At 39.9% G+C, this 61,473-nt stretch overlaps 3 protein-coding genes across 3 annotated transcripts; 2 read left to right on the plus strand and 1 right to left on the minus strand.

The window, feature by feature from the left end:
* Positions 1 to 799: 799 nt before the first annotated feature.
* cx43.4 (connexin 43.4) lies at positions 800 to 10,375 on the plus strand. Its single transcript, XM_034693652.1, has 3 exons — positions 800 to 1,149; positions 7,662 to 8,841; positions 8,938 to 10,375. The coding sequence occupies exons 2-3, from the start codon at positions 7,695 to 7,697 to the stop codon at positions 8,949 to 8,951; spliced, it is 1,161 nt and encodes a 386-aa protein (XP_034549543.1). The 5' UTR covers positions 800 to 1,149; positions 7,662 to 7,694; the 3' UTR covers positions 8,952 to 10,375.
* A 1,760-nt stretch (positions 10,376 to 12,135) lies between these two features.
* Positions 12,136 to 20,119, minus strand: LOC117820375 (lactase-phlorizin hydrolase-like). The gene is made up of 13 exons (XM_034694111.1): positions 20,048 to 20,119; positions 19,284 to 19,956; positions 18,541 to 19,189; positions 16,901 to 18,451; positions 16,541 to 16,809; positions 16,147 to 16,437; positions 15,858 to 16,056; positions 15,268 to 15,470; positions 15,030 to 15,136; positions 14,809 to 14,940; positions 14,430 to 14,653; positions 14,030 to 14,257; positions 12,136 to 12,630 (listed from the first exon to the last, which is right to left on the minus strand). The coding sequence occupies exons 1-13, from the start codon at positions 20,104 to 20,106 to the stop codon at positions 12,389 to 12,391; spliced, it is 4,827 nt and encodes a 1,608-aa protein (XP_034550002.1). The 5' UTR covers positions 20,107 to 20,119; the 3' UTR covers positions 12,136 to 12,388.
* Positions 20,120 to 28,738: 8,619 nt separating this feature from the next.
* On the plus strand, positions 28,739 to 42,098 carry LOC117820258 (lactase-phlorizin hydrolase-like). The gene is made up of 15 exons (XM_034693982.1): positions 28,739 to 29,351; positions 31,444 to 31,508; positions 31,600 to 31,683; positions 32,911 to 33,456; positions 33,551 to 34,199; positions 34,422 to 35,975; positions 36,058 to 36,326; positions 38,941 to 39,231; positions 39,384 to 39,582; positions 39,734 to 39,924; positions 40,157 to 40,263; positions 40,401 to 40,532; positions 40,674 to 40,897; positions 41,059 to 41,295; positions 41,532 to 42,098. The coding sequence occupies exons 1-15, from the start codon at positions 28,739 to 28,741 to the stop codon at positions 41,774 to 41,776; spliced, it is 5,406 nt and encodes a 1,801-aa protein (XP_034549873.1). The 3' UTR covers positions 41,777 to 42,098.
* Positions 42,099 to 61,473: the final 19,375 nt, after the last annotated feature.

The following is a 61,473-nucleotide window of genomic DNA, read 5'->3' on the forward strand; positions in this document are numbered from 1 at the left end:
ACTGCACATGTCTTTATTGACTCACTTCTTTAGGGAAAGTGCCGTGTAAGGCTACTGGAAATTCAACTGCTTTAAGGACACATTACCTTTGACTGAGTGTACATCAGTTATCATTCTGCAGGAGGTACAGATGCCCCTTTTCCCAGCTAAAATAGTGCTGAGTTAGCCGCCTGACTCTGTGATTCATGACACTACTGCCCCAGCATCCTTCAAGTCCTAACACGGGACGTAAATCTGTCTCAAAGTAGAGGTAACCCTACTTCATCTTTGAGTAATGAATAATATTGAGTGTAGGAAGTAGCTTCAAAGAGACTCTTCGGGGGTTGTGAGGACAAGCACGTGCGGCCCTTGCCAAAGAAAGTTTGACATGGAGGAAGAGGCCCCATGATGGCAACAACTTCCGAACATCTGCATCAGCAGGAAGCGGAGCACTCGGTAGCAGTGGTCTGAATGTTAGTCCACATCCTTCAGCAGAAACAAAGGTTAGATGCTGATAAGGCTGCTGCTTGACAAGACCACACATATAGCTGTTTGCCTGTTTTTATTTCCACCTGCTGCTCCAAGCAATGATGGGACATGAGTCATTTGCAGGTTGTAACATGATCCCTCCTTGAGGAAGAAGTAGTAGTAATATGTTTGGAAAAGACCCAAAAATTGCTTGTTGTTTTGAGAGTTGGTATTTTAAGCACCGAGCAAATGATTCTTGTATTTCTCTATCATTAATGTATTTCTCCTAATGTAGTATTTGACATGTTTATGTCCTTCTGCTGAGACAGACTGTGGTGACTATGTGCATTCCCTCTCTGCTTCCAGAGTAAAGTTGGAACAGAAAGGCGAAGCAGGGATTGCATCAGGAATGCTGGCAGTTGATGGTTTTCCTCCACTCTTGCGCAGACAGGGGGTGGGGTGCTCGGCTGAAACGGGGAGGAGAAAAAGGGGGGGACTAGTTGGGAATCATTCTTTGTCCTCACCCGCAGTACAACGCACAACTGGAGAAGGAAAGGGCTCCGTGAAGGGAAAGAAACACTGGATGGCTTGATACCAGAGCGGGAGGGCTTTATTTTTATAAAGAGAAAACCAAGAAAAAGCTCCCGACAACTTCACACAGCCGTTCAGAGAAACAAGGGGATCTTAAAATCACAGCTGAAGGTAAGAAAGCACACACACACACACACGACCCGCGCTAACGTTAACGCGGCAGCATCAACACATACCTTTTAGCCTCTGCTAACAATGCTGCTCAACTTATTACTTTAACTTTTCCACCAGGGCGACAGTAACACGTGTCCTGATGTGATGAATGTTATTTTCTGGGGTTCTAACCCCTTATTTTTCACTGAACTTGGGAAAAGGAAATGTTGTTCACAGGCTAACTTCAGTTTACGCGCACAAGCTGGAGCTGCTCCGCGCTGATTAAACTACCATTAGGTCTCAATCTGGGAAATCATCTCTGGTTTCCGCGCGTGGAGCACATTTCTTTGGGCTCCAGCACCACATGGCTCTAAAACTACATGTGTGCTAAATCTTCGTGTTACATTGTGTGTGTACCTCGGGTATGGACTGTGTTTCAGTGATGGAGGAAGAAGCAGGGATCCCTGTAGTCTTATTTGTCCTGCTTCCTCTCCCCCTGCACACACACGCACACACACACACACACGTTGTTTTCCAAAGGTATTTGTATTATTCTCTGGTTTTCTGTTTGAAGTAGCCTACTATTAGTCCACTGTGGAACAAGCTACACAGGATCCCGTGTTTTCCGTTAACTGGATGTGTGGACGCATGTGGAGCACCGTGGTGACGTCGTGTCCCGTTAAACACGAGGAGTGATCGTGTATGTTTCTGTGAAGAGGACTAGTTTTAGGTTTCCACTCTGTATTATCCACAGTACCAGTGTTCTTTACAGCAGAGCTGGGCCCACACAGAGTATTGTGTGTGTGTGTGTGTGTGTCTCATGTGTTTATACTCAAATAGCTAACCCAACAACCTGTACATCCAGTTTCCATAGGGGCATGAAGCAGGGAGGATATATTTGTGAGGATCCATGGGTCAGTCCAGTCACGCCTTTTTGTGACTCATATTCTTCTATTTTCACATTTTCCTTCCTATGCTCTCAGGGCCTCTTAGCTGTGAGGCTGTGAGATAAAGGAGAACCATAACTAGCCTCCCAGATGTGAGGGGCCACAAAGGTCCCTCTGTCATGCAGGCCTCTCTGGAAGTGGTGAAACTATGCTGCTTTACCTACTTCAGACTTAAAGCAGGCTTTTGTCGTGCCTCAGAGAGGTCCAGATAGCAAGTTTTAAAATACTATGTTAGTGAAATTTATACAGTACAATTAATTAACTGTCAGGGAATATATGTAGACCTTATAGGTGATGTTAAGACTGCATCAAAAAAACATAGGAGGTAGTAGACTACAAAAAAAGGGTAACTTTTAAAAAACAGATTTGAGGGATGAACTGTGCTTTACTCTGAGACTAATGTGTATCAAGAATTGAGAGAGAGTTTTTGATTAAACCAATTTCAACCATAGTGATCCTCAAACTTCCATTTAACTCTCCTGTTGTGTTTGTTTCTATGGAACAGCAATAATGTTCCTGGGTCAATTTGACCCATGGCATAGTCAATTATCCAAGTGTCGGAACCCCAAAAATCCCAATACACATTTTTCAAATCAAAATTTTAACTCCATTTATTAACCATTTAAATCAAGACTCAGTCCACTGATGTTCTTTAATCCTCACAGATCATGGTTCAATGAGGATAACTCACTCCTTTTTCATCAACACTAATGTTAACACTTTTTTAATGTACATTGGAAAGCCCTTAATATAAATACAATAGTTTTACATGACATAGAGTTTTGTTTATTTTACATTCTGATTTTTTTTATATGAAGTGATGTTGATAAATTGACATGACTCCCCTTCTGTCACATGCAGATTTTCATGCTGCATTTGGCTGGTTTGGAGGGCTTATATTGCCTAAAATAGACTTTTAAAAGGGTCAATTCGACCCGTAAGATAACGGGAGGGTTAAGGATGGGCTTCAGTAGTCTGCAAGTTGTATGACTACATTAACAAGATCTCATCTTGGCAACAAATCTCTGTAAAACTGAATTCTGTAGCTTCCAACACCGTTTTGCCCCAAACCCCCTGACTTGGATGAAGTGTTCAAAATGCTAATAAAGAATCCTTTTGTAGGTAGAGTAATGTATAGAGCATGTGCTCCCCTCAATGTGATCCATATCTTTCCAAAAAAATAAAGGTGTCCTGAACTCATGATCTGAAAAACAAACCTGTTCCTCCCTTAACTAAATCTGTTATTGTGGAGAAAGTCACTTGTTTCAAGTTTAATATGAAGAAAGTTAAAACTGCACCCAGAAAAAATCACAAATGTACATGTATTGTCGATATGATATGACCTTTGATACAGTCTTAACCATCCAAATGTATTTTCTGGCTATTTCGTCACGGTGTAAGTTTCGTTGTGTGGAACTACACAGCTTCACATTTGTTGTAGTTTATTAGTCACATTGTCAGCAAAAAAAGTAAGCATGTTTTGAATTTAGAACGCTCACATCGGAGTGTCATTCAAAACCAACAGGACTTGATTTTAGAGCGGGCAATTTACTGCAGTCAGATTTAGACAGTCTGATTAACTGTCTGTGTGAGGGCTTGACAAACTCGCTGACATAAATTTCAGCGCTGACAGTAGCTTGAGGCAAAACTGAACCGTTAACCCAGATTACAAGCAGCAGAGTGTGCTGTTGACAACTATTCCTTACACGTCGTGTGCAGCCTGACAAAGAGTAATGCAGCTAATATTTATAGTTTGGAAAAATAAGAGTAAGTATGGAAGGATTAATGGTTGCTATCAGATTTAATTCAGCTTGTTCATGTGATTTGCTGCAAAGTATTCAGCAGTTTGCATTCCATTTGAAACCAGATCCATTGTCTAAATGCAGACATTTCTTAATTATGTTGATGTTTAAACCTGGCCATGAAGTCCTCATGCTGTCATTCTGATGGAGGGGATGCAGTAGCATGCAGACTGCACTGCAGAACTTATTATTTCATGCAGTGTTTGTCATTTTGTGCACTATGAGCAGACTTCTCAAAAGCAGTGATTTGGGCAAATATAAAAGAAGTGTACGCTTCCTTGTGGGGACACCAGAGAGGTATACTACGAAGCGAGTTCAGCATATCCTAGATGTCTTCTCCTGATCCGGCTTCAGTGAACCCAACAAAGGAGATCGCGCTAAACTGTCACACGAAGCTGGTTATCAACATGTTGAGTCAATCCAGAATTACCCTGAGCACGCTCACATGAACGGGGCGGAGAATGTGACCAATCACAGACACGGACAGTCTGCCGTCAGCAGACATGAATCCACATGAATTTCAAACACTGCACTGATATTAGAAAAATATGAAGAAGTTGAACACATAATCCAGATTAACTTCAACACAGCTGTGTTTGAAACATGAAGGAAGAACTGAGGGATCAGACAAAAACTGTTTGAATGTGCAAATGACGTCTTATTTCCCATCTTAGTGCAGATAGATCTGACTATAATAACTCTGTTTGTTTGTTCCCTGACAGTGATCTCTCTGATTTAATCTTGTCTCGTGTGTGACACTTTTAGACTTAATATTTCAGCTGCAGTCCTGACGGTATCAAATTGAGCGCTGTGGTTAAAGGACTAATACAAATGAGAACATGATTCAAAGTGATAAGCACGCGCAGTTTTATATTTAATGCAGTAAAATAATTTCATCTGAATAATCTGACTTCAGAATCTGTTTGTATATGATGTCAGGAAAGATAATCAATAACTGTCATCAGTATTTATATATAAAATCATACAGGTAGACAAAGTATCCTGCCCGTCTCCCCCCAGCCCTCGCGATCAAGGGAGAGATTCCGGTGGCTGGTGGTGAGGCTTTCGGCAGTGTGACTGCCCCCTGGTGGCTGGCTGCAGTATAGGTCAAAAAAATCCGTCTCCCCCATTCATTTGAATGGGGGAGCAGTCAAACCTTAAAAAATAAACACACGTCGTACGAATGTCTCTCACATCCGTATGCTGTGGTTATATGTAGTTAGTATTTGACTGTTTTGTGTTCAAGGCCTCTTTTCTGAAATGTTTCTTTTTCGTTAGTTATTAGAGTTTAAAAAACGGGGTTTTACTTCGGGGTTTCCTTTGATTCACAGCCGCCGTGGAGAGAAACTTCAAAGGACACACAGCGTCTTGTGACGTCACGCTGTAGGGTAGAGCTTATTGCAGTGGCTTTACAGGCTCTGGCTGCACAATGGCGGCGCCCAGGAGCGGGATTTTTTGGCTTCAGAACCGTACAACGGGAAGAGGCGGAGCAACGCTGTCCATTTTTATTTACAGTCTATGCTCGCGATCAGCTCACAGAGCTTCCTGATGGAGCGAGCTGATTGGTCAGTGGGCGGAGTTTTCTACAAACTGATCTCTGATCCTGAGCATAGGAGTTCAGCATGAGTAACCATGGTTATCTACAGTGGTAAGGAGTGAACCACCTTCGTAGTACAGAAAATCCAGAGTTAACTCTGAAGTTGCCTCGATAACCGCAAATCCGGCTTCGTAGTATACCCCTCAGGACCTCAGGTTTCATCCACAGACAAATCTGCATGGTATAATTTCTTGTCCTCTTGGTAGTCATGTGTGCAAACAGAAGGTGAACTCGTTCTTACCCATCAGTCAATGAAGCATCATTCATTTGACTCTTATCACTGTAGAAGCCTGCACACTTAATGCTGACTTTATAGTGGTGGAAAAAAGTTTTCAGACACTCCAAATATTGCATTGAGAATCCCTCTTAGGTCTTCAAGTGCAATTTCTTTTAGTCCAGTCACAGGTTTATTTATTCTTTGTTCAGTTTTGAACACATTTTCTGTTATTTGTTGACTTTGATGTTGAGAGCTGACATATTGAAACTGTCAAGAATTTAGCTTTGTTAGTTTTCCTTGTAAACGATAAACACAAAAAAAAAATTGTATTTGTTTATGTCTGTCTAATGCTTGAAACACAACAAAACATTTTTCCACAAATATTTCATGACAATGTTTGAGATTGTGTAAAATGTTAAGGGTGTCCGAACACTTTTTTCCACACTGTATTCATTGAAGGATAGCGGTGTCTGTATTGAACTTCAGTCACACCTTTTCATAGGACTACCATTCATACAGCACTCCCATTCACACCTTGGGAGTAACCTAAATACACAAACAGCCTTAATAACGGATCACCTTGGCGCGCTCATGGAAATGAGGATTTTACCCTGTTAGTCTGTTGTGGGATTAGAACAGTAAAAATGAGATCTTTTCATGAAGCAGTTTTTATATTTACCCCATTCCTCACATTCCAGCTTCTATTTGTAGATAAACTGTTTTGGGATCTTGGATTAAAATCCAGGTTCTAATGGTTTTTTTACTTTAACACATATAAATGTTTTCTTTGAGCTAAAAATTTTAATACAATTTATAAAAAAAGTATATCTGCCATTGCATAGATTTCCATAGTCTCAGGATTCATGTCTGTAAAGTGTATTTTGTATAGAACATGGCATTACCTTTTATGATCCCCCTGCTTGCTGAAGTCAGACTGGTCAGACAGGAATGTTGGGAGATTATTCAAACGTACTGCTTATTAAAAACATGTTGGTGGGAACTCTTGTCACATCCTGTGCGACGCAGATAGGCTGAGCGTTCCTGGTTTTCCATTGGCATCTTAATACCTGCTCATACATGCAGTGGCAAAGTTCATCATGAGAACTGTCAGCACATCCAAAGAGTTCCCATCAGACACACCTAACATTGCTTTCTACCCCCCGGTGTGAAACGACAATAATTCAATTCTTAAATGGAATCGAACATTTCAAGAATGGACGTCTATGAAGCACTTGGACAGAAGACCTAGAATGAATAGCCCCTGAGCATTGAAGCGAGTGATTAAATGATATAAACTTATAAACTATAAACCCTGCTCTGGCCCTCCTACTACCATTAAAAGCCTGGTGGTTTATAGTGTTGCTGAATCACTCGGCAGAGGGAGTTATGAGGTCAGTCACAGATGGTGTGAAACCACAGGAGCGCTTCATTTCCTCTTTATCTTAATTACTTTTCACTTTTTTTGCAAACTTAGTTTGACATTTGAACCATGACTACATACAACAGGTGTTCAATTATTTACATTTAATAGTTGAATTTGAGTCACCAAGGTCATTTTTGGTCTTTTTTTTTTTCAACTTGCCTGAACACTGAACCGATATATTAAACTTTGTAGTGTGACTTCCTCCAGAGGAATACGATTTGACTTTCTCTTGAGGTAGTCTGGTTTAGAGGGAACGATATGATGGTCTTCACAAAGACCCTCTCAGTATTAGCTTAGGTAAGGAGGGATCTTTACCTCAACATGCCCTGTCATGTCATGGCAGGGGATTACTGAGCAGGAACAATGTCTCAAGAGCTCCACCTTGTGGCCATTTAGTGCAGTAACACAAGGAGTCATGATGTGTTTATAATAACTAGTGAGACTTAACTTTCAGTGACCTTAACATAATAGCCTGGAATGACTATGTGCTCTCTCATGGTGTCTGATTATTCTCTTTGTTTATTTTGGCTTCTTTTCCTCACAGGTTTGAGAGGTTCCCTCCAGATCCAGAAGCAAAATGAGCTGGAGCTTCCTCACGCGTCTGTTGGATGAGATTTCCAACCACTCCACCTTTGTGGGCAAAATCTGGCTCACCCTCCTCATCGTCTTCCGGATTGTACTCACAGCTGTCGGGGGGGAATCCATCTATTATGATGAACAGAGTAAATTTGTGTGTAACACACAACAACCCGGATGTGAGAACGTGTGTTACGATGCTTTCGCACCACTATCACACATCCGCTTCTGGGTGTTTCAGGTGATTATGATCACCACCCCCACCATCTTGTACCTTGGCTTTGCTATGCATAAGATCGCCCGTATGGATGACGACGACTACAGGCCGCGAAGCAGGAAGAGAATGCCGATTGTAAGCCGAGGAACTAACCGGGACTATGAGGAAGCAGAGGATAACGGGGAGGAGGACCCCATGATCCTGGAGGAGATTGAGCCGGAGAAAGACAAGGAAGTTGTTGAAAAGCCGAGCAAAAAGCATGACGGACGTCGTCGCATCAAACGTGATGGCCTGATGAAGGTCTACGTGTTTCAGCTGCTGTCACGTGCCCTCTTTGAGGCCTCGTTTCTGTTTGGGCAGTACGTCCTGTACGGATTAGAAGTGGTTCCATCATATGTGTGCACACGCTCTCCCTGCCCACACACTGTGGATTGTTTTGTTTCACGTCCTACAGAGAAAACCATCTTCCTCCTCATCATGTATGCTGTCAGCGCGTTGTGTCTGCTCTTCACCGTGTTGGAGATCCTCCACCTCGGCTTCAGCAGCATCCGGGACTGCTTTTGTGCACCTCGGCCCAGACCTCCCACCCCACGTCACTCAGCTCTGGCCAGCCAGAGATCCTCTATCTGCCGCCAGCCCTCTGCACCTCCAGGCTACCACACGGCTCTCAAGAAGGACCCATCAGGGAAGATGGGCTTCAGGGACAACCTGGCAGACTCGGGGCGCGAGTCGTTTGGCGACGAGGCTTCATCACGGGAGCTGGAAAGGCTGCGTAGACACCTAAAACTGGCCCAGCAGCATCTGGATCTGGCGTATCAAAATGGGGAGAGCAGCCCCTCACGCAGCAGCAGCCCAGAGTCCAACGGTACTGCAGTTGAACAGAACAGACTAAACTTTGCCCAGGAGAAGCAGAGCAGTACATGTGAGAAAGGTGAGGCCCTTGCAGTTACTTTCATTCACTGCGTGTTTTTAATTTTATACCTCTGACCCATATGACACACTAACGGCAAAATATCTCTGTTCTCAGGTCTCCGTGCATAAGTTCTCATCAGCCAAGATGACACTATAGAGCAGAGAATGGACAAAAGGGAATCAGAGTGAGTGTGTGTGTGTGTGTGTGTGTGTGTGACGAGATGTCGGCTGAGGTGGATGAAGTCAACCCAAGCCGTCCAGTGTTACGATCAGCTGTGGTCGAGCAACAAATCAAACGAGGAGGAGAGCGGTCATCTCAACCCAGCAATACTTGACTCCAGCCTGTCTGAAGATCCAAAGTGCTTTCCAACTACCGTCATGCAGTGAGAGCGGTTATGGTCCACCTGCTTCTCCCTCAGGGCAGCTATCCTTTTTTTTTTTTTTTACAAATATTTTTATTATGAGACTTAGAACTATTAGTCATTTCTACAAGCTTTCCTCTTCTGGAAGTTCGCAGTGAGTGCATCTCAAGTTTGCCTTAGACCAAAACTGGAAGTCCGTTTTTATAGCATTTTGATGAGGTAAGGCTAAGCCAATTGTAGAGCAAAAAAACATGGTGTAACTTTAAGAGTCTTTTGAGTGAGTGTGATGCAAACAAATGGTTCATGGACAAGGCACCGGTCATTAAAAGGTACTGGAATAGTTGTCATGCTGATGAAGGCTTTTTGAGGTGTTAATTTTCAAACAAAGGTTTCTTTCAAGTGTACAATGTTTTATTTTTTTTATAGTTTAGAAAATGTTGGCACTGCACCAGTCAACATTCCCAAGCCTGGTGCCTTGATGGTAACTGGAACACACTTGGGGTGCCTTTGTCCAAAGGAATAAACAAACCTGGGTAATGCTTGAAAAACATGTAACTCTTGATATTGTATTGTATTGTTAAAACGTGTATTTGATACTGTTCTTTATTTTTGTATTAGTTTTGACTATTGTGCTATCGAAGAGGCTCTTGTCACTGTGGCTTTTTAATTTGAAAAGGAATGACATTCACTGCTGTCTTAGCTCCCTAAAGCCAGATTTAATCCGAGACTGGTCTGTTCTGAAAAAGGTTCGGTACAGTTACAGTTCACACCCGACAGTTCTTTTAATTTCAATAATCTGCATCCCAGTTTCTTATTCCCACAGTCGACCAGGTTACTTTCTCCTTTTCTGTTAAAGCTTAACTCTGTCTGTATTTTGAATAAGGGATTTACTGTCTGTCATGTTCATGTCTTAAAGTGCTGATTGTTGGATCAATGTTACCAGAGGTCAGGAATCTCAGAAGTTGTAAATGATCTAATCATTTCAATGTGAATTCAATGCCTTGAACGCGCTCTCCTAAGACTCCATCTTTTGTATTCTGAATCATACACACAGTGCCATTAGTACCAACTCAAATATTGTCATCTCAAGTTATTTTTGAGCAATGCTTTTTTGTACTTTTTATACTTTTTGTATTGATAGTACTTTGTGGTTAGTTTTTACAATAAATTTTTACAACAAATACCAACTTTTCTAATTGTTTGTCTGGTTTTACTTTCAATGCATAGTCATTGATTTTATTGTCAAATGTCAAAACTTGATAAAAGCAGATCAACTTGAATTGAATAACATTTTTGATGGACTGGCTTACACATTCTCTTTTATCATAGGAAAGCTAATACAGCTGAGTGGATATTTTCAGTTGTAACATGAATGTCAGACTTAAGTTTAACTTTACTTCAAGAGGTTTTGTTGAATGATTACTCTATTTAGAAAACAATAAGAACACATGGAGATTATGATAATGGATTACTAAAGCAGAGTGAAAACAACAGAAAAGGTGGTACAAACTATTTATTTCTATTCCAAGCATTAGCTCCACCAATACCCAGAGCAGACTTTAATACATGGAATAAATCTTCTCAAACTTCATATGGAATAATAGAAAAAAGAGAATCAAATAAAAAACAAATACAACAAAAAAAGGAAGCAGGTTAAGGTCTTCAAAACTTGAAAAATCATTCTCATGCTACACAACACCTCACAGTATTGAAGTGGGTTAAAGAGGAAATGGGTCCAATTATCAACATCAGATCTGTATTGGCTATTTGACTTTGTCAACTTTACACAACTCAAAACTCAAATTAAAAAACTATCCACGAGGCACGGGGAGAGTGGATTGTACACGGTGTCCAAAGATTGCCAATGTCCAGCCAAGTATTCAGTATTTTGGTGGTTTATTGTACAACACAAAAAAGGCTTCTGTCAAACAAAAGGGAACGTCTCTAAGCCTTCAAATCTCCCGGTGTCCCCCCTCCTATCTTACCTGTCCATCTACATACACGTCACTCGGTGCAAAACTATCAACCTACAAAAGTGAGTAACGAAATATACTAATAACCCCTATGGCATCAAACTTAAACCTATAATTACCTTAAATTAAATAACAATAAATTAATTGATTAAAGTAAAGAATAATCAAATATACGAAACAATGTAAATAGCTCCAACAAGATCAGACAAATAAATATAATTTGGGGCATTCATAGAAAAGGAAGATTGGACATGTAATTTAAATGTAAAATATAATGCTCATTTTAAAAATCAGATATAGCCTGTGACTACTCATGACTCCGGATCAGTTCAGGCAAGGTAAAGATGGTTACACACTCTGCACTAGTCCTTCTTGCAGCACTATAATGACCTCTAGTGGCCTCAACTGGTTTTCATAGAAGGATCAGCTTTACAGTGTAGTGGGCTTCTTGGAGCCCATGTTATTTGTTCCAGGTCACATGTCTTGTAGCATAGTCAGACTTATCTCAGGGCTTTATTCTCTTAATGACTGAGAGTTTATTTTTTCTAGCATGGAAAAAAAAAATCTATGACCAAAGAATTGTTGTGGGCATGTGCAAACTTGAGTACTTCTGATCTGATAAAACTAGAGACATTATTGAGTAAGAGGACTTGACCAGATTGCAATCCTGTGTGGTGTGATGTTTTTTGGTTCACAATGAGAGTGCAGATAATGCTTAGCACGAACATGATGAAGAATAAAAGTGTTACAATCTTTTGTTTGAAGCATTGAAAGCAAATCAAGACAAATTTAACCGGATAAAGTTTTCTCCACAGAAATGTGTGCTGTCATGTGACTGCATATAATTAAACTGAGTTTTAATTTTTTTAACTATGGAAGCAACTATAAAGGAAGAAGAATTTTGAATTAAAAGTGTCTCACATACATGAAACCACTTCAGGGGTCTGTTTTTTGCTGTCAGGAAAACAACACAACTAATGTGATAGTTGAATTTATTTGAATGATAAAACAGCATTAACGTCAGACATATTTTTTAATCAGCACAGAAAAGACATTTGTTGAATCCTGCTCTAAGTACAAGAAGTAAACTTCTCCAGCTTGCCATGAATATTTTAAAATCTTTGCTGTTCAAATATATATTCACATGAAATAGCTTTTTGAAAAAGGATTTTTGCTCATGCGGCTGAGACATTTACAGTTCATTGACAGTGTAGGCCATGTGTCACTCCCATTAAAACTGAGTTTTTGACATTTCAATCTTTTCTTTCCTACCCATTCTCTTTGACTGTTTTCTTGCCTTGAAGAAGCAAAAGGTTGAACAAACAGCACAAAATGCTACAACTATTAGGAGTGAAAATGTGGTGGTAAGTCCGGTCTCTGCATCACTGATAGAGAGCTCCATTCCCAAGAAGCTAACTGTGTCGTTCGAGCGAACTGGCTTGGTTGGTGCATCTGTTTTTGGTGCAGTTGTTGCTGTGGAAAACACAGAGAACACAGAATTGATTACATTCAGTGTAAAAAGGTTATTGTTAGTGACTGTACATAAAGAGTAATTGCATAAAGTAACAATCCTGAGCTACAGCCAAAAGCCAATTGGTGTTAGTCTAGCATAAAGACTAACAGCATGAGGAAGTATGGTTTGCTAAATACCAGGCTACATCCCCTGGAGAATACGGTGGTAACAGGATTCAGGAGGATTCTTGGCTAGGAGCAATCCATTTTCTTCACTTGGGTTTTGTATGGATTAAAAGGATACAACGCTTTGATAAGTAAGCCTGGTTCCATTTAGCCTTAAGCTCAGAGCTATGAAAGGTTTATCATCTCCTCAAACTTTAAAATGTTGCTGTCTCCCTGAAGACCATGTCAAATGAGGAGCTAAAGAGCATAGTGTTGTCCCCACCTACTCCCCTGACCCCCTACCTGTACCTGTGAAGCGACCTTGGGTTTTTTGAAAGGCGCTATATAAATTCCAGTTATTATTATTATTATTATTATTATTATTATTATTATTATTATTACTCAGGGTCTTCATAGACCGGATCATTTTAGGAACTGGATCCTTTCCGTGTCAGGACTGATTCATTTAAAACAAAATGAAACAAAGTAGTAATGTAAGGATATATCACAAGACGGTAAAAAGTCGATACAAATAAGGGTGGATTAAAATTGATTCAACATGTGCATTGGGATATTAGTTTTAAACAGTAGAAGGCGCTATCTGCATTATGCTCTGCTTGTTCAGCATCATGAAGTCTCTTGCCCTGCTCTCTCGTCACTCGCTGAGTTGATCATAACAGACATGGCGGCAGCAGCTGAAGACCGAGCAGGTCAGGAAGCAGCTTTGTGTTTACAGTCTGAGGTACGGCAGCATTTTTACTTTCCCTGAGATTCCTGAATAAAACATTTAAATTCCAAGCCAGGAGCATTAGCTGCTCTTTAGTTTATTTAAAGAGATTGACCTTATTTGTTTTAATATTTAATACTTTCATTTGGGAATCGCTCACTTTCCTTTTCTCTATAATTGTTCTGAAATTTTCCAACAAGGTATTTTTGTACGGTGATTTTAGTTTTTTTGCAAGTTGCTGAACAAAATTGTGCAGTGGTTTTATTTGAGTTACAACACACCTTAAAAATGAAAAAGGATGACTTTGTTTACAAAGAAATATAAGAGAACAAATATATATTGCAACTGTCCATATCTGAGAACTGAAATAAAATAATAGTTATTTAAAGTTTGAGTTCAATCCAATTTTCTTGAAAATCGTTAGAGAATCGTATCGTGAACCAAAAATCGGGATTCGCATCGAATTGTGGGTTGAGTGTATCCTTCCATCCCTAAAACAAAGTGAATACATTGTGTGGGCTTCTATACCTTCTGGCTCTGGGTCCAAGCACTCATGGGGTCCCTTTGGGAATCCATTGCATTTTATGATGGTGGCATAGCTGGCAACAGAAGACTTGGCCACTCGAGTCAGATTTGGGTCTGAGTGATTAACGTAGAAGAGGCCAAATCTCTCTGAAAAACCGGTAGCCCACTCCAGGTTGTCCATCAGGGACCAAGCTGTGTATCCATGGATGTCCACATTATCCTGCAAGTATGCTGGGAAGACAATGAGGACGGCATAAGGAATGTAAATAGAAGAATTAACTAGAAATGTTGGGCCTTTCCTTTTCAATGTCTGGATATTTTTGGATGATATTTTAACAAATATTCGTTCTGACTAAAAAAATATCTCATAAAAATGTAAGATAATGAAAGTTGTTTTCGACACCTTTTAGCACCTGGTTGATGTACTTTTCATAGTAGTAGCTCCTATGAAAGTCATCTAGGTCAATGGGCCCTCGCTCTGACATGCCATTTTCAGTGATGATAATTGGAGGATTTCCATATTCTTCCTTAATGAAGTTTAATATCTTCCGGAAACCAAATGGGGAGACCTTCAGCCATGATGAACCTGAATCCAGCCAGGTACGATCAGCAATGGTTCCCGCACCCCTGAGGAGATCCAATGGGGTAAGTTGTTTTATTTTACAAAAAAATACGCCAATCCAGAACACATTCAAGTTAAATCACACCTTTTGGATAATAACCATGTGGTTAGCTGAATGTACGACTTGATTCAATGACTTTAATACTTCTGTTCTGCTTACCTATCAGCATCATAGTGCTGAAGGTTCCCATAGGCCACAGGGAATGCCAGCACAGTGGTGTAATGGTTGAATCCAAAATAGTCATAAGTTCCCTTTATCCTCTTTATCTCCTCAGGAGTGAACTCAGGCAGCCTGGTGAGATTGGATTGAATTTATTAGATAGACCAAATAGATGTGTAAAAGGTTGTCACATCCCTGTGTTGATGTTTGTTTTGTAATACCGAGATTTTGGTAGATCAGCAGCTAAGCTTCTCTCTCGTATGATTGTCTTCATCATGTCGCTGTAGTCTCCATTAAAGACCGGATGTGCAAACCAGCCAATGTAGAACTGCACAAGGAGACACACACAATGGCTATTAGAGACCCTCAACTCTTTTCTAAAAAGTAAAAAAAAAATTGCACATGCAGAAGAAGATTCAGCAGAGAAAACACATGTAAAGTATTTTTCATTTCTTTTACCTGAACCACACGTCTAGCTGCATCAATGTCCTCCTGTTTGTAAGGATTTCTTGGTTCTGACCAGTCAGAGTTGATGGTGATTGAGATTATCCCTTTCTGTGTGGCCCGGTATTTGTCATTGTAGAGATGCCAGGCCTCAGCATGAGCTTTCAGAAGGTTGTGTCCCACAATGTAAGGCAGCGTGCCTGGTCGGAGACTGATCCCTGGATACACATAAGGAGTATTTGATACCATTACTTGTTTGTTCAGTCACAGGCTTTTACTTTTGTGTTTTAACTAGGTCAGGTTAAGGTACACAGCAAGGAGCTGATCACTCACTGGTGCATAACGTTTGGGTTCAGTGGTCTCTTCTGAATGAAAAATATCTGAAATAAACTCTCCCATGTTTATTGTTCTGGCAGCAGGTCTATTTTTTTGAGATGCAGTTTAATTCCAGTCTGGATGCAAATCGTATTGTTCACACCAGAGTTGACCCCAGTGTGCCTATCTCAAAATATACATAGTATTACAAGCCAGAAACAGCTAGTAACTCTACCTGCAAAAGCATTGTTGGCTGCTGACAACCTGGTGATAATAGTTTTGTAGCATACCTGGGGCAGCTGCTCCATAGCCATGGCCAACATTGGCTATATTGTATGGCTCATTAATGGTGATCCAGAATTTCACTTTGGGTCCAAGTCGGCTAAAGATGAGGTCAGCATAATCCCTGAATGTGAATACAATTGTGTCGCTCTCCCAGCCCCCAATATTCTGCAGAGCTTGTGGAAGGTCCCAGTGGTAAAGAGTGATCTGACAGTAAGGAAAAAGAGTTAAGGTGTGCCCACTATAACAGCTTTCCAGTACAATGTTTTGTAATGTGAAGGAGAGAATAACACTTACATGTGGTTGGATGTTTGCAGCAAGAAGTGCATCCACCAGTCTGTGGTAATAGTTGAGTCCAGCCTCATTAATGTTCTTGGTGGTGCCATCAGGGAGCACCCTCGGCCAGGATATGGAGAATCGATAATGGGTCACCTTAAGTTGCTTCAATATAGCAACGTCCTCTTCTACTTTATGGTAACTGTCACAGGCTATGTCCCCATTGTCATCATTGAAGACTCGCAGAGGAGTGTGAGCAAACTTGTCCCAGATGCTGAGACCTTTCCCGTCTGCTCTCCAACCCCCTTCTATCTGGAAACAGGACGGAGAGATTTTAATAGACAAAAATAGACTAAAAGATGATATTCAAATCCTGGACACACAATTGTTTGAGGTGTCTTATGTCAACAGTTACCTGGTATGATGCTGTTGCAGTGCTCCATATGAAACCTTTTCGGAAATGTCCATGAAGTACCTTCTCGCCATCTGGTTCAGGGAATCCATTGTCTTTCATGACTTGGTGGTAGAAATGGGCAGAGTATTTAGGGGTTCTTGGACGGTTTGGGTCTGTGAAATCCACATGATGTAACCCAAATCCAATTTTGTACCCATGCAGCCACTCAAAGGAGTCCATGAGTGAGGTTGCTATGTATCCTTTCACCTTAACGCCATCAAGGTCGTGGGCTGTTATTAAAACATACATACAAAAATAAATGATCAAAACCTGAAATCATGTCATCATCAAGACAGATAATTGTATTCAAAGTCAGTGCACCTTTTAAAGCCTCATCAATGTAGGTCTTGTAATAAAACACTCTGGCAGTGTCATCCCAAGTTTGTGTTGCTTCTGTAGCAACTCCACTCTCTGTAACGTAAATCTCTGGGTCTCCATACTCTTCCTTAATCCAGTTTAGGAGTCTTCTCAGGCCCCATGCTACAGCTCTCTGTTCCCTTATTGCAGTAGTGGGGGAATCACCTTCCTCTGCTACCCTCAAGTCCAGGTCGTATTCATAAGACGGAGGGGACAGCCTCAGTGTCGCATGACTTGCAATCTTCGTAGTGTAGTGATTAACACAGAACATGTCAGCAGTTCCCTTGATGAAGCTCTTTTCCTCTTCAGTGAAAGAGGGGAGTCTTGTCTCTGAGAGACCTTGGAGTTCACTTTTGTTTCCAACCTGCCACTTCATTGCATCAGGATAGTCACCGTTCTTGAAGATGGGGTGTGCAAACCAGCCCAGTTGGAACTGCAGAGCACGATCAGCAGCGACCACTTCCCTGGGAACATTAACATCTTCAGGTTCGACCCAGTCAGCATTGAGAGCGATGGATACGAGACCGCCTTGGGACTTGCGGTACTTATCATCATATGTGTGGTAGGCCTTGGCGTGTGCTTTGATGAGGTTGTGTGCAACTTTATAGGGAGCAGTTCCTGGTTTCTGAACATTGGGGGGGATCTGTCCAAGCCTGTATCCTAACAATGCTATTGTGTGAGGCTGGTTAAAGGTCATCCAGAGTTTCACTCTGTCACCAAAGGTGGCAAAACAAAAGTCACAAAAGTCATTGAAAATGTCAATCATGTTTACATTGTCCCAACCACCAAGGGTTTGCAAAGCTTGTGGAAGGTCCCAGTGATAGAGTGTCACCATGGGAGTGATGTTAAATGCTAAGAGGCCATCAATGAGTCTGTTGTAGTAGTCAACACCTTTCTGGTTCAAGGAGCTACGACGACCATCAGGAAAGATCCTGGACCAAGACATGGAGAATCTGTAGGACTTCACCCTGAGAGCTCGTAGCATGTAGAGGTCTTCATCTAGTCTGTTGTAGCTGTCGCAGGCCACATCTCCGCTAGCATTAGCAGGAGTATTGCCAGGCTTTTGGGTGAATGTATCCCAGACGCTTGGCCCTTTCCCATCAGCATTCCAGCCCCCTTCAATCTGGTAAGCTGAGGATGATACTCCCCAGCTGAAGCCTTCAGGGAAAGTGCCGTAGTGATACATTTTTGTCTTGAATTTTGTCTGGTGTGAGAATTTCTCCCAGACAACCTTGGATTTAGATGGAACTTCTGAAGATGATAAACCAGTTGCTCTGCGAGTGTATTGCTTAAATTGCTCTTTGACAACATCCCCATGACGTGAACCAAATCCATTTTGCCCGATAACCTGAGCATAGAAATATGCAGACTGCTTTGGGGTTCTTGGTCTGTCTGCATCATTAAAGTTGACAAAGTGCAGACCAAATCTTTCACTGTAGCCTTGGTTCCCTTCAAATCCATCCATTAATGACTGCACTGTGAACTGTTGCACATCCACTCCATCTAAGAATATTGCTACAAAATGAAAACACAGAAAAGCATATTGAAATTATTTTCATGTTTTACAGGGCTTGTAATCATTGAGTGAAAATTTAGGAACAAACCTTTCAAGGCCTCATTGATGTAACTCTTCATGTACTCTACTCTATGGGTGTCATTGATAGTGTCCCCACTGTACTCAGTTGGCATACCATTCCCAGTTATGTGGATAGGCAATTTGGTGACATTCAAATACTCCCCTGAGATGTAGTTCAAGAGCCTTCGAAGCCCCCAAGGTGCAGAATAGATCCAATCAGACGCTGTTGAAGACCATAATGGGTCAACATGTGCCTGGAAGTCACCCACCCCATGAGGACCAGGGTTACAGCCCCCAGCACTGTTGTTGACCAACCGGGACGTGTAGTGGTTTAACCCAAAAAAGTCAGCTGTTCCATGTATCCTCTTGCTCTCTTCAGCTGTGAAAACTGGAAGTTTTGCAGGCACAGAAAGAGGGCACTCATCTATTTTCTGCTCAATCTGAGTCTTGAGTGTTTCAGGATAATCTCCGTTCACAAATATGGGATGTGCAAACCAGCCCAGCATGAACTGCAGGTAGCGATCTGCAGCTGCTACATCTTCAGGTCTGGAAGGGGCCATGGGTTCAGCCCAGTCAGAGTTCAGAGCTATGCCTACTTTCCCTCCTTGTGTCTTCCTGTGTTTGTCATTGTAGACATGCCAGGCCTCGGCATGGGACTTGAGGATATTGTGTGTGACCTGTGGAGCCAAAGTCCAGGCTTTTGATTAAATGTCTACAAATAAATATACAACAGTATGTATGTGTACACAATGGTAATACAATTGCTCTTACCTGATAGGAGGAAACCACATAGTCTTTCACTCCAGGAGGATGCTCACCAGTACCATACCCAGCATGGCTCACCACCCAAGGGCTGCTGAAAGTGTTCCAGGTCTTTACCCTGCCTCCAAACCTGGAGAAGCAGAAGTCTGCGTAGTCCTTAAAGGCTTCAACTATGGATGCATTGGTCCACCCACCGTAGCCCTGGAGTTCCTGGGGCAGATCCCAGTGGAAGAGTGTGACAACAGGTTGGATGCCAGACTCAAGCAGAGCATTTATCAGCTTGTCATAGTGGAGAGCGCCTTTCTCTGATTGGCTGCTCCTGTGGCCTGAAGGGAAAATTCGGGCCCAGGAGATAGAAAACTGGAAGGTGTTCACATGAAGACCCCGCAGGAGATAAACATCATAATCCACCTTATTGTAACTGTCACAGGCTAGATCAGCTGTCTGATTATCAAAAACCTTATTTTCATGACCAAAACGGTCCCAGATGGTCTCCCCCTTTCCGTCTTCCATCCAACCACCCTCAACCTTGAAGGACTCACTGGAGGTAGCCCACTGGAAGTCATCAGGAAAAGATTCATTGAGGAAAAGATCTCGCTCTGTTGTGGTCTGACCCTTAAACTGGTCCCATACACTCTGATATCTGTTTGTGATTCCACTGTTGTCTGAAGCCCCATGATCGCTGGAGAAGAGAAGAGCATAAACTAATGTCAAATGAAACAAACTTTGTCACTCCATGTCAACCTGCCCAATTTCACAATGTAAAGGCTTACCTGTTGGGAACATCCTGTGGGTCCAGCTTACCCAACATATCCATCATGTCACATCCCATAATTTTCAGATCATTGTTGTTTAAGGCTGTGAAGAGTGAAAGGCAAAGTTACAGACAGCTATCTAATCAACATTAATCCTGCTGTGTTGACATGACAATGTTGGATGCTGCTGAGGGATAGTTATCCCTACAGACACCTTGATTGTTATGCTTATTTACACTAATCGTAAATAAGCCCCATCAGTCAGAACTGACTGACTGATGGGGATGTTGTTGACCAACCAAAGATACAAACTAGTTGACACTAAGTATGGATTTATAGACAATCGTATTGGTTTGAAAGTGATTTGTTAATGTAGCTAAAAACATTGGCCTGCTTAAAGCTAGGGTTGGTAGTCATGGAGAACTAGCATGAATTTGAATGTAGCATTTCCTCAGGACTCCGTCTAACCCCTCCCCCCCTCCCCTCGGAGCTCCTCCAAAACGACGCCCCCGCTCACATGCACGAGCGCCGCTGATTCACAACCATATGATGGTGACTGATTCAAAACCGGTCCTCAGCACATGGTTTGTGTTTTGCACTACATCAAATCATGTCTCACTCAGCGGTAAGAAAACACCAAAACATTCTCATAGTGAAAGTTAAAAACACAAACAAACATGAAATGTACGCTCTGCAGGAGGCGGGCAGAACGGCAGGACAGGATTTGATTGGTTTCATCATTTGGCTCCTGATGGCAGGGATTGGTTGGTGTTTTCCCAGGTTTACTCCGGCTGTAGATAGCATCTTTTTTTACCTCTTTTTTAAGAACACATTATGTATTGATTACCATCAGGACATAAAGATCATTTTAACCAGTATAACAAAAAGTGGATCTAAATCTGACTACCAACCCCAGCTTTAAGTGTTAACAACACTTGATACAAAAGATCCCTAGCCAATTTCTGCACTGTTTTCCCTCCTTCATCATCTTCTCTCTGTATGTGACTGGCCAGATGTTAACCATGAATCTAAGAGTTATATTAAAACATCCTCTATGTTGTTTACTGATGCTATCCAAAATTAAAGTTTTTGCCACACTGTCAACAGGAAGAGGTGGAATCATTAACTTTGCATTTTTGCCTGGCTCCTTTCTGCGGGTTGATTTGATATGACATGTGTGATCTGGCTGTCCCTCGCGTTGCTCTTGCAATCCAGATGTAATTACCCTCGTTATGTGGTTTTGGCCAATCAGAATCAAGTATGTACACAGCCAGTGATTAGCAAGCAGACTGGTTATAACTTAAGGAAATTACATTTTAAAGGATTACTGATGCTTTTACACTTGTTTCTTTTTTAAAGTGGGGAGTAGAGAGCGGGGGAAGACATGCAGCAAATGGTAAAGGCCGGGAGTTGAATCCGCAGGGGTGCATGCTTAAAAACCATAGGTCAATGGCACTCGTACACTTTTTTCTGAGGGGATCAAAAGTGTGCCTACAAAATATGATGCCATATTGGCCAAATATAGCTGGGATGTTTACTTGAAAGTACAAATGACAACTTTATTTTGACTCCACAGAAAAAAAGAGGAACCTTTTGTGGAGAAATAAATGTTTTAAAACAAAGATGGTAGCTTTGACTAATTTTGTGTGTTGACCAACAGACCAGCATTGCTGCTAACATTTTGAAAAACTATTGATATTTGTCTCCTTTTTAGCTGCATTTTTTGAGCAAAACTGAAACAGTGTAATTCAGATAACATTTTTAAATCCTACTCTCTCCATCTGCTTTTCTTGAAACATTTGTCTAGATATTGGATGCAAAACAAAACAAGTCACTCGATGCATGAACTTAAAGTAAGATCTAAGGTTGTACTACAGATAGGTCATGACTTTCCCTGTTAAACATTTACTGCCATATCAGTGTCATGTGATAACACTTTCCATATAACCCCCCATCATCACTGTGCTATAAAAGTTTATGATATCGCAAATAACAACAGATTATCCTTGATGCCCTGTGATCTCACATGTGTTCAGCCAACTCATAGGATTGTAATTGATTTTCAATGTGAGTTAATTTAAGGAGATTAAGATAACAGAGCAAAAGCAGTCCTTCACTCCTACAATGAGTGACAATAAGAGAGTTGTAATGTCCTGTACCTTGTAGGAAATTACCAAGAAGCTGGTATTGATCCCAGGAACAACCATCAACAGTTATCTTGAATATCAAGATAGGCAGATTTCCACTGGATATCTACAACGAAACAGACATGTGACAGCAGTGTGACAAAAACACAAGATGTATAATGACCATAAAGGAAGAGACATGTACTGCACCTGTAAGCTGTGCAGCTCCTTTGCAAACTTTGCTGCAGAGGCACAGTTGTATTGAAAGTGTAGAGACAAGAAATCCATCTGAACAGAAAATGAGATACAGCACAGTGTGTGGTCACATCCATGTCTCCCAATAAAAACAAAATGTCATTACATGAACTGATTTATTTTGATGGTGAGATATGGTAAGAGATTAATTTATGCAAAACTACTAACAACTTCTTGTGAAGAGCTGTATAACTGAGTTTGGTCATTTCATGTATCCACATCATCATAATTGATGAAGTGAGGTCGGCTCAATCATTACCTTGCTTTGAATTACTCCTCAAAACTTACTTTCATAGAAAGGCATTTTTAGAGTTAATTTGCTGATTGTCTGTTTTAATTTTATGGTTTGTTTAGATTTTCACTTAAAATTTTTTTTTTTTTATTGAATCCAGTTTTACTGTTTTATTGGCTCAACTGATTTACTCACTGGAATTTCAGCGCAACCTGACTGTATTTTTCCAGCACTTTAAACAGTTCAGGCCATACACCTAATGTTTTTCCATACTTCTAATGCTATTTTAATCTGCCTGTTAGTTGTACCCGTGGTGTAAAGCACTTTGTAACTGTGTTTTAAAAGGTGCTATATAAAACAAATGTATTGTTATTATTATTTTATGTGAAAATCAAATGCAATCACTGCCCCGTCATCATTCTTTAAAAAAATAAAGAAACACCATGATAACATGAAGAGAAAAATGTACATCCTGTTTACAAAAAACAGTTGGTTTGAACTCAAGCCTGGAGTGAACTATTAAAAGCCATACACTGTATAAAACATGGAGGTAGATCAATGTATGCAGCTTACTGTAGTTGACCCCTTGATCTGGGATACAGTTGAAACATCAGTTCCTCTCAACCCAAGTGACAAGCGTCTTCCTGTAAAAACAAAAGCATTAAAGGGATAGTTCAGTTTTTTTCCCTGTGGGGTTATATGAGGTCCTTGTCAGTAGTGGGTTTATTTTCCACTGGGGACGCCAGTCAGCTTTGAACCTTTGTTGAGAAACCAGCAGAGAACTGAAACAGAATCTGGGCTAGCAACTGCTGCAGATGAGGTCAAGTCAACAAATGAATTTAGTTAAGATTAAGAGAGTCTGACCAAAATGCTAACGTTGCTGTTAAGACATTTTGCAGTGCTTTACGCTGCTGTTATAATGCCTTATTGTTATCACACTGCTCGTGGGAGCAACACGTCCACTGTGCAAAGATAATGGACTTTCTGATGGCAAAGTGAAGCTCTGAAAAACTGCTAAATATAACAAACACTCACACCAATATTAGTGTTTGGATCAGAGTTTTATAAAACTGTCAAATGTATGTGGTAGAGCTGATCCTGTCTGCAGCAGTCTTTAGGCTAGCTTCTAGCTTCTTGTTTTCTACTCATTTCAAAATGGCCACTCAAAAAAAATACCCAAACTAGCACTTTAAAGGTACAATGTGTAATATTTAGTGGCATTAAGGACAACAGACCTTTGTAGAAATGGAATAAAATATTCATAATTACGTTTCTAGAAACCGTCCCTTTCTGTACAGACTACCAGCTTGTTTCTACAGCATGTTTCTACAGTAGCACAGACAAACTAAATGCCATATGGGTTTTCGTATTTAATGAGTGAGCACCAGTTGGAAGATTCAGAAGAAGAAGAGAGTGTTTTTTGTCCACAAAGTAATTTATATCAGGAGACGTTCTTGTAAAAATAATTGTCAAAAACAGGATCAAACTAATCATGAAACACAGGAGCGTCTTGTCCTGGAAGGCCCCCTCGCCCCACTGACAGGAGGGGTGAGCAGGGGAGCGTTTCAATGTAGAATCTGACCGATACATAATGCTAAATATTCCCATTTCTACACCGTACCTTTAAGTTACTTTAAACAACATGTAACTTGAGGAACATTTGCATACAAACATATTGACTTCTAACCTGCTGAGGACTATGTGACAGACTTCAGGTTGATTATCACAGCATGATTTAATTTCACGAGTTGGTTCACACAAACTAAAAAACAAACAAACTATAATTCATGTTTATGTTGAAATAACTTTTTTTTAAAGAATTGACAAGTCTCGATGTACATGCTGGGCAGAGAAATCTAAGGTTTAATTATTTTATTGATCTCTCCTAGATTATTTATTGTTGAGATGAGGTGAGATAATCTTATCTGTGCCATAAACCATAGGGTGAAGGATAATTTTGTTATACTGTCGGATATTATGCAATTATTATGCAATTATTATGCAATTATTTTCCCCTGGACTCACTCAGAAGACAAAGCCCTATCCAATACAAAACAGACATGATCAAATATTAAATTAATAAAGGTTAAAACAAATCTTCTGACCCATTCTTCTATAAAAACATGATATCAAATATCCTGAAAACGAAAAAGAAGCCAGTCTCGAATATCTTCGATTCTCTCCTTCTTTTCAACTCCAGTGTAGCTTACCTTCTCCAGGGAACATTTGATGGTAGAGCTGGTGAAGGTTTTTGTTAAGTTGGAAAGTATTATGCAGAGGACTTGATGCACCTTCCTGCTGTCCATCAACATCCACATCACTCAGAGTCACCCACGAGTGTGCCAGAGCTCCAAACTCTCTGAAGGAAAACTCTGCATACCGCTGAAACAGCTCCACCAGCTGCTGGCTCTCCCAGCCTCCATACCTGGATCTCAGAACGTCTGGCACTGTGGATCCATGAAGGATGACCAGAGGCTCCAGTCCCACATCCAAAAGCTGTTTCAGCAGAGTCTGGTAACAGGTGAGCACAGACTGCTGCGGCTGGCTGGACTGGCCTGTAGGCAGGAGCTGGGTCCATGACAGCAGCACTTTGAAGTGGGTCACTCCTCGGCTCTGGAGGTACTCAAAGTACTCTTTAGAGCCTGGAGGGATGGAAGAGCTGCAGTCAAAGTCATCTCTCCCAGCTCTGTCTGAATTTCTCAGAGGGCCTCCGACAAGCATGAAGTCCTCATGGTCATTAAACCCTGTGCTCCTGCACTCCAACAGACAGAAAACATTCAGTAATGCTAACCACCACAGGAACTCCATTGTGGCTTGAAAAGGATGGACTGATATTATCAACTGATTGTCGATCTCTTAAGAGCAACTCTGTTTGCCCCTCACTCCATCATTACATAATTAAGATGATTATCATATCCAAGCAGTGTAAGCTCAAGTGTTTTATTGCTCTTAAGACTCTGGACTCATACAAGTCAAGTGACAACCTCATCCTTCTCCTGGTCACATTTAAACACTATGAAATATGTGGATATGACATGATATTAAACATGTAGTATATTATTTAATTATAATATAGGGCCAAGTTTGAAGCTACAGTAGAGCAGCTGTCCAATGAAACAACCAACAAGTGTAAGAAACACAGAATAACTAATATGTGACAGTTATCACAGCATCAATCATAAACTATTATCAAGACTCAGCCCTGGGTTATTGCACTCAATCCCTTGAGCAGCAAAAACATGACAGAAATAACCTTAGATAGAGAAATAAGCTATCAGCATCTCAAAGGGTAATTACAATCAGTGATATAACAAATTGAAGCAATTAGGAATGTTGTTCCCCTTGTTAATGCTTACACATCACCTATAGTCTTACTTTACTAACTTATAAAACTGTTTTAATTTGGTAAAGTTATACAATGAGTTTTCATTCACAAACTGAATATATGGTTTTCAAGAGTGATTGAACTAAATTAAGTAACTCTATTAAACAAAGTTTCAGAAGCAGGACATAAACCTTAACCATGCCTCTTCTAGTACTCTTATAAACTCAAACCTACCCCTCTCCTCCCTGTTTGTTCTCACATTCTGCACCCCTCCCTCATCCTTTGTCAAGTCAAATTGCAACTTGTCGATGTGGTCTTGCTGTTGAAAAGAAATCAGATGTGTTGAGCAGAGATAGCTGTAAAGATTGTACGCCTCACCACATACAAAGATCCTCCAGGATTCTGTTTTCCAGGGGTGTGTCCAAACCTTTTTGGCTGGGGTGGCCCAGGCAGGGGTGGCCAGGTTTTGTTTTTGCTGTGAGTATGCATTCAAAAAATAATTATGAACTAAATGACCCATTCATTTTTGTCTTTGGTTTTGCTAGTACATGTTTCTGTAGTGTTTCAAAGAATGTTGACATTAAACACAGACTTTTTCCAAGATTGTAATATTAATATCCATTTTGCATCTGCATGGTGAAAAAAAATCGGTAACACTTTATATTAACTACACACTTTTAAGCATTAATTAAGCATTAGTTAATACTTAACGCATCATCTGTAAAGCACTGTTCATACATTAATACTCATTTATATATCATGTACAAATGAATATGACTCTCTATAATGTGTTAACTAACTCTGTGTTCATACTTTGTAAATGATGGATTCACCAATTACAAATGAGCTATTATGGTCATTATAAACCAGTTATAAACACATTTACAGGTTATGATTCTAACATTTAGTGAGGGTTAGTGAACACCTTATTAAATAGAAAATTATGATTAATTAAGGTAGTCACTAAGGACTTATAAGCTGCTTGTTCATGGTTTGTGAGCTGATCTAAAGTGAGGACTTGCTTTACAAAGCATTCATTAATGAGATTTAAGACCAGCAGCACCTTAAAACACAGAATCCAAGTTATTGTTCAGTTTTGCAGCTGCATTTTAACTTGTGTTTACAAATGGTTTTATACAGCCAGCGTTTAAATGTTACTGTGTCTTTTTATATATTTGATATGTCATATTTTATTTGAGTTTTTCCACTGTGAGCACTTTAAGTTTGAGAGATTTTCTTTTTCAGTTGCAGAGTATTTTAAGTTCATATGAAGAGTTATTTTGATAAACACGGTTTTATACAGAGGTTGTTTCCTTTTAATGAATACAAGTTTAAGTCCATGTGTTGCGTCTGTTTCCTTATTCTGTTGAATCAATATCTGTGACTTCTGTGTTTTAAGGTGCTGCTGGTCTTAAATCTCATTAATGAATTCTTTGTAAAGCATAAAAAGTCCTCACTTTAGATCAGCTCACAAAACCATGAACAAGCAGCTTATAAGTCCTTTGTGACTACCTTGATTAATCATAATTTGCTATGTAATAAGGTGTTCACTAACCCTTACTAAATGTTAGAATCATAACCTGTAAATGTGTTTATAACTGGTTTATAATGACCATAATAGCTCATTTGTAATTTGTGAATCCATCATTTATAAAGTATGAACAAAGAGTTAGTTAACACATTACAGAGAGTCATATTCATGAATAATAAAACATTTATAACTGTGTTTGTACATGATATATAAATGAGTATTAATGTATGAACAATGCTTTACAGATGAGTATTAATACAGAAGTATTAACTAATGCTTAACTAATGCTTAACTAATGCTTAAAAGTGTGTAGTTAATATAAAGTGTTACCAAAAATTCTTCACAACATAACATGTTGTTTTTGAGGATAAATATACAAACACATTATATTCATAGTATAATGTATTTTCCAGGTTGAAAGGCAGTATCCAAACAGTATATTGACTAAATGCAGTTTCATCAAAATTCTTACAATATCCCCTGAAATGTATTATAAAAGTTTATTCCCAGAATCTCAATTTCTAATCTCTGTATTGTTGTAGCTGACAAAACTGCCTTGCTAGCTGGAAGTCTTGGCCTACACGTGTCTCCCTGTTACATCCAGAGCATCATCCACTCGTGAGCTGTTGTGTGTTGTAAAAACTAAAACAACTTTATTTTGATGTTCCATCAGTGTCACAAATCCAAACATGTAGCAGATGATGCAGGATTCCATGATAATAAACACAATTCTAACAGACACGGTAAAAACATGCGACTCCAAACCAGTCTAGATTCCACTGACTCCTCCCACTGTCTGTGCCACACACAATCTTATATTAAAGAGACAGTGTCTCCTCATCAGCAAAATAACTAAAATGGTATGTTAAACAACTAAATCCAATTATAATTCTTACATGCTTTACCACAATAATTTCTTAACTATACTAATGCTAAATACATCTATAAACAGCCATTAATAACCTGAAACACTACTTTGCCCCATACAATTGTTATTAAACAATACACTTTGTGTATACAATATCTTTAGCTCTGGTTTGACCCCTGTATTTTATCAGGAGCATTCAAGGTTGTGACAAGTCTTCAGAAAACATCATAAAGTATCACAGCAGAGGTAACCTTTTGTACAGTTATGACTATTATGAAACCTATGCTGTACTGAGAGTTCAGGCTTGTAAACAGTGGGACTATAAAAGGTCAGCCACCTCATGGCTAATTCAGTTCCCCACACTCAGACACCATGATGTTACTGGGGAAGCTTCTCTCCCTGTGTTTGTTCACTGTGTTTGGGTGCATGTGCCAGGACTATGATGATCAACGGGAGGCCGTGTTTCTTGCAGGTCCCATAACCAGTGAGCAGGTGGAAGCTCTGAGTGGACAACCCTCTGACTGGGCATTATCGGACACATTTGACTGCAGCCATACACTACCTTCAGAATCTAAAGAGTACTTTGAGTACCTCCAGAGCAGAGGGGTGACCCACTTCAAAGTGCCACTGTCATGGACCCAGCTCCTACCTACAGGCCAGTCCAGCCAGCCGCAGCAGTCTGTGCTCACCTGTTACCAGACTCTGCTGAAACAGCTTCTGGAAGTGGGACTGGAGCCTCTGGTCATCCTTCATGGATCCACAGTGCCAGACATTCTGAGATCCAGGTATGGAGGCTGGGAGAGCCAGCAGCTGGTTGAGATGTTTCAGCAGTATGCAGAGTTTGTGTTTGTGCAGTTCGGAGGGCTGGTTGAGTCTTGGGTGACACTGAGCAGCATGGATGAGCTGAAGGAGTCTGATCTGCAAAGTGCTCTTGATGCTCACATCAATGTTTATCAGCGCTACCACCAACTGTTTCCTCAGAGAGGTAGGTGTTTGATGTTTTACTAAGTTATGTCAAGATATTAGATGATTACATAAGGAAGCTGCAGACATATGAATTCATGTAATTATTATTAAGTGAGACACTCAAGTCAATGTTTGCATACTCGTAAAAAAAAATATATTTTATATGCCTCAATGAGGCTTTATCCACCAAACACAGGCTACCAACTAAAGACACAAACAAATTGACACTTGGTATTCATTGAAAGATGATTTTATTGAATAAGGAACCATATACTTAGATAAAAAACAGCTCAACAACAATAATGATAATTACAACAACATTAATAATAATAATAATAATAATAATAATAATAATAATAATAATAATAATAATAATAACAATCACAATAATAATAATAATGTTTTTTGCTGGTATTCTACAAAGATGAAGAAAATCCCTTCAGCACAGGTCCTCTTCCTGTAACCTTTCTCAATCATCCAGTACTGCAACTATGCCAAAGTTCATACCGTGTGGTCTCTTTGTGTCACTTGTCTTCAATTTGGTCTTTATGTGGATTGATGTGATATGATGTGTGCAATCTGGTTTTCTCTGACATTGCTGTTGCTTTTCAGAATCAGCAAGCCTTACTCTAGTGACCAATCAGAATCAAATATTAATAAATTACCCTGCTTGATTAGTGAAAGTGTGGTAATTCGACTTTTTCAAACATTAAACATTGTTTTCCTTTGGAATTTCCAAATTATCATACAAGGTTTTATTTTTAAGTCTGCATTATATGATAAACATGATAAAGTTTATCATACATAAAAACTGTGTCTGTTCACATTATGTTAACTTGACCAATTAAATCTCCAAACCTCATATATGGTTGCAACGTGATATAGATTCCTTGCACAACATTGAATCCTCAGGAAATATCCTTGATTTTAACTCTGAAAATCTTCAGATTTTTAACAAAATTAACAGTAATTATGAATAATATTTTATTTATTGTGGTTCAAAAATATCAATCAATCAACCAATCAATCAACCAATCAATCAATCAACCAATCAATCAATCAATCAATCAATCAACCAATCAATCAACCAATCAATCAATCAATCAACCAATCAATCAATCAATCAACCAATCAATCAATCAATCCATCCATCCATCCATCCATCCATCCATCCATCCATCCATCCATCCATCCATCCATCAATCAAGCTTTATTTAGTTAGAACCTTTCATACAAAGCAAATTCAACCCAAAGTGCTTTACACCAATTGAAAACAAAAAAAAAGCAGAAATAAAATAATGGCAAGACATATTAAAATACAAAAAATGATTTTAAAATAGAGACCAAAGCACACCGACAACAATACAATATGTGTAATTAAAATAGGTTAAAGCGTCAAATGAATATTAAGAATATAAAAAGTTAAAATAAATAAATTCAAAAGGGTAAGGATAAGAGTTGAATATAAAATTAAATGAATGAATGAATAAATAAATAAATAAAAATAAAATATGATAAACAGTTAAAATTAATAAAATAATGCAACATTTAAATCAATATAATTGTAAAAAGTTAGTATTAAAATTGTCAAACCTTAGAGAAAAGCCAGACTGAATAAATACGTTTTTAGTTTACCTTTAAAATTGTCATTATCTCTGTCAGCTCCCCTCAGATCCTCCGGCAGGGTGTTCCATAGTTTGAAAATATGATAATTTTCTTGCTTAACTTGACCATACGTTCAAAAAATCTTAAAACATTGTGTGGGTTCAGCAGGATTACAGAGATTTTCCTTTTTTTGACATTAGTTGCTTTTATGATTTTAAAATAAAGTCTCCATTACTGGGGGGTAGGAGGTGGTGGCTCATCCTTTAATTTTGGTAATGTTTTATTGATCTCCTGTTCTGACTGATCATCTGTTGCAGTTTAAATATTTGTTGCTTTATTAGTTGAGCAGAAGAAAATGCACTGTAATGGTGTCCCTATCTTTTCATCTCATTGCACTAAAGGTTCTGATAAGAGACCAGAGAAAAGCAGGGGAAAGGACTATGTGGTATCTTTATGGCAAAGAAAGGTGTAATCTAATGACTTACTGTTCATGCCATGTGTTTCAGTTGGAGGAGTATCAGTTGGAGTGAAGGCCAACAAAGCACCAATCATCTGTGACACTCCACTGCTGGTAAGATACACATATTGTTTGGGAATACACAGAGGCCTGTGAATAACATGGAATCCACATCCACCTACACTCACATGTTTCTGTGTTCCAGCAATATTCAGATTTCATCTCCATTAAGATTCAATATGACTGCAACTCTGGAAGAGAGCTGGCTGATGAACTGCAAAATGTTTTGGTACGTAGAGATGCATTAAATCATAGTTAACAGCCCTCAGCTAAAGATATGAAACGAATAATAAAAAAAAAAACGAGACTAAACAACACCTTGAATTTCTGTTTTAGGTACTTGTATTGAACAATAAAATAAATGAATGTCATCTTTTCTTGTAGGCAAAGTGCCAAAGAAAACCCATCCTCTTCTATGAGGTGATCATCAGGGACTGTCCTCCTTATCAGTTCCTGTCAAATACAAACATTTTAGAAGGTAATGTGAGAAGGGTAAACTGAAATGCTGCTGCTTGTTAATATTGAATTATAAGGAATTGTTGGTATGTTTAAAGTTGATGACCAACCTTCAATTTAACTGCCTGTCAAAAGTACAACTAACATGGATTAGTGATCACATTCAGAATCCGATTGTCAAATACTTGCTAATAATACCTGACATGGAAAGCAATTGATAAGGATTCAAGGAATATAGTGTGGTAATAATGGATACATTATATTATAAATGATGTTCATGATACTTTTACAGTTCTGGCCAATGGACCCCAAAATGTTTTTGGACTCGACATGGCAGATATGCTACGACCAGATGATGCATTCCCAAAGAGGTACAACTGCAAATACAGACACTGAAAGATCTCGGTTCAAATAAACAGAGAAAAAAATTTAATCCACTTGAAATTATTGGTTGAGAATAAAGACACTGGAAACAGGCTATGAATTTAGACACCAAATATTTCCTAAATGAGGATTAGCATAAAATAACAACCACAACAACAATAACAACAATAACAACAACTATAATAATAGGTTTGTGTAAATGTATATTTCAAAGGGAGGGTGTTTCAAACTTTCTTTTTTCTTCATTTTAAACAGAGTTTTCTGTCAAGGGTAGGACAAAATAATTTTATGATCCCACAGTGTGAAAACAGAATCGGATTCAGATTAACCTTTTATATTGAACTGTAGTTCATCCCAAATTTTTTCAACAATCCTATCATTTTAAAAATAAATAATTGTTGAATTCTAAATCAAGTGTTCCAACTCACCGTTATATTCACTCTCTGGTTTCTTTTCTTTCAGTCATGTGCGCCAAAGTGACGATAACAGAATCACAAACACTCCTCAAACATCATCATGTTACATGAACTACTGCAAAATGTGGAGCAATTTTGCCACTATGTCCTCATCAGAGCGAGATACCTTCCTCAATGAATCTTTTCCTGATGACTTCCAGTGGGCTACCTCCAGTGAGTCCTTCAAGGTTGAGGGTGGTTGGATGGAAGATGGAAAGGGGGAGACCATCTGGGACCGTTTTGGTCATGAAAATAAGGTTTTTGATAATCAGACAGCTGATCTAGCCTGTGACAGTTACAATAAGGTGGATTATGATGTTTATCTCCTGCGGGGTCTTCATGTGAACACCTTCCAGTTTTCTATCTCCTGGGCCCGAATTTTCCCTTCAGGCCACAGGAGCAGCCAATCAGAGAAAGGCGCTCTCCACTATGACAAGCTGATAAATGCTCTGCTTGAGTCTGGCATCCAACCTGTTGTCACACTCTTCCACTGGGATCTGCCCCAGGAACTCCAGGGCTACGGTGGGTGGACCAATGCATCCATAGTTGAAGCCTTTAAGGACTACGCAGACTTCTGCTTCTCCAGGTTTGGAGGCAGGGTAAAGACCTGGAACACTTTCAGCAGCCCTTGGGTGGTGAGCCATGCTGGGTATGGTACTGGTGAGCATCCTCCTGGAGTGAAAGACTATGTGGTTTCCTCCTATCAGGTAAGAGCAATTGTCTTACCATTGTGTACACATACATACTGTTGTATATTTATTTGTAGACATTTAAACAAAAGCCTGGACTTTGGCTCCACAGGTCACACACAATATCCTCAAGTCCCATGCCGAGGCCTGGCATGTCTACAATGACAAACACAGGAAGACACAAGGAGGGAAAGTAGGCATCGCACTGAACTCTGACTGGGCTGAACCCATGGCCCCTTCCAGACCTGAAGATGTAGCAGCTGCAGATCGCTACCTGCAGTTCATGCTGGGCTGGTTTGCACATCCCATATTTGTGAACGGAGATTATCCTGAAACACTCAAGACTCAGATTGAGCAGAAAATAGATGAGTGCCCTCTTTCTGTGCCTGCAAAACTTCCAGTTTTCACAGCTGAAGAGAGCAAGAGGATACATGGAACAGCTGACTTTTTTGGGTTAAACCACTACACGTCCCGGTTGGTCAACAACAGTGCTGGGGGCTGTAACCCTGGTCCTCATGGGGTGGGTGACTTCCAGGCACATGTTGACCCATTATGGTCTTCAACAGCGTCTGATTGGATCTATTCTGCACCTTGGGGGCTTCGAAGGCTCTTGAACTACATCTCAGTGGAGTATTTGAATGTCACCAAATTGCCTATCCACATAACTGGGAATGGTATGCCAACTGAGTACAGTGGGGACACTATCAATGACACCCATAGAGTAGAGTACATGAAGAGTTACATCAATGAGGCCTTGAAAGGTAGGCAACAAACAGTAGCTTCTCATTCCAATACAGATGTGATTTAACATGCTTGTAATCGTGGATTGAATTAGAAAATGTATACTTTGCCATCTTTGGCATGTGTTTTGCTATAATGGCTTTTACCTTGAAAATACCTGCATATTAATTACTTCTAGGTTTGAGAATTTATCACACATGAGCAATTAGGTGAAATAGCTGACTGTCCTTTTCTGTCTACAGCTACACATATAGATGGAGTAAACGTACAGCGGTTCACTGTCCAGTCACTCATGGATGGCTTTGAAGGTCCACATGGCTACAGTGAACGTTTTGGTTTGCATCATGTTGACTTTGACCTTGCTGACAGACCCAGGACTCCAAGACAATCTGCCTACTTTTATGCTAAAGTCATTGAGCACAATGGATTTGCTTCCAAAAAGCAGTTAGTTAATACACCAAAAATGACAAAGATAGAATCAAAAAAATTGTCCCCATTACCCCCATCCACCGTCCCATCCCAAGCCATGACTGTTTGGAACAAATTCTCAAGCCAAACCACATTACAAAGACAACTCTATCACTACGGCACTTTCCCTGAAGGTTTCAGCTGGGGAGTATCATCCTCAGCTTACCAGATTGAAGGGGGTTGGAATGCTGATGGGAAAGGGCCAAGCGTCTGGGATACATTCACCCAAAAGCCTGGCAATACTCCTGCTAATGCTAACGGAGATGTGGCCTGCGACAGCTACAACAGACTAGATGAAGACCTCTACATGCTACGAGCTCTCAGGGTGAAGTCCTACAGATTCTCCATGTCTTGGTCCAGGATCTTTCCTGATGGTCGTCGTAGCTCCTTGAACCAGAAAGGTGTTGACTACTACAACAGACTCATTGATGGCCTCTTAGCATTTAACATCACTCCCATGGTGACACTCTATCACTGGGACCTTCCACAAGCTTTGCAAACCCTTGGTGGTTGGGACAATGTAGACATGATTGACATTTTCAATGACTTTTGTGACTTTTGTTTTGCCAGCTTTGGTGACAGAGTGAAACTCTGGATGACCTTTAACCAGCCTCACACAATAGCATGGTTAGGATACGGGCTTGGAACGATCCCACCCAATGTTAAGAAACCAGGAACTGCTCCCTATAAAGTTGCACACAACCTTATCAAAGCACACGCCAAGGCCTACCACACATATGATGATAAGTACCGCAAGTCCCAAGGCGGTCTCGTATCCATCGCTCTCAATGCTGACTGGGTCGAACCTGAAGATGTTAATGTTCCCAGGGAAGTGGTCGCTGCTGATCGTGCTCTGCAGTTCCAACTGGGCTGGTTTGCACACCCCATCTTCAAGAACGGTGACTATCCTGATGCAATGAAGTGGCAGGTTGGAAACAAAAGTGAACTCCAAGGTCTCTCAGAGACAAGACTCCCCTCTTTCACTGAAGAGGAAAAGAGCTTCATCAAGGGAACTGCTGACATGTTCTGTGTTAATCACTACACTACGAAGATTGCAAGTCATGCGACACTGAGGCTGTCCCCTCAGTCTTATGAATACGACCTGGACTTGACGGTAGCAGAGGAAGGTGATTCACCCACTACTGCAATAAGTGAACAGAGAGCTGTAGCATGGGGCCTGAGAAGACTCCTAAACTGGATTAAGGAAGAGTATGGAGACCCAGAGATTTACGTTACAGAGAATGGAGTAGCTACAGACAGCAAGACAACAGTTGACGACACAGACCGAGTATTTTACTACAAAACCTATGCTGATGAGGCTTTAAAGGGTGAGTGTTTACATCAGTTGCTGAAGCTTACTAAACTTTTTCATTCCTGATGAAGCTTACTATGTTAATATATTTTCCACAGCCCATAATCTTGATGGTGTGAAGGTGAGGGGATACATAGCAACCTCTCTCATGGATTCCTTTGAGTGGCTCAATGGATACAAGGTTGGATTTGGATTGCACCATGTTGACTTCACAAGCCCAAACCGGCAAAGGACACCCAAACGTTCTGCTCATTATTATTACCATGTTATAAAAGACAATGGCTTCCCGTTACCAGACGATGAGAAGATACTTTATGGGGAATTCCCCAATGCTTTCAACTGGAGTACTGCCAGTGCCTCTTATCAGGTAATTTACAACATTTAAGCCTCATCTACACTCTGTGTGGGTAGAGTCGGTCGTCTATCAATCGGGATGTTGTCAATTTGAACCCAGCATGCTGAAGTGTCCTTGGGCAAGAACATGCATGAATTAGATTAGGTTAAAATAATGGTCCCTTAATATAAAGCAGCCTCTACCATCAGTGAGGGAATGATGTGTGAATGTGACGAGACGTGTAAATGCACTTTGAGTGGTCAGAAAGACTAGAAAAGCACTATATTAAGTACAAGTCCATTTACCTTTAAAGCTGGGGTTGGTAGTCAGATTTAGATCCACTTTTCGTTATACTGGTTAAAATGATCTTTATGTCCCGATGGTAATCAATACATAATGTGTTCTTAAAAAAGAAAAGAGGGAATGAGGTAAAAGAGGTAAAAAAAAAAGCTGCTATCTACAGCCGGAGTAAACCTGGGAAAACACCAACCAATCCCTGCCATCAGGAGCCAAATGATGAAACCAATCAAATCCTGTCCTGACGTTCTGCCCGCCTCCTGCAAAGCATACATTTCATGTTTGTTTGTGTTTTTAACTTTCACTATGAGAATGTTTTGGTGTTTTCTTACCGCTGAGTGAGACATGAGTTGACGTAGTGCAAAACACAAACCATGTGCTTTGAATCAGTCACCATCATATGGTCGTGAATCAGCGGCGCTCGTGCATGTGAGCGGGGGCGTTGTTTTGGAGGAGCTCCGAAGGGAGGGGGGGAGGGGTTAGACGGAGTCCTGAGGAAATGCTACATTCAAATTCATGCTAGTTTTCTGTGACTACCAACCCTAGCTTTAACCATTTACCCCTGAAAACACCCTGACATTATCCTGCATATGAGAACAATATTATCTGACTAAACAGACTTTACTATGCCAACCCTTCATACCAAGTCCACACGATGTCGGAATGAATGAGCTCCTGTGTGAACCCAGCAGGTAATTGTCAGGACCTTTAAGAGGGAACAAGAGGGCTTGTTGATACATTTTCATGTTCAAAGAGTTTTCTGCTTTACTTTCTTCCTTACTCTCTTCAGTTGCATTCACTTGTTTTGCACATTACACCCAGGCACCCACCCCCCACTTTAAATGCAAGGAGCACTGACAGTTCTGAGAACATGCCACACACATAAGACAAGCCAATCTCTTGCTTTGTGAAACATTTGAAAGGGGAAGTCTGGAAAATGTAAGGACATGAAACTGACTTAAAGGGATATTTCAGTTTTTTTGAAGTGGGATCATATGACTTACAGTACACTATTGCTCCTGTTAGCCACAATGCGTGCTGGTGAGCTCTTCCCCTTTAATGAGAAAATTCCCAGAGGACCGGCCGGCAAGCTAGGCTACAATTCTTTACGGACAGGGACGCCTTTTTCGCGTAATTTCCCTAATGTTGAGAAAATATGTTCCAGGCTCTCATCACGATGCAAATGCATGCACCAGTAGAAAAAATTGGAGCTATTCAGTTTGCCGTCAGAAACCCTCTTTGGTTTGGCACAATTTTCGGACGCACCTCGCAGACCGGTGTTCTTCCGCTGCATGAGCACTGATACATGCCGATCAGCTGTTTGGATCAACAAGCACGTAGCAGGATCAAGTAGCGGTATTGGTCTTTAGAGTGAATTAAACTCACTTTTCTGCTAATTTAAAAGATGGTACATACCTGTCTTTATCCCGGCTGTTCAAACAAGCAAACCTCCTGTAAGACAGGGAACTCTGGATGATGAGTGATGCAGACTGGAGCCGTATGTGAGCCGCTGGTATCCTCTGATTCAGAAAGGTCCTGAAGTATTGTTGTCACTAAGTCCCTCTCCTGACAGCAGAAGCTCTCTGGGTTGGTTGGCATGGGCTCACAATTTACACACCGGCACCACCAGGTAACGTGAGATCTCTCCTGCTCACTCGTTAGCACAGAACTTTCTCCCCTCTCTTCTTCGGTACGTTGGGTCTGCATCTGGAGTTCTTCCTTTGTAAACTCTGGTTCATAGAGATATCCTCTTGTGTCCACAGTAAACAGCATGTCATCGTCGCTGTCAGAACCACTCATTTCTGCAGTTTGTAGTTTTTGTTTCTAAAAGTGTCTGCTATAAATGGTACGTGCTTGTTGATCCAAACAGCTGATCGGCGTGTATCCGTGCTCATGCAGCGGAAGAACACCAGCCTGCGAGGTGTGTATGAAAATAGTGCCAAAATAAAGAGGGTTTCTGGTTTCTGAGTGCCTGGACCATATTTTCTCAACTTTAGCGAAATTACACAAAATAGGCGTCGCCTTCGGCTGAGAAAATAGCCTAGCTTGCCGGCCGGTCCTCTGGGAATTTTCTCATTAAAGGGGAAGAGCTCACCGGCACGCATTGTGGCTAACAGGAGCAATAGTGTACTGTAACTCATACGACCCCACTTCAAAAAAACTGAAGTGTCACTTTAAGCTTGTCCACTAGTCATCTGTTACTCCTCCACAATGGCAGAATGTCCTTTGGAAAAGATGGCATGGTGAAGTGTCAGCTATTTAAAGAGTCTACCAATTACACAGAGGGAGTTATCATAAAGTCAGAGTTAACAATGGCTTGTTCAGTAATATAACTTTCCTCTCACTTCAGATTGAAGGCAGCTGGAGGACCGATGGAAAAGGACTGAGTATCTGGGACAAGTTTGCCCACACTCCATTGAGAGTGTCCAACAGTGACAACGGTGATATTGCTTGTGATAGTTACAATAAGATCGACAAGGATATTGCGGTGCTGAAGAAACTGAAGGTGACCCACTATCGCTTATCTGTATCCTGGCCAAGAGTGCTTCCTGATGGCACCAACAACTACATCAATGAAGCAGGACTGAACTACTATAAGCGGCTATTGGATGCTTTGAAGGAAGCTAATATTGTGCCTCAGGTTGGTAGTGAAGCTGTTTATGACCCAATGTTACATTGTGTTTTAAAAAGTTGGTTTCTTGTGATAGTATCCAAATCAGTGACAGCCTGTGCAAGCATTTGATCCTGAAGGGAAAGCAATCAAATAAACATTTCCTTTTCACTGTTTCTCAGATTACCTTGTACCACTGGGATCTCCCACTGGCTCTGCAGAGAGTTGGCGGCTGGGAGAATGAAACCATCGTCCAGAGATTCAGAGATTATGCAGAAGTTTTATTCAGCCGATTGGGAAGCAGAGTGAAGTTCTGGATAACGTTAAATGAGCCCTACATTGTGGCCAACCTTGGCTATGGATATGGTACCTTTGCTCCAGGTGATCAAACGTATTTATTTCTTATTACTTACTGATGTGCAAACACGCTCTACAACAGTACACCACAACTTCTAAACGTCCCTCTGTATCTGAAATCTTGAAATGTATGATGATGATGACAGTAATGGTCATCACTCCTTTATTTCTCCAGGTATTATAGGTAAGCAGTATATTGCAGCTCACAACCTGATCAAGGCCCACGCTGAAGCCTGGCACATCTACAACGACAAGTACCGGGCAACACAGGGTGGCATGATCTCCATCACCATCAACTCTGATTGGACGGAGCCAAGGAATCCATATAAGCAGGAGGATGTGGATGCAGCCAACCGCTACCTGCAGGTACAAATATGTGTTGACTCCTGAAAAGAGTCTTTTATTTAATCTTTTTTTCTTTTTTGATCATTCTAACAGAGCAGGTGGATGGGGCATTATGCAACAAGACAGCTCAGATAGTAAATTAAAACTTGAAATAAGCACCTGAAGTGGAACCTGAAATATTTTTTTATGTAGGATCCTCTGGTATGCATGATGGTACCCTGAATATCTGTATAATCTATCACTCTTTTTGCAGTTTTTCCTTGGCTGGTTTGCACATCCAATCTTCAAAGGAGATTACCCTGATTTAATGAAAACAATCGTTCGTGAAAGAAGCCTTGCTGCTGGTCTACCTGCATCACGGTAAATGAAAATAGATTTAAACCATCACCAGCACAGAAATGAACATGAACTTTAAGGAACAGGTGGATATTCAAGTACTTAGGGTTTATAGTGAAAGCCTTTAAAGGATTTTAAAAAGACTTTGCATTCTTTAACAGGCTTCCTGAGTTCACTCCTGCAGAAATCCAGAGGATCAAAGGGACCCATGATTACTTTGGTTTGAACCATTACACCACAGTTCTGTCATACCCGGTTGATTTAGGAAATCAGCAGGATTATGAAGGTGACAGGTGAGTGGGATTTAAGGAAGTGAAACCAAGTTCATAAGAGTGCTTCTGCACTGAGCAGAAGATCTGGGACACAAGGAATTAAAGCGACAGATGAATGCCTCACTTTGTTGCTTTCTGTTTAATTTGCATTCCATGATTAAGGGGTACTGGAGTCACCCATGACCGAACCTGGATTGGATCTGGCTCCTTCTGGCTTAAGATCACCCCGTTTGGATTTAGGAAACTCCTCAAGTTTATCAAGGATGAGTATGGAAACCCTCCTGTGTATGTGACAGAGAACGGGATCTCAGAGCGAGGAGAGGTCACCTTGAACGACCCCCACAGAAAGTATTACTATGAAAACTACATTAACCAGGCTCTGAAAGGTACTACATAGATTGTTTGTATTTGATTAATTGCAAATTCAATGTTGTATCTTACTTGCATGTAACATAACTTTCATAAAGGGTCTAAATTCAGTACCAAATACTTGTCTTATTGAACTAGGTTTTGAAGTTACGTAAAGGTTTTATTGCTGGTCTTTCAGCCCAGGTTCTGGATGGAGTTGACCTGAAAGGGTACACTGCCTGGTCATTAATGGACAACTTTGAGTGGGCAGCTGGCTACTCGGAGCGGTTTGGGCTTTTCTTTGTGAACCGCTCTGACCCAAACCTTCCACGCATCCCTAAAAACTCAGCATCTCGCTACGCCTCCATCATCAACTGCAACGGTTTCCCAGACCCTGCCCTCGGGCCCCATGAGTGTCTGAACCCTGAGCCTGAAGGTAAAGTAATGCCTGGTCTTACTATTGAAAATCAATGTGTTGATTGTGAGATTTAGGAGGGAATATCTCCCATTATGGGGCATGGACTGAAACTCAGAATATCATCCAGATTATACACAATCATACACAAAAACAAAGAATAACAGAGTCTTGAGGTTTGGGCTTGTATTTAAAATATGAGGTTAAGATGAATAAATAACTGATTTTGTCTTGTGTATGTTCCTCTCTTTAAACAGCTACAGACGCCCCAACGACACAGACGACACAAACTACACCTACTACACCCACTACTACTCATAATCCCGTGGACTTCCTGGGTCTGAAGCTTGCATCAGATGAGGCTGAAGTTGCACTGAATGTCCTCTTTGCATTCCTCTTTGTGAGTGTGCTTGGCGTCATCTGCGTTGTATATGGGCTCATGAAAACAAGAAGGAAGTTAAAGAAAGCTGTGGTGGAATCTGGGAGGATGGAGAAACTCTAAGGATAATTTTGAACAGAGGTAAAATCTCAATAATCTGTTTGGTGTTTGGCAGCTGTTCTGGGTGTATTTGACATTTACATGAGAGTTTTTATCAGACTATGGTAACAATTTCAGAACAAATGAGAAAAACTGTCTCAGTTAACAATCTTAATTCAGTTTTAGGAAAGGTTTAACTGAATATCTAATTCCTTTGTAAGACTCTTGATGCATTTTTTCTTAATTGCATGATTTTAAGATTACATGGATGTCAATAAACTCAAATCATAACATTTTAAATAAGCTGTATTCTAATAATTGTTAAATAAATGACATTTTTCTGCTGTCACTGTCAATGGATGACCTCTGGGTGGCGCCAGTGAATCATTTTCTACATATAAAGTAGATGTGATGCTGCAGTTGATACACGGCACAGAAGATTTCAGCTATAAAACCTTAAACTGGACTTAAAGCTAACCTTCATAGAACGAAAATAAATGAAGGAGAATAGAAGCAGGATATAATTTCACTTTGGGAAAAATGGTTGCTTGGATTTTATCTCCCGAAACATTTTGCTTTTTATTTTTATATAAGAAACTATCATCAGATCCTAAAAAGGACTATTTAATTCAGAGGGCTCATTAAGTACTGCCATTTTAACCTATTTTATGCTGATGCAATATTTAGATAATTTCCCAATGACACTTTTCATTGATTAGTTGGTATATTTTATTGGAATTATCAGGCTTAAAGGGAGCGGTTCTTTTTTTTTAAAGTGTGGTTGTATTAGATACTTGTCAATAGTGAGTGTATTACCATGGGGATCAGGGTCAGCTCAGCCCCTTTGATAAGAAGCCGGCGTAGAACCAGGGCAGAAGCTGGGCTATCAACCCTCTGCAGACGGGGTCATCAGTTAATTTTGTAAAAGTCCAACCCTAAAGATAATGTTGATATAAGTGCATGCTCTATTCAGACATTTTCCTGCACTTTACTTTGCCGTAAGAAAGCATCTTGATTTTGCATTATTCTTGGACACAACACATTCTTTTACTACTAGAAGTACTAGAAACTGATCTATCCCTTTAAACTGATGACCAGTCAGTAGCCTCACTGAGGTCAAATTGGGCTTGAACACCTAGCTTGAGTGCACCTCTACAGAGTTCCAAAACTCAACTCAACTAAACTCAACTTTATTTATACAGCACCTTTCATACATATAAACATGCAGCCAACAAGTGCTTCACAAAATAACAGAGATAGAAAACAACAGCAATGGTAAAAATGATAAAAGGCATGGTTATAAATAAAATACTTAAAAATAAAATAAATCAACACAGTAAAATTAATAAAATAAGTAAGAGTGGAAAGAAAAGTTAGAAATAAGGTAGTGTTGACAAGATCAGATGAATACAAGAAAAAAACAGATAAACAGATAATTAAATAAGATAAATAAATGTTAAAGAGATGAACAAAATAATAATGCAGTCCAGGGCCAAAAATAGATTACTCCAAATGAAAAGCTAGATGAAAAAGGTAAGTCTTAAGTTTACTTTTAAAAACATCCAGAGAGCTCACTGTTCTGATGTCCACAGGCAGAGAGTTCCACAGTTTAGGGGCGTAAAATCAGAAAGCTGTGTGAGACACACGAGGAACATTTAAAAAGGAAGCATTCAAGGACCTCAGTGATCAGGTTGGAACATAAAATGACAGGAGATCAGTGATGTATGGAGGAGCAAGGCTGTTAAGAGCTTTAAAAACAAGTAAAAGGACTTTAAAATCAATTCTAACAGAAACAGGGAGCCAGTGCAGAGTTTTTAAAAGAGGGGTAATGTGATCTGTCCAAAAAGGGTGAAAGGTACCCTAAGTTTTCACACTTCTATCCTCGTGGGAATTTGAATCATACCTTCTCAGGAATAACCTCTCATCTGTATACTTTTGGTTTTGTTCCACTAATGACCTCTGGAAACCATCACAGCCTGGAAGAGGCGTTCTGACATGCCCCTGCATGTTTCTGCCCCTCAATAACACCATCCACACAAACAGCTCTCCCTGACAAGAAGCTCACAGGGCAAATAAGCATCTTCTCTGCACTCCTGCTAGGATACCCGTCTGGTCTCCAGGGTGACCCGTCCTCTCAACAGGATGTACACATTAGCGCACAGCGGGTGTCTGTTCTGTATGCTCTCTCCCCTGCATGCTGCTCAACAGCTCCGATCAACAAGGGGTCTGTTCAATATCTGAAACCCCAGAGCCTGTCACGATGGGGTATGAGTCAGACTGGAAGAAAAACCTGCTTGCTCATAGTTTCATGAAATGTTTTGAGGTCAGCTTGATTAGCTTGCATAAAAGTTTGATGACTTGCACGTGTATGAGCATCTGCCAGATTGTGCATAATGACTGAGGAGCTGTACAGTATACTTGTTATTTGAGACAATTGCACACAGTTTGTGCAGTAAATAAAATATGACAGAATACATGCAGAGTCTTAGCTTTGACTTGGTAATTCAATCATCCTAGTACACCATCAGCCACAGCAGCAACATGCAATTTGCATGTGCAAGTATTCTGTGTCTGCACATTACATCTTTAAAATGTACACTAAAATATGACAATCTCTCTCTCACCCATCCAAACGGATGCAGATAGTCATCCAACCAAAGTGATGTACGCTTGTAATAGCACCATGTGGAGCAGCTCCATTATTGACAGGAGAGAGAGTTTCTGTCTTTACATGTATTCTGGATCATGCATGTGTTTTTAAATTAACATTTTTCAGCCTGTTTATCCTAATGGAAATGATTTGCTCTACTGCAGTGCATTTGGCCTTGTTGGCCACCATAGAAAAAACTCTGAGATATTTGTTGTGATTTTGCACTGTGTATTTTGACAATAGACTGTATGAAATATGGACGTAGTATCCCTGACGTCACCCATCTGTTCTGAAGCGCTGTTTTGAGGCCAATCGTCATCGGCAGCCATATTGCTTCTGTCGGGCGATTGTGAGGTAAAGAGGTGGAGTTTGAGCCTCCTAGCCAACAGCTACAGTGACTCGGTAGACTCCTTATCTCAATATCTTTGAAATTGCCACATTAGAAAAAATTTCACCCCCCATTCAGTGTGTGCCGATCAGGAAATGAGCTATCCAGAATACACTCGTCTTTTGAACCAGACTGTAAACATGTTTATTTCTGCTGTAAAGATCGTCTCTTTGAATTGGTGTGTATGTGGTTTCTGGTACTTCTGGAGCCAGCCTCAAACTGATCCTCGATGAACTGCAGTTTTTAACACTTCCACATTGGACTCATATTTTCAGACCGGAGGTTGCCGCTTGATTTTGGGGACCCACATTAATTTACATTTAATTTCAAAAAGTAATTTCAAACTGGAGAGAGAACTTTGCCAAAGCAAACAAGCTTTATAAACAGGATCATACGTGTGTGGATGTATTGATGCAGCAGCTAATTTGTTAAGAGATAAGATAAGATAAGATATTACTTTATTGATCCCCCGGGGGGGAAATTCAGTTGTTACAGCAACCCAGACATAAGTACAGTCAAGAAGAAGTTTCAATAAGTAAAAATAAAATAAAATAAAATAAAATAAATTAAAATAAGTAAAAATAGATCACAGTTACAAAAGTGCCTACATACTTCAAACATCACTTTAAAGCAGCATAAGAGTGCAAAAGTGCAAGAGTGCACTATCACTCCCTTTTACATAAGTGTGTTAGAATGAAAATATGGACTAGGAGTATGGATTTGGATGAACTTACAACAAAATCATATCAACCTTTGTTCACTACTAGCTTCTCATTGATACCAAAACTCAACTAAGTGAGATCCTCCCTTTTATTTCCGTAGACGTCACATGATCTCTTCGGCCCTCGAGACACTTGTTCCTCATCCGAGTCCATGACAACCGCATACGCTCAGACAAACAAACATAAGCATTTATTCCACACACCTGCTGCTCAGCAAAACCTCTCCATGCCGTGTGTGGCATTGGCATAAAGATGAGCCCCGATGTTCTGCTGTTGCTTTAATCAAATGCTTGCTGGGTGGAAGTCTCCCCTTAGTGTCATGCAGGCAGACTGATGGTGATTGCAAACTGCTGCATGCCATCTTTGCTCCCTGGTAGGCCCTCTGCTTTTATGAGCACAAGACGGAACAGTTGCTCATGTTGAGAGTTTTCAGTTTGAAGGAAGCAGACAGAACTTTGCCCTGAAGTCTCAGTTTCTTAATGCTGTACTTCTGGCTGTGTGCGACATGTACTTACTGTTTTCATTTACATTTTCAGATTTTCTTTTCTTTTAATCCAGCCTCACAAAAACAATCAGTGCGTGTGTTACGTAAACTCAAATCCATATTTCGGGTAAAGTGGGTTTGTTTTCCCCTTTCTGGTTTTCCTGGAAAGAGGTTGAGATCTTCCTTGTTGGAATGCTCGACCAGGAAAACATTATTGTTAAAGAATCGCGTGGGATGGGACACTGAAATTGAAGCCTCCCAAAAAAGGAGGAGGAGTATTTTCATTCCAATAATAGCAATGTGATACTTCAAGAATGTTTCCAGCTGAGCCAAGGCTGTTGAAACTGACAACTTCTGCAACACAGATCACTACACGCAGGCTGTCGTTTAATCATGCAATACAATCTGAGTGAAATACAAGAATTTAGACACCGTTAGCTACTGAACACTGCAAGATGAGCTCTTTCTGTAAACAAAACCTGTCACCAGCTGATTCATGCTATGCCAAAGTTTGTTAACAGCTTTGATATACCTTGAGTTAGTCCGTCACATTGCTCTGGGATATTTCAACTTGAACAAAAATAAACAGGAACTTCAGCATCTGTGAAGAGTTAAACAATAAATTGTTGTTGGGTGTTGTTGTGTCTGCTTCCCGTGGCAACCTCAGATGTTGAGATCCAGGTTGATGAACCTGTTGCCGTGTGTTACTTTTATGAATCTAATTAGTGAAGCACGTGTTCACATGAACACACTGCCCCAGTTAAAGGAGCTGAGCTGTTTTCTTTTTTAAAAGTGGGTTACAAATCCTCCAGGTCGGTGTTGAGACTGATAGAAACCTGTTGCTAATATTTGTGTGAGCATAAATGTCTGTAGAGTAACAACAAAGCATTTTTTAACAGTAATGTTAAAGAGCTGTATAATGCTCTGTTGGATCATCATAGCTCTTCCCTACCCCACTCAAGAATATATGGCAAAAAGATTTGAGATGTGATCTTAGTGAGGAGCAGTGGGATACTCTTTGCCAGAATGTCTTTATTTCACTGTCTTGTAACAAAATAATTGAACAGAATTATAAGTTTATGCACAGGATGTACCTTACTCTGCTCCGCCTCAACAAGATGTTTCCAAATTCATCCCCAAGATGTCATCGTTGTAAAACATGTATATGGACAATTATTCACATCTTTTGGGAATGCAGAAAGTTAAACTACTTCTGGATGGATGTACATGACCTGACTGACAAGGTTGTGGGCACCTTGCTGGACTGAACACCAATAGGTTATCTTTTTGGTACAGAACTGAACAAGACACTGGATCCCACACACACAAAGAGGATTGCTATGATATCCTACATAGCGAAGAAATGTATTCTTCTCAACTGGAAGCAGCACAGACCCCCTACATTTAACCTGTTCAAACAAACTTTGAATGAAACCTTACGTCTGGAACAACGCACATACACTCTGAAAAACAAAGTGGATGTTTTCACAAGAATTTGGCAACCCCTTATGGACCTCTGACATCCACCCAGCATGGCTGGCCATTCTTGGACTCTGAGTACAAAAAAGACAATGTACTGGGACCATGGTTTATGTATTTGTACTTATCATTCATCCATGTGGCTTAAAAGTTTTTAGTTGTTTTGCTTTTTCCCCTCTTCTGTTGACTTTGCTTTCTTGTGTTTGTTTTTTGTCTTGTATGTTTATAAAATGTTGAAAAAAAAAAAAGATAATTGGAAAAAGAAAAAAAAAGATATGTATGAAGTAGCTCTGGGATAGTGTCACATTACCAGAGGTGTTGAAAGTATTCACATTCATTACTCAGGTAGAAGTATAGATACAGATAGGGTTTAAAAAGACTTCTGTAGAAGTTGAAGTATCAACTCAAGCTTTTTACTCAAGTCAAAGTGTAAAAGTACTGGTTTCAAAACTACATAAAGTATAACATTTAAAGTAATGTAAGGGGAATAAAATTGCATTAAGGACAAAAGCTTAGGCTGCGCCACAGGGGCCTATAGTGCACGACCCCACCTCCCAAAAAACACGTTTCTGTAGACCATAATGACTATATGTTATATTAATGTGTTAATGTTGAAATATTTGGGTTGCACCTGTTTCAGCTGCATTTATGCCCATTGAAAATGAACGCATTTTATTACAATGCAAATACATTAAAGAACCATGTATGTGTACTACTGAGCATTAACGTGTTTCATGGAGCGAAATACATGATGACTAGTTGCCTACAACTATTGTAATGGTGCAAAAAGTCAAACTTCACAGGCATGTTATCAACAGCCTTTATTGGAATGTCAATGTACATCCAAGCATCAAGCACCCACACACATTCAAGACCCGGAACAGCTGGTGTTGACCAAAAGGGTCTTACTCAACACAAAGGCTAGATTGCTTCAAACTAATCTAGGCTACTCAAAATGTTTGATTTCTTTATTAAGACACTATCACAACACTCGCATGAATGTAACGAGTAAGAAACTTGGTGGACCACGAAGCACCATCACAAATCCATAACTAGGCTACATGCGTCTGCTGTTTCTTTGCTGGAGTGTGACGTGATTTGTGTCATGTACAGGTGCAATGGGTTGCGTACAAACCAATAGGGTGATGGAATGGTATCAAGTTTATACTTCTCATCCAACCACAATCAAATTCACTCTATCCGGATGAAGCGATGATAAGCCGGAACAAAAACAAGCCGAAATGAAACAGGAGTAACAAGGCTATTTTTAAAATGTAAGGAGTAGAAAGTACAGATAATTGTGTGAAAATGTAAGGAGTAGAAGTAAAAAGTCGTCTGGAAAATAATTACTCTAGTAAAGTATAGATACCCAAAATTTCTACTTAAGTAAGGTAACAAAGTATTTGTACTTTGTTACTTGACACCCCTGCACGTTACATATTATGCCATGGTATGCATTGTGCATTAAAGTGTAATCGTAAAATAGTCCCCTTTGTTGTTGACGCAGACAGTGATGTTTTCAGCCCCACCACCTCCCCAGCATCCACCTGCAGACTCCAATGACAAGGCTTATGATATTATCTCATCCCTCCTTAAATGTCTGCATGTAAAAAAAACTGCAAGGAGAGATGAGGTCAGAGTTTGGACACCAAACACCTACATAAGGATGAGCAGTAGTTATGTAACAGTAAATTAGTGCATGTGTCTTTATTTATGTTTTTTTTGAAAAGTCACTGAATGTACCTGTATAAGGATTTGGACTTTAGATGACTGCTCCTTTGACACTACATTTACAGTTCAGTAGATACCAAGCGGCAACCTCCAGTCCCCAAATATGAAGCCCATGCAGAAGTGTTATATACTGCAATTCATCGAGCATCTGCTTGAGGCTGGCTACAGAAACACCAGAAACCACATACACACCCATTCAAAGAAGACGATCTTTACAGCATTAATAAACATGTTTACAGCCTGGAACAAAAACAGCTTGGCTCTACGTAGCTAGTGTCTCTATCAGCACACACTGTTCGGGGATGATTTTTTTTCTAACGCTAAGGTTCAGAAGATATTAAGATTATGAGTTTTTGCCCAAATAAGGACATGACTGACATGACTCCCATATGGGAACACATAACTGTTGGCTAGGAGGCTCAAACTCCGCCCCTTTACATTTCCAATATGGCTGCCGTGGATTGGCTTCAAAACAGCGTTCAGGAACAGATGGGTGATGTCACGGATACTGCGCCCATTTTTTATACAGTCTGTGGTAGATACACCCTGAGAAAACTCCACCAGCTTAAGGTTTAAAATGTCTTTTTGCCAGCTGAATCAAAGTGGAAAAAGAGAGCACATCAACCTTACTTAACTCAGGCCTTATGTTAAAGCTCTCCATACAAGCTTTAGTCTGGATAAGGAAATAAAAAACACATCAGGTAACAGGCTGGTGTTAGATTTGAAATGTGCAGCACTTGCTTTAAAGCCAGTTAGAGACCACTGCTGTGTGCGAAGTGAAACCTCCAGAGGGAACCCCACTAACCCTGTTTGAAATCACCCTATGTTTTTATTGAGATCATTATCGCAAATATTGCCTCTGACAGATTCAATTTCCTTGTTTTGTGCTCTGTGGTGCCATATCAGCTCAATGTTGCATTCCTCCTTTGCGATTCCCACTTCACAGAAATAAAACAGGAATGGAAACTGGAGCAGGAAATTGAAAAGAGGGGTCCTGTTGTGTCGTGGAGACCGCTGTGTCTGCTGCTATTTCCTCTGAACATGCCAGTCTCATTCTCCCACCAGATGCACATGTGCCCTGTCTAATAATCCTCACAGTCCTTCAGGGAAATATTCTGGTCAGACTTGTAATGCAGTATTATCCATAACACTGTTTCTGTTTCAAAGATGGATTAATTGTTACTGTTAGGGCACTGGCATGGCGATAAAATGCGATTTGGCATCCTCGGTCGGCCTTGGCTCATTCTTCATGCAGCCTGGTGGGCTGCAGCACTTCAAAGGACATGTGGCAGGATGGCACACAACAGCTGGCGTACAGCTTGGTGTGTCTCTGTGGCTTACAGGCTGCTCACCAATGTTTACTCAGTGCCAGTGCCAGTTTAGAGTCACGACACATTAAAACAGAGTTTTCAGAGGTGAAGAGAAAAGTTAGTCGCTCTCTTTATGCGGCTAGAGTTTTCTTTCTGGCTTTAATTTTGTATTTCTTATAAGTGATGTTCTTATATATTTAGTGTGCAGGGGGAGACAGACAATATGGGATAGAGATTGAAGCGGGAACAGACCAGACACAAACAAGTTATGTAACTTATCTTCTTTTGACGAATGAAAAATACAAGTATGAAAAGATTTCTTATTCTGTTACATCTCATAAAAACATCTAAAGTCCGGATTGTGTGATAAAAAAAATCTTAATTTCAAAGCTCATTCATCACCCAAACGACAGGCTGTGTTCATGTGATCAGCTGCCAGGCCGTTATGTAACAGTATGTCACATTGATATCAGTGTATGACTGGAAATGTCACACAAGTTCATTGCAAAGTCATCATATGCCTCTGCTCACAGAGCGGCTCCGGCAGGTTGGGTTGTATGAAAATCTTAATTAGGTCTGGCAGTCTGCTGAACCACTTGTGTTCAGGAAACAATTAGCAACAGCCCCACCATGACAGGAAGAAGTGTGCCATTCTTCTGCTGGGCTCACAAACACAGCTGAGAGGAACCTGTGCTGCATATCTGAAAACAAACAAACAGATGAAAGTTCATTTGGTACAATCAGGGAGTAGAGTGATAAAATTAATTCTGTTAGAGAAATGCTATAGATATGTATAAAGAGGAAAAACCTGTTTTATTGCATTTGTTATTTCTTAGAATTGCATAATTTGCTCAATTTTAAAAGGGAAAATTTGTTCCAGGATAGTTATAGCTATAAATACAGCAGTCTCCATCATCTATCATCTGACAAAGATATGTGTCTCTGGGTGCTGCCAGCCAACTTTTCAGGGCTTGCAGTGTTGCCAGCAGCTGGTGATTAAGGATTCACCACCAAGACTTCACTTTTCTTTTCTTTTTGTGATCAGATTTTTATTGTAATTTGTGCAGTTACATACAAACATAGATTACCAAGGGTCATAGAGAATTCAAACAAAACAAACAAACAAACAAACAAACAAACAAAAACAAGTCCAGAAGAAGAAGGGAGACAGTCAAGGTTGTTGCATATGTTGTGGTAATGTGGTGAAGTGATGTGGATGTAGGTGTGTGTATGTGGGTATGTAAGAGAGAGTGTGTGAGGGGGGTTGCTCAGTTCAGCAAGTTCTTAAGATCTCCCACTGTAACACACCACAGCTGAGTTATGTCCTCTTTGGCTCCATGGATGCAAGCTGTGGAAAGTTCCAAATACACAATATGAATAAACGTAAGCAACCATTGTGTACGAGTGAGCAGAAAGGGCCGTTTCCATCTAGTGACTTCACTTTTCAATGTCTGAGTGTGGACCAGAAATCCAAATAATGTGAGACAAGTTGACACAGTATTGATCTAAAGATGATTCTATTGATTTAAGATGAATTATTTTCTAAGCTTAAAAAGATATTCCCTCAGATTTGACAGTTGGTAACACTTCTGCAACAGTATTCTTGTCAGCATTCTGACAGGACAAATTCATATTTGACTTAATGTTAAAGTCTAAATATATGCCTGCTTTACTGTTATTCATCATGTTTAACTTAACATTTTAATTTAAAGTCAAAACATTAGCGTTTATTCGTTTGCATTTTTCACAGCTGCAGACTGCAGCACCTTTATGAGGTCCCTCTCTGTAACATTTCAGTTGGCATCTCTTCTCACTCAACCAGTCCTGTAACACTGCCAAACTGAAACTGTGCTGTGGTTTGTGGTTAATCTGTCTCTGTTTTCTTCAGTGTTGTTGACATCTCTTACGCTCAGCTCTTTGTGTGTTTTAACATTCCTCACGCCTCTCATCTTCTTTTCTCAGCTGGTGGCCGGTCAGCCATTAACCATGAATCTTTAGTTCTGTGCTCTAAAAACGAATTGGAAGTGATGATAAAAAAATATCCTTTGTGTTGTTTTAACAATGCTATCAGAAACCTTTTAATAATAATAATAATAATAATAATAATAATAATAATCATAATAATCATAATCATAATCATAATTCATTTTATTTAAAAGCGCCTTTCTCAGCACTCAAGGACACTTTACAGAGAGATTAAAAACACAATAGAATAAATAAAAACAACAAACAGAATTAACACCAAGTCAAAATGAAGCAGTGGAATTAAAGAGAGAATGCAGCTTGGAACAGATGGATTTTGAGTCTTGATTTGAAGATAGGTAGTTGGTCAATGTTTCTGATGTCTGGTGAGCAGTGGTGGACAGTAACAAAGCAAATGTACTTGAGTACAGTTTTTAAGTATCTGTACTTTACTTGAGTATTATTTTTGGGGGGAACTTATTACTTTTGACTCCTCTACATTTCTATCAGTGTTCTAGTTACTCTCTACTTTATCTTTGAAGTCAGCTCATGAATTTTCTTTTCTGAAATCAGATCCCAAAGACCGTAAACTGTTGGTGTCCTTGTGTTTGGTTTGTCTCAGTGGTGTAGGCGTACCTGGGTTGAGTGTAGATAAAACGTTCTTCAGATCAGTGCGTTCATTTAGTCGTGGTGATGATGGCTATGACTGAGAAGGATGATGATTCTCTACCTGAGCACCACGGTCATATTTTAAACCCATGTTTGAGGTTTTGAAATAAAGAATGATTGTTTGTATTGTTGTAAATCTCTGATCTGTTTACCACACAAACTTCATCACAGCCTCCAAAACATCAGCATCTAACCTGAGAAAGCATGTGGAGGTCTGGAGCTAACACACTGCTTTGATTCCAGAGGAACATTGTAAACTTGTCTGTGCTTGTAGTAACTTAGTTTAGATTTCATAGTAGACTTTTTACATATGAAATCATGTTTTCTAGATAAACAGAACGGAGCAGAATGTTCACCCATGCACTCTTGACTGACCTCATGCTTTGTGAAAATACGTTTGGAGATATTTTAAAAAGTACTTTGAATACTTCAGTATTTTTAAAATCAAGTACTCCAGGACTTTAACTCAAGTCAGAATCTGACTGAACAACTTTCACTTGTGTTGGAGTAATGTTTGACCAGGAGGATCTATACTCTGACTTCAGTCATGAAGACGTGGACTTTGTCCATCACTGCTGGTGAGAGTGAGTTCCAGAGTTGTTTTTTGCCACATTGTCGACAGGAAGAGGGAAAATCATAAACTTTAGAAATGTGCCAGACTCCTCTCTGTGGACTGATTTGACGTGAAGTGGTCTGATCTCACTCTTGCTATTTAGAATCATTAATACCCATTGTTATGTAAGTGACACATTTCAGTTTAAAGTGTGCCAATGTTGTTTATTGAACATTTTCACTGATATTAAAACCTGTTTATTTCCTGTTACCTAAAACATTTTTGTTGCTCTGGCTTTTAAAGAGTTTAATAAAACAGTAACTTCATTTCACCTGTGCAGGAGATTACAAAGTACCTGCAATTTCAGTACCATGCAACATGGAGCAAAACAAATCTGGGTGTGTTCAGTGTGCACCCTGTGTCTTAGTGACCCTCTCATGTGATTAGCTTTAGTGTAGAATCAAGCTAGCCATGGGTATAAATTACACGAGTGACTCTTATTTTAAAAGGTCAGCCAATAACACAATCAGACACTGATTTCCAGTCACAGAGTGAAAGGTTGCAGGGTCTCGTGTTTGTCTGGGGCGCTGGTTTGGCCTATCATTCAGTCGTGCGCCCCACATAGAGAGGCTGGAGTTCTCAAGCAAGCAGCCCAGGATCAATTCCAGCCTGTGGCCCCTTTTCTGCATGTCGCTCCCCACTCTCTCTCCCTGTTTCCTGATCTATCCACTGTTCCATCATCTCTGAAGACAGACATAAAACCCCCAAAATATGACTATAAAGAATATTACTATTATTCAAGGTGTTACAAAACAGTCTGTTTCTAACACACTAGTTAATAGAATAAGAAAAGATCACACTAAAACTTGTGTTGAAGGATTCAAAGTTTTTTATTGTCATCCCAACACAAGCTGTCTCATGACATGGAACGAAATTTCGATTCTAAGGTCCTGTATGAAGCCACAAAGAACACACACTTAAAAAGGAAGACAACAGCAATGAATATAAAAATATAAATATAAATATTGTGCATGGACTGATTGAGTTATGTCATAGTGCAATTTAATGTGCAATGTACAATGTGCAAGTTTTGAGGTAGTGCGTTATATTGCACTGATCGTATCGGAGTCTGTATGGCTGGGAGCGGCCGAGAAAGAAGTTCTCTATGTTGTTGAATAATATTCATGAAATGTACATTTAATAGCTGTAACAGCTGAGTGTTGTGAATCCATCATAACTCTGATAGAAAAGTCTTCCAATAATGTTCAAGAAGTACTGAGTAAAGAGTGTGTCAGCTCTGAATGAAGGACCTAAGGTGTTGTATTCCACAACGTGATAGCAATATTTTTATTATTCCAGCTGTCATATTGAAAGCCACAGAACACCATGAATTTGATCAACTAATGCAACAAAAGCTTCAAGGTTGTACAGTAATTGTATGGTTTTGCACTTTTTAAAAAATAATTTTGAAAATCTGAAACCCATTGAAGGTAAAATGTGTGCATTGTGTTTAGTACTGAAACAACACATCTGTGAACTTGTGCAGTCATTTTAAACAGAACAAGCCAGAAACAAACCTGCACACTGTGACTTTCTATCCTGTAGGCTTTAAGTGCACAGACCCTGTTATGTAACAGATGATAATCCGCTGTTACCATAGTAATGCTGCTGACAACTGGCGTGGAGATTGCACTGTGCTGAAAGTAAGAACCAGAGCTTTTTCTTCCCACCTCGCTGTCATTGCTGGAGCTCTGTTTCTGTGCTCAAATGTGTGAGTGTTGCTGGTGGATTAGAGCTGCTGTCTGTTTATCACACTGCACCAGGACACCAGGGACTCTGCTGGAAGTGATCTCAACACCTCTTATTCCCTCCGGGATGTTCCTGAAACATGTGAGAGTTTGTGAGCAAACATGCAGTCTGAAACATACTTCTTTGAAGCTAAGGTGTCGGGTTTTAGCTCGTGTCAGGTTGAGCGAAGGTATCGGAAACCTGTGGACGAGCATTTGCTGTTACAAAACCAGGGATTATTAGAATCCAGAAACAAGGATACACTTAATCCTCAGAAATAACACACTTCATCTTCTTCTGTTGAACTCTTAAGCCAAATCTAATGAAAAACACAAGATTAAAAAAAGTGAGGGAAAAGTGAGAAGCAAACTGTTCCGGCGTTGTTGTACACTGCAAATAATTCAACACTTGCCAACATTTTAAATCTTAGATTGAGACATGTTAGGACCTTGTTTTTAGAGTTCTTGACTTGTTTTTAATCTTTGTATGTATGGTTGAATCTTAAATTGATTAAGAACATGTCTTTTTGTCTCAGTTAGTCTGGGAATCTTAAATTGAGTGAATGTCTGTTAAAATAAGCTACATTGGTTGTCTCACCTAAAGTCTCATCAAATAAAACTTGTCTCAAGATTGAGTAACAACTTCAAGTTGATTTAAGAATAACACATAAGGCATCTCTTCAAGACACAGATCAGCTTGTATCTTATTGATGCTCAGAGTTCTGCTGTATGGTGATATATTTGTTTTGGTTTGGCTCTAAAGACTGTTTGAAATGAAGTATGCATCAACCCTGAGCCACTATTAATATGTTCTTGATGTTATATGTTGTTAATCCTGACATGTATTAAATGTTGCCAGTAATCCAGCTTGCTGTTGTGGTTTCTGTAGAAACATTTCATAGGTATATTCTAAGAATAAGAACTGGTTTAAAGATTTTAGTTTTAGTTTAAGATGGATTAGGGTTTATTTTAAGATGAGCCAGTTTACATCAAGAAACAGTGTAATCATAGTTTTCTAATAGTGAGTCATTTTTACTTAAATTGGTGTTTCTTGTCCCAGGCCTTCATTTGTTAAAATTAAGTATTCAAAATAAATAAATGAGATGTTCTTTGCTTATATTCAGTATATTTCACTTCTAACTGTGCTGTAGGAAGTTTGTTTTCAAGTAGTTTGAGCTAAAAATCATCATATTCTACTTATTTCAACCCTTTTTAATACTTTTCAGAGCCTGCTTATTTCTAGATTTAACAATCTCATTTTAAGATTTCTTATCAAGTAAAATGAACTTGCTGCATGGACAGATCATTTCACTAGTTTTCAGAAATCTTCACCTTGAATTAAGTTTTTTTTACCCTACATTTAAGCTACCCTTTTTGCAGTGTAATTCTTGGAAGGATTATATGAATGTGCAATAAATTGAGCATCTGTGCAGCCACAGATAAAACAGTCTAGTCAGTGATGCATCATTGTAACATGGGGTCAGCTGGTGGTCTGAGAAGGGATTGAGTATAACCTGGGACAGTAGGGTTGGCTGGTTTGTCGAGCTAATAGTATGACTAACTGCAGAGAGATGACAGTGAAATTTGAGTTATTTGAGACATTCAGGATGCAGTTTACAGAGATTATTCTTGAATTTATGCCTGGTACTAACTTGTGTTAAAAATATCTCTTGAATATGCAAGAAACTGGTCTCAACATTGGACCAGCAGGCCAGATCAATGAGCTGAGCATTCATGACAGAAAGACTAAAAAGCGAGGCCTTAATCAATTTAACTGGATGCACAAACACACGCCCTGTTAGCCTTTCCCCTTCTTCTGTGGGCAGCAGAAATCTTCAAATTAAATAAGATAATGGAAAAGAGGAGCATTATTAGATTATTCCAAAAAGGTTACAAGTAAAAACCCTGTTCTCACTCAGCAGTTTATTGCAGCACCAGCACTTTCTCCTGTTTATCATGTGTGGCACATTTGCATGTCCTGGCATCTACCCTCAGCTCCAATGTCCCACTTTAAATTGCATTAACCTACAGTGTGTGAATGTGCCAACGCTAGCTTATCCACTAAAAGATCTCTGCTCTCTGGAGAATGCTCAGCTATCAGGAGTTTGGGGGAATTGATCTTCCCGTCATAACACGCAGGAAATCCATCCACTGCTGTCAAAGCAATATTACAGCGAAGGCACCGTATGTATTTCCTGCAGATCTTGGATGACTCGGGAGCTCAAATAGAATTAAAAGTCGTGTTTGGAGGAAAAGCAGTGAGATTTGATGAAGCAGGTGTTTTGAAAGGCCTGCACTGGCAATTTGTAGAGGTTGTTGTTGTGTTTGGGTGTAAAAGCTGCTTCTGTTCACAGAGGGGAATTAGCTGCAGCTTATCAGTATTTAAGTGCAACGAAGACTAAATGCTTTTGTTTTAACTGACAGACAGCAGACAAAATCCATTGGTTTTATTGGAGATTGGAGTAATCTGGTGCATCTGTTGATTTCAGACTGATCTCCATGTAGATTACAGTGACTACACTGTTTTTGCAGTACATGTCTATCAACAGATATCTCCATACAAATGTAGAAATTGCTGGCAAGGGAAAACATTTCTGTTTTTCTGTTTATGTTTGAGTGAGCTCTGGATATATGCAGGAAAAAAATCCTCATGGGGAAAACATTTCCAGTAATCTTAGAACCAACTGGCTTTCATGGGATAACGATTGACATTTGTTTTTAGAGTTAGAGTTGTCACTCAACTCTAGAACTGTTTGTCCAGCATGTAAAAAATGATCAGTGGACTCAAGATGAAGTCCTAGCCCTTGGCAAGAACAGAAGTCCAGGAATGTTGTCTGTAACCGGAGGATAAATTCTCACTCTTAATCAGGGGATCGATTTTAAGATTGATGAGTAGAAAGATTATGACTAAATCATGAAATCATTGAGGAATTTTGGTGTAGGTCCAGAGGTAGAAAGTAGCAGAAACATACTTGTCTGTTTTATGAGATGTAATAGGACATGGACTTTATCCATGTCAAATGTCTCATACCATCTTTATGCAGATGACTGTGTAATTTACTGCTGTTCACACTCGATAGCACAGGCTTTTAAATTCTTGCAATCCGCCTTTGATGCAGTGCAAAATCGACTGGAAACATTGAAAATGGTTTTAAATGCGGAAAAATCCAAACTAATGCTTTTTTCAAATGCATCTGTTCCTTCGGAGGGTATCCCCTCAATTAGAACTGTCCAGGGTAAAACTTTAGAGCTGGTCACCAGTTATAAGTACCTGGGACTAATTATTGATGGAGACCTTTCATTCAAAGTGCATGTCAAAAACCTGATCTCTAAATGAAGGGTGAAGCTCGGTTTCTATTACAGAAACAAGTCATGTTTCTCCCTTAGAGCTCGGAAGCTCCTGATGTCAGCTACTTTCTTGCCTGTACTTGATTATGGCGATGTTGTGTATATGTGTGCTTCACCCAGCTGCCTACAGACCTTGGTTCCGGTCTACCACTGTGCTCTGAGGTTTATCACTGGTTGTAGCCGCCTCACCCACCACTGCGAATTGTACGCTAAAGCTGGCATGCCTTCCTTAAATGTAAGGAGATATACACACTGGATGACTCTGGTTTATAAGGCTCTTCTTGGCTTGGCTCCTACTTATTTATGCACTTTTCTCCAGAGAACTGGAAGCCGTTATGCCCTACGATCAAATGACATTTTGCATCTTTCTACTCCTCGTGTTCGAACTGAAACGGGAAAAAAAGCATTCAGTTTCTCTCCCCCTCTGCTTGGAATGCCCTCCAATCTGGACTGAAACCTTCAGCATTTCTTTCATTGGAAGCTTTCCGCTCTATCTTCAGAAAACGACAATCCTTGGAGCAGTGCCTGTGTTCTTAAATTGTTACTGTAAAATAACCTCTGCACTTTATTTTATCAAATTGCTTGTATTTTATATTTTAATGTTTGTTGTCATTGTTATCTGTCTGTTTTGTTTACTATGACGTATGTTGCTGCCTCTCTTGGCCAGGTCATCCTTGTGAAAGAGGTCTCGATCTCAATGGGTCTTTTATCTGGTTAAATAAAGGTTCAATAAAACATTTTTTTTTTTAAATTATCCGTCATGTGGAACAAACCATTATAAATTTAAGGCACAATGAAGAGTTTTTCATTGATTTTGAAAAAGTCTCACTTTTATACTGAGACCTCTTCATGACCCACGTATTAAAGTGATCTTATCAGCGTTAACCTTGATTATTTCCTTATTCTGCATTTTAGCGCCTGTGCTCGGGTCCGGTTTTTGTGATGGGTAACACTAAAATGGTAGCTCTGTTAACCTTTTGTAAGCTAACTAATGGCCCAGTCACACCTTGACGATTTTAGCCAGCATATAATAAAATTGGTGAGTATGCTGGCGTACATCGCAACAGTAAGTTTTGTATGAGTTAAGAGCACGCTGAAGCACGCTGGTATATGTCGTGGTACGGTGAGTACGCAGTGTATGGATCATACATCCCGCATACACCTGCTATAAGTTGTAAGTAAGTTATGCAATGGTTGACACACGTTCACACACGTAGAGCTGTGTGTCTGCGTGTGTGTGAGTGTGTGAAGCCTTGGATCCCTCACTCAGTGTCAAACAGCAGAGCCTCTGAAACAGAAGCTGAAGCCAGCATGTCAGAGTCTGGTGGTGTTCAACGATAAAGCTGCTGTTGTTGAATTGACGTTTTAGAAAGCCCTGCAGTCAATAAGTGTAACTTGTTGTAAAGAGCAGAGGCTGTGTTCCTGCTGGTTTCACTCCTCTGACACTCTCCACGGCTCATCATGTTCTTACAAAGAGAGACTGCAGAGTTTTTAATAACACACACCTTTTTTAATCACCAATGAAGAGCCTCTCATTTCAACACGTATACATCGTCATTAACGAGTGGCAGACTTTTTAGACACTTCGTCTACGTTATTACGACCGCGTGCTTTCCACAAGTGGACTATAGTTGGGCATAAGTTATGAATATGTATACGCCTAAAACTGAAAAAATCATCAGCGTATGTCAGCGCTTTAGAGGCATTTTGATGTTGTGAAAATGCTGGCTAAATCATCAAGGTGTGACAGGGACACAACCGTAATGAATCAGCATTGACAAAGTTTAATCATTGTTACAGTATCACTCTGCATCCTTCAAAAGGTTTTAAACACCAAAAAAGAGTATCAAAAATATCTTTCCTCACACTTTTGCAAGAGCCTTGTCTTTATAACAGCAGGTGATGGTGCTCATGGGAAATGTAGTCTTCATCCTGGAAAATTGTTACCAGTTTCATCCAAAGGGGTCAGCAGAATCAACACAACATTAAAATTCCTCATGGTGCGTCCAAAATCAGGTTAATGAATTGGTGAATTAAAAAGAGTGCAATACTTAAATGTTATCTTTATCTCAGTGTACCTCATATTCTGTACAGGGAAGCTGAAATGCTACATTTGGCTCTCAGTTCTCCAAAACACCTTCACAGTAACACTAAAGAGGGTTTAAAGAAATAACTTCAACAGTGAATCTGGGACTGAGCTGGAAGCTTAAGCTAAATGAAGTCAATGATTACACTTTGTTTATAGCAATCAATCGATATCTGAGTTGGAGAGGTGAATTTAAAAACTGTTTTATTGGTGCATGCCTGAATTTCTGAGATGATTTGTTTGATCTATAGAATTGGAAAAATTGCAGTAATCGTACTCTTTGTGAAGTTGTCACACTTTCTTCCTCGTATAGAATACATTTATGACATGAGATATATCCCCTGTGCTAGTGGGGATTGGATAATGGCCCTTGTAATGAAATCATCTATAGCTGCCCTAAGTGCTTGTGGTATATCATATATCATGGTATGGCACCATATGTGAGCCGTATCTGCCTCCGTTAATGCAAATAAACTCTCGCTGCATCCCGTTTCACACTGTCACTGATGGCTTTCACAGAATACTTATTATGTTGTCAGTGGTGTCCTTTGA

Source organism: Notolabrus celidotus, chromosome 10 (genome assembly GCF_009762535.1).
Source record: "Notolabrus celidotus isolate fNotCel1 chromosome 10, fNotCel1.pri, whole genome shotgun sequence".
Classification (NCBI taxonomy): domain Eukaryota; kingdom Metazoa; phylum Chordata; class Actinopteri; order Labriformes; family Labridae; genus Notolabrus; species Notolabrus celidotus.

Excerpts from the sequence above, each read along its gene's own strand:
- cx43.4 (XM_034693652.1), top strand. The coding sequence starts at position 7,695 with ATGAGCTGGAGCTTCCTCACGCGTCTGTTGGATGAGATTTCCAACCAC.
- LOC117820375 (XM_034694111.1), bottom strand. The coding sequence starts at position 20,106 with ATGGGATGTGACATGATGGATATGTTGGGTAAGCTGGACCCACAGGAT. Across the intron at positions 16,438-16,540 it reads CTGCAACAGCATCATACCAG|ATAGAAGGGGGTTGGAGAGC; the intron begins GTAACTGTTGAC and ends TCCTGTTTCCAG. Across the intron at positions 12,631-14,029 it reads CTTGGACCCAGAGCCAGAAG|CAACAACTGCACCAAAAACA; the intron begins GTATAGAAGCCC and ends TGTTTTCCACAG.
- LOC117820258 (XM_034693982.1), top strand. The coding sequence starts at position 28,739 with ATGATGTTACTGGGGAAGCTTCTCTCCCTGTGTTTGTTCACTGTGTTT. Across the intron at positions 31,509-31,599 it reads TCTGTGACACTCCACTGCTG|CAATATTCAGATTTCATCTC; the intron begins GTAAGATACACA and ends TCTGTGTTCCAG. Across the intron at positions 39,232-39,383 it reads AAGCTAATATTGTGCCTCAG|ATTACCTTGTACCACTGGGA; the intron begins GTTGGTAGTGAA and ends ACTGTTTCTCAG.